The 71545-nt window shown below is 43.2% G+C and overlaps 2 protein-coding genes across 4 annotated transcripts; both read right to left on the reverse strand.

Moving 5' to 3' along the window:
* Positions 1 to 5397: 5397 nt before the first annotated feature.
* Positions 5398 to 21531, reverse strand: Vezf1 (vascular endothelial zinc finger 1). Of its 2 annotated transcripts, none has more exons than XM_085695637.2 (6): positions 21371 to 21531; positions 16377 to 17071; positions 15568 to 15631; positions 13848 to 14049; positions 11673 to 11834; positions 5398 to 8737 (listed from the first exon to the last, which is right to left on the reverse strand). In XM_085695637.2, the coding sequence occupies exons 1-6, from the start codon at positions 21401 to 21403 to the stop codon at positions 8310 to 8312; spliced, it is 1584 nt and encodes a 527-aa protein (XP_085551763.1). In that variant the 5' UTR covers positions 21404 to 21531; the 3' UTR covers positions 5398 to 8309. The 2 variants fall into 2 exon arrangements, with proteins under 2 accessions (XP_085551763.1, XP_085551764.1); XM_085695638.2 differs by having other exon boundaries at positions 13848 to 14031; positions 21371 to 21528.
* Positions 21532 to 35421: 13890 nt separating this feature from the next.
* On the reverse strand, positions 35422 to 41628 carry Srsf1 (serine and arginine rich splicing factor 1). 2 transcript variants are annotated; one of them, XR_015738771.1, is made up of 5 exons: positions 41296 to 41628; positions 40669 to 40853; positions 40103 to 40275; positions 39220 to 39902; positions 35422 to 38359 (listed from the first exon to the last, which is right to left on the reverse strand). XR_015738771.1 is itself a non-coding variant. In XM_048446851.3 (4 exons), the coding sequence occupies exons 1-4, from the start codon at positions 41487 to 41489 to the stop codon at positions 39708 to 39710; spliced, it is 747 nt and encodes a 248-aa protein (XP_048302808.1). In that variant the 5' UTR covers positions 41490 to 41628; the 3' UTR covers positions 35422 to 39707. The 2 variants fall into 2 exon arrangements, 1 of the variants encoding a protein (XP_048302808.1); XM_048446851.3 differs by having other exon boundaries at positions 35422 to 39902.
* Between the last annotated feature and the right edge of the window lie 29917 nt (positions 41629 to 71545).

Below are 71545 nucleotides of genomic sequence, written 5' to 3' on the forward strand. Positions count from 1 at the left end.
GTGTGAATCCAGAGGGGAAATCCTGAGGAAGGGTAGAAGCTTGAACAGTCCTAACCTGTAGGGGTCCACAGAGGTGTGTCCGCTCCACCTTGATGAAAGGTCACAGAATTTAAGCCTTCTCTTACTCTTTCAGACAAGAGGGCTGACTTAAGTTGTGGCTGCAGACAAGATACTTTGATATAGAGTGTGGTTACTTGGTGTTTTGGGTATTGAGATGGCCCACAGAAGTGGATTCATTCCACCTTGACCAAAGATCAGAGAATTCAAGCCTATTCCTGCTCCTTCAAGGATATGATAGGAGGTTTGACCCAGGAAGTGACTGCCTACAGGATGCTTGGTCTAAGGTGTGGTTGTTGCACGTCCTGTCTTAACAACAGAATGTTTAACTCAGAATAAATATAGTAGCTTGATGTTTCAGGTATTGAAGCAGGTAATCACTCTGTTTGTTCTTTGTATCATGGGAAAGCAGTTTTTTGCTCTCCTTTCCCTGCTTTTGGATTGGGGTATATAAGCATATGGAAAAGAAATGTGGGACAAATTCAGTATTCACTGGATTGCCCTGTGGGTTCTACTCTGTGTCTCTGTCCCTTTTTTTCATATCTCTGTTCCTCCTATCTAATATTTCTAATCTACATGTTCCACCCTGAAACATAAGAACCCCTTCGAGGAAGGACCCCGACAGATATCGCCCCAACATGGGGCCTCAACTCACAATGCTTATTAATTGTGGGAAGAGAGGAAGAGAGACAGAAACAGAAAGACAGAGAGAGAGAACTAGGAAGTATTCTATTAGAATTAATGTCAGTTCTGTGGGTCAGAGGGACATCTTGTGCTTTCAGATGTGATACCCTGGGGACATTGTCCATGAAGCATTCCAGGTAACAGTGAAGAATGTCATGAGGAAATGTCAAGCAAACACAAAATGAGGAACTTTCAAATAAAAGAAAAAGGATAAGGCAGGAGTATCTTTTTTTAAAAAATATTTATATGTATTGGTATTGAGTCTGCATATATGCCTGTGTATGACATGCATACCTGATTTCCATTAACGTCAGAGGAGGGCATTAAATTTCCTGAAACTAAAGTTTCAGGTAGTTGCAAGCTGTCAAGTGGGTGCTGGGAATTGAATCAAGGTCCTCTGGAAGAGCAGCCAGCATTCTTAACCACTGAATCATCAAAACAGCCCCATGGGGGTCTGGAGTTTGTACCTTTTAAAATGTCAGCTATATAATATATAACATGTGAAGTAAAGGAGGTATATTAATTATTCATATCTTTGCTGTAATCAAACACCTGCAAAAAGCAACTTCCGGGGAGGGCTTCTTTTGGCTCACAGTTCAGAGGAGCCCAGTCCATCATGGCCGCTTATCTACAAACCAACAAGCAGAGGAGAAGCAATAGGACTCGTCTGGCTTTCTCCTTCTTCCCTTTATTCAGTTGAGGACTCCCCCCCAGCTCACGGGATGGTGCCACCCATGTTCCCAGAGAGTCATCCTCTGAAAACTTCCTCATATTAGCCAAAGGTGCACCTCAATAATACCCCAGGTGTTTATTAACCCAATCAAGTTGACAATAAATTAACTATCACAGAGAAAGGTTGGACTGCGAGTGGCTGATTAAATGAATTAGGCCAGCCTGTTCTACAAGAGCGAGTTCCAGGACAGGCTCCAAAGCTATAGAGAAACCCTGCCTCAGAAAGAAAAAGAAAGAAAGAAAGAAAGAAAGAAAGAAAGAAAGAAAGAAAGAAAGGAAGGAAGGAAGGAAGGAAGGAAGGAAGGAAGAATCACATAGTATATAAGATTAATGGCTGGGCTGTAATGTAAGAGTGGAAACATATAGAGAAGTCTTCACAGGTCATAGATGTGGTGTATGAAGTTCGAGATAGTCCAGAAAAACAACAAACCGATAAACAAAAATTAGAAAAAGAGCCCACTGTGGAGGGCACACTGTGAACGCCTTTAATCCCAGGACCCATGAGGCAGAGGCAGATGGATCTCTGCGATTCACAATACCAGAACCGTCTACATATGGACTGTTAGGAGTTCTAGACCAGGTCAGAGCAGATCTACATAAAATGTAGCAACAACAAAAAAAGCCCACAGTGATTTAGCATGAGACAGGTGTGAATTCTGCAAAACTGGGTAAAAGGCATATATGCATATATATAGGAGTTTTAATGTAAATTTGAAAACATCTCACCTAGTCTACTTTTTTTTTTTTTTTTTTTTTACAATATTTGAGTTTTCTCTGCATAACTTTGCAATCATTACCTGTGGGACCTGGGGTAAGGAGTGAATGTCAAGGGAGTAAGAGTATTTTGCCTTTTTTTTTTTTTGTACAGGTGTCTCTGTAGCTTTGGAGCCTGTCCTGGAACTAGCTCTTGTAGGCCAGGCTGGTCTCAAATTCACAGAGGTCTTCCTGTCTCTGCCTCCCTAACACTGAGATTAAAGGCATACGCCACCACTGTCCGGCAACACATTTTAAAAACAGATAAATAGGAAGGAAAAGCATTCATGCCATATGGTATGGTATGATCCTAGGCAAGGAGGTATGACATTAGTATAGATGACACAAATGGCTGGTGCTGGCAAATGGGGTGAAAGGTTAACCCAGCAGATAACCTTCCAGGACAGATTTTGGTCTTCTCTGGGTTGCAAAATTTATTCCTCCACCCCTTTCCACAGGCCGGTTCCCTGGCTTGCTCTCAAAGGATATGTTTGGAAGATACACAGACTGACTCAGCCAGCCATCCTTAGAGAAGCTAGCTGGAGTCGAATTTTGCCTATTTGCGCGGAATGCGTACAAACGGCCGCGCCAGGAGTAGAAATCAGGCAGCCTTCTACACACAAGCTTCTGCAGACACAATAGTGAGCAATCTGTGAATGAGCAAGAGGATAAACCCAACCAATCAGGGCCCAGTAGACCTCAGCCAATCCTAGCTCAGCGATGTTTTAGGCTGGGCGGGGTTGACCCCCGACAGAGTTGTTTGTTGGCCTGGTGCCCCTCCCCCACAGCCCTGGCCTCCAGTTCTAGAGAGAGCTAGAGGTCTGGAAGCGGCTGAGAGACCCGCAAAGTAGATTAAGCCAAACGTGCAGGCAGAGAACGCTAAACCTGGCCTGCTGCAGCCATGGCAACGCCGCATTTGCCTTGTATAATGTGTCCAGGACATCCTAGGAGGGGTAGCCTCAGGAGTAAGAGGGTCTAGAACCGTGGTTGTTCAACCTTCCTAAGGCTGCGACCCTTTAATACAGTTCCTTCTGTTGTGGTGACCCTCCAACCATAAAATTATTTTCGTTTCTACTTCATAACTGTAATTTCGCGACTGCTATGAATTATAATGTAAGTCTTTTTGGAGATTGAAGTTTGCCAAAGGGGTCGCGACCCACAGGTTGAGAACCACTGGTTTAGAAGGTTATGTGGCTTCTCTCCCTAAAAAAAAAAAAAAAAAAAAAAAAGAAGAAGAAGAAGACTGATGTTCGGGAGGGTGGGATTGATCAGGAGAGCTGTACTCCAGTTCTTGCAGAGGATGCAGTAAAGGTGGAGATACAGTAAGGGGAGATGGAATACCTCCCCGAGGAAGATGTCTATACTGAGACTATACACAGTCTGTTTCCTGGCCTCTTGGTTCTCTCGGATTCTAGTCTGAAGCCCGCCCACCACATCTCAAGTTATCTCCAACTGGTAGCTTTTCCAACGTGTCTTCCACCAGATTTTCTCACTCCTGAGATGAGGCTGGATAATAGTCCTGCCCAAATTGATATTGTCATAAAAGGGAGAGGGCTGGCAGTGTGGTTCAGTGCAGAGAGGACTTGCCCACTACGTGAACTACGTATCTGGTTCGATGCCTAGCATGGCCCAAACAAAGGCAAAACTAGCGAAGATGGGGATTGAGGTTCTAGGTGCTGGAGAGATGGCTCAGCAGTTAATAGCTCTGGCTGTTCCTCCAGAGAACGTGGGTCCGATACCCAGAACTCATGTGCCATTTAACAACTGTCTGTAACACCAGTCCCAGAAGGTCAGTGGTGAGGAACAGGGCAGTAGGCAAACAAACATTCGTGCAAACACCCATACACATAAAATCTTTGAGTTTGAGGTCCCATACTCTGTATCAGGCCTTGTGCTAAGCATTCTGTATTTGATTAGATAAAACTGGCCTAGGTCTGTAGCTAGTGTTTTACTTGTCACCTTGCCAGGTTGACAGGTAAACCTGTGGGGGACTATCCTGATTATGCCAGTTGTGTTGGAAAGACCCACCTACTTTGAGGGGCCCCATTCTCTTTTTAAAAGTTTTTAAGAATTCCACCACGCAGTGGTGGCGCATGCCTTTAATCCCAGTACTTGAGAGGCAGTGGCAGGCAGATCTCTGTAAGTTCGAGGCCAGCCTGCTCTACAAAGCAAGTGCCAGTATAGGCTACAAAGCTACACAGAGAAACCCTGTCTCAAACAAAAAAGGTTTTGAAAAATTGAAGTATTTTTAATTACGTGTATGTGCGTTTATGTGTTTGCACATGTGCACAGGTCAGAAGTCAGGTGTTGGATCCCCTAGAGCTGGAGTTCTAGGCAGCTGTGAGCTTCCAGATGTGGGTGCTGGCAATCAAACGTGGGTCCTGTGGACAGCTGTAGGTGTCCCACTTCCCAAGCTCAGGCAGCACTCAGACCTGAGCAGTCAGCGCCTGCCAGGGCCATTCCAGAGGTGCTGAGGTTTACATATCCACATGGGTGCAAAGGTGGTTCTTTCAGTCTATAAACGCCTTAAAAAAGAAAGGGACAGAATGCTGGGCCAGACCCGGAACTGATCAGACCAGTGGTCCTTGAGGATAGCAAAGTGAAAACCTCTACCTCTCTATATCTTGAACTCAAGTTTCCCCACAGGACCAAATTGCAAAGCCTCTGAAGAACAAAATCAGATACATGGGGCTGGATCAACTAACAACTTGGTGAAATAAAACTTCCCTTATTCCCAAGACAAAAGCATCACATGTAATATAATTCCTCTAGTTGTATTCAGAATCAATAAAGAGACTAAAGCAATTACCATGGAAATCTGGAGGCACCCAAAACTTTTCCATTAAACAAAGTGTCAGAATCTTGATTTGCTGCTTAGTGATGTTGTCACTTGGGTGCTTGTCACATCTGCCTTAACCACCTCCCTGGAGGCTTTACATGACAACTGATGTCGATCTACCCTTGCCTGGCTTTTTGTCAGTCCTTAGTGGGACTGTGTGGAGGGGTGAGTACCCTTCTGTAGTCCGGGGCCTTTCCTCTCGCCCTTCTCTATGGCAACCCTCCCTTTCCAGCCCAGTGACAGGCATGCACACCTGAGGAAGTAGTACTTCACTCATTTTTCTACCATCACAGTGAACTGATGAAGCTTCTGCAGTATTAAGCAATCCATCATAACAGTTGTGACTGGTTAACTTTAATTTGTCAAAATAAATCTGCAGTATTTTGCATGTTAGTAATACAGTGCTGGTATTGACAGGTAAAATCATCATCTGCGTACATAGAAACCTTCATTTAGGAGCACACCTTAGGAGGAAATGAATACACAGTAAAAGGTAAACGCAGGCCAAGCAGCGAGCGCTAGAGCAAGCATAACAGGCTGGATGTCAGATTTGAGGATTATCTAATACAACCGTTTAGCTGCCAATCTGATAAAGGGGAAGCTCTCCACCAGGTTACAACCAGGAGGGAAAACATACTCTGCCGTTTTGTAGAGTGGTGGCCATTGGTGCCTTCAACACATGGTTGAATCAGTTCATCAGCATCACAGCTCAGTTCCAGTTCCAGGACACAGGAGGATCTTACCACACCACCTGTTTGCGCCCCCTTTGCAATGGCCTACCCGCACCCCATCCTGCCATCAACTCTCTCCCTCCCCAAAGAAGACACAACGTGGCTTTATTATTGCAGACAAGCTTCTTAAGTGAATAGAGTATGCATACAAAATAGCATTTTATCTGAAGTCATACATGAAGTCTCACTCCTGTTTACAATGAATTGATAAAACAATCATTTCTAGTATATATCTTTTTCCCCCATAAGAACTAATACTCTCAGGGTCTTCTGACCACGCTGTAGCCTGGGGGAAGGGCCCATACCTGCCCACTTTGAGGACTGCTCCTTGGACCACTGTGGAGGAAGCCTGGGCTGTCTATGAAGAATCACAACTGCCACCAGAACAGAGATGGCAGGGCCCAGCAGACAGAGCACATGCCAGGAAATGAGGGCTTCCTCCACATGTGACCACTCCTCTTCCAGGTCTCAGCAGTGCCGTTCCCGGGCCTTCCCCACATGAGCCCTTCCAGTAGCTCACACATAATGATCTACATATTAAAAACAAACCAACTTCCAACTGTGGATAAGAACTGCTGTAACAAAGTCATAGCTACATATTTTTCTCTACATTTTGTTTATTGAGACAAACTAATTAAAAGGCACAAACATAGGGTATGTTTACATGGACATTATAACAAACATATACATTAAAAGTGTAGGAATGTGTTGCCTTCCTGCTAAACAGAAAGTTCCTAAGCTTTATATATACAAAAGTTGTACAATTTAATGTCCTAAAGTACAAAAGATCATTTATAAAATTATTTTACACTAGGTACTATTTATTTTAATTTTTTTTTACTATGTAGTTCATCCCCCTAGAACTGTTTTGTATAATGACACACAGATACCTGTCCCTGATGTAGGAAGTCTGTCTCAGATGCAGGGTATTTTGATGGTTGTACTGACACAGTGGGATATAAACGGAAGTCATCTGGTGTGAGTCCTGCAAGCATTCTGCAGGGTTAACAAAACTCATTTCCATTTCTCTTAACTGCAAAATTAAAAATGAGAAAGACCCAAAACATATTGCAATGTAAAAAAAAAAACAAACAACAATACAGCATCTTGGTTTGAAAGAACTCTTCTTTAACCAAATGCTTTAAAAACATGACGTGTGGCATGATGGCGTAAAGAGTATCTGTTTCCCTAGCTTTTGGTTTCTACCGTATGTACAGGGATAAAGCATCCGGCTAAGAAACAAAAGCACATGTTTCAACGTGCACAATCATTGCTGGGTTTCCATGGAGCATGTAGACAGCTGCCTCCCTGAAAACTCCAGAAAGCAGATACAAGTGTTTTCTTAAAAGAAAAAAAAAAAGTGATGTCCATATTTACAAAGTTGAACAAATCTGCACAATACTTGATTAGACAGAGGAGGGAGAAAAGATACACTCTGCTTGTTCTGAAGGGGCATCCTACCTAGTTAGTGGTTAGAATAAAAACTGTATACAATTTAATATAAGACATAAACTCTAGTGAGCGTCTAACACATCTGTGCCTGTTGTAACATCAACAGGCGCTGATTGGGAGAGAGAGGGGCCTATCACATCCCAGTGCCTCCAATGTCTTCCAATTTAAAGCAATAGATTTAAACTGTTCCAAAGTCCTCGTTGCTCCTGAACAGGAACCACTGGCCTGCGTTTGGAGCCTGCCTGTGTGCACACCTGACTTCTCCTAAGTCAGCTGCAGCCTTCTCATCAAAGCACAATTTGTTTTTGATTTTTTTTTTAAAGTTTTTGTTGTTTTTTTTAAAAAGTCAACTACAATGCTATATTCCATCAGGATTAATATGTTGAGCAATATTTACATCTCCAAATATCAGGTCACAATCCCTATTATATGTTGAAGTTAGAATGATAAATTATCATATGCTTTGCATATCAGAGCTGGTATCACCTTTCCCATAGGGAATGCTGCCTGAAATTAACATATTCCCAAAGGTAAAATGCATATTCTCTGAAATGCATTTTATTATGACAATGCATCTATTTACTCAAACAAACAAAAAAACACAGACAATTCTACACTAGCTCTCATTCTGTGGGTTTAGAACTTCAGGTTAAAACCACCCATCTTGTACAGAGGGTAAAGCTCTGCTAGTGTTTACAATAAAGTGATTTTGTAGGATTAAAACAATAATAATTAAAAAAAATAATGCTTTTTTTTTCCTTTTGAAATGGGTTTTATGATTGGTTTTAATTCTGGCATTTCACCTTGCCAGCTACTATCCTGTTTAAGCAATGGGGTCAGCTAAAAGGGGTTCTGATTAAACTAATGTGGTCCAGTGATAAGTTACACATATACCCTACTTTGAACAACCCCAGCCAAATTAGAGCAAAATGCTACTACACTCTTATTAACTAACATAATAAAACCTCCCAATTTCATAGTCTGCCTTTTGCTTTAATCAACTAAAATTAAGTTGCTGGTAAATATTTACTTTAACCCATATTTTGACTTTATAATACTGTTTACCAAGGTGGTGATGTAGGCAAAGCTTGGGGCAAGAAAGGCATGCTTTCTACAGGCCTCATTGCTATATTGAGGGGAGCAGCTAATGTCATAGGTGTGGGCAGGTTCATCGGTGATGTGATGGTGACAGGGTGTGCTATATTCACCGGGGCAGTTACAGGGGTGGGGAGGTTGACTGGGGTTGTGAGTGTTAAAGGAGAGGTCATGGATAATGGACTGGTTATAGTTACAGGATGCCCAATGTTCATCGGGCTGGTTATATTAACTGCACTTGAAACATTTACTGGACTTCTCATGCTCATTGCAGCTGCCACTGTGACTGGGTTTGACATAGTCCCAGACGACACAGAGGAGGTTATATTGAATGGAGTAGTGAGAGTCACAGGTGTCGTAGCAGCCGTGGAGGTTTGGCACAGGTTGGCAGCTTCTAAAATGAGAAGACAAAAGGGACTTTAGACTCTCATAACTATAAGCAAAATTCAGCTTCTGAATTAACTTTTCTTAATTAAAAAGAACATTTAAGAAACCAAATTACAGTTTCTACCAAGTGATCAAATACGAAGAGAGGATCTTCTGAGCATAGTCCTGGGGCAGGGATCCCACTGTATGAATCTCTTCTCTGATGCCTCGGAAGACTTGGGCAACTTGTTCATTCCTGGACTTCTAATTTCAGTTCAGATTTACTACCCACCTCAGAGATGCTGAGAGGACCAGTGACTTCTGCATGGCGCTCTGGGGAGCAGAGGCACTGAGTAAGCTAAGTGTCCTCACTGCCTTCATGCCTTCTGAGTTCTACACCCTTTCCTGGGACAGTCAATCACAAGCAGGCTGGCAGGAAAGACTTGTCTACACTGTGCCACCAGTGAGTTCTCAAAAGGCACATTAACTAGCAAAGAGGTGTATGTACTCACACAAACAAATGTTAAATGACTTCTTCAATGTGAAGCCACATTCCGTTGAGGCTTTAAAAATGGGTGAAGAATGATAAACTTTATTTCAGTGTCTGTTTGAGTCAGAGGAGTTAACTAATGTTATAGTTCATAATGTTTCTTTTGTTTTCAAGATGGAGGTCTATGTACCCTTGGCTGTCCTGGAACTGGTTATGTAGCCCAGGCTGGTCTCAGAGATCTTCTGTCTGCCTCTGCCTCCACAGTGCTGGGATTAAAGGCATGCACCATAATGACTGGCTTAAAAAACTTCTTCTGCTAAGGAAAAGCTACTACTCGGTAGTTGTGTTCTCCTTTCCTTCTCACCCCTACTTCCTCTTCTTTCTAATACTGATATAATCACCTACTTCATGCCCAATAGCATCTAACAGCACACATTACACACATCACCAAGCATACCAAGTTGGACTAACTTGGGGAAGGAAATCCTGTGGCATGTTAGGGAAACCCAGTCCTTTTTATTCAGCAATGCCCGAACAGATCCCTGGGGCTGGAGAGCTGGCTCAGCAGTTAAGAGCACATGTTGCTCTTACAGACAACCTGGGTTCAATTACTAGCACCTCCACAGTGGCTCAAAAACAATCTGTAACTCCAGTTCCAGGAGGACCTGAAGCCCTATTCTGGCTTCTGAAAGCACCAGACACGCATGTGGCACACATGCGTATAATCAGGCAGAACATTCACACACATAAATAATAAAATATTAAAAAAAAAAAAAAGAAAAAAGATTCCTGGCAGATGACATCCTACTTCACCCACTCAAGAAAATTCAGCACCACCTATCAAGATGCCATAGATTGGCAGTAAGGAGACACACCCGGGACACCCACTCAAGTCTACACTAGAGGAGTCTGCACAGGGTCCACAGAGGGGTCGAACCACTTCAGGCAGTCAGCCATCCTTTGATTGGTCTGACCTTATCTGGCCTGCTCTGTACTACATACCAGGAGTTGCCAAACAAGAATGATGATGAAATCCATCTAGGGAGGCTCTTTTTATTTTTTTAAAAGCTTCCTCAATGATAATCTGATTTTCATCCAGGTTTGGGAATTTGAAATTTACCCAGGTCTAATATTTAAAGAACATTTCTGGCTGGGTGTGGAGCTCTGGGTTCAGGGCCAGCCTGGTTTACATAGGGACCTCTAGGGCAGTTAGGGCTAAATAGTGAGACCCTGTCTCAAAAAAATTAAAACACACAAACAGTGACACTCTAAAATCAAGTTTAGATTTTCATGAGGTTCTCAACATAGCAGTCTCCTCTTTCCCAAAATGTAATGTTTACTAACAGAGAGAGACCCCAGCTACAAATGGGAACACAATAGCATTTTGTTTAGTGAAGGTCAGAATGAGTTAAACAATCAAGTCTTATTGTGCAAAGCAAGCTGAAATACAACAGGGAACACAAATGCAGAAAGTGAGGATGGGAGAAGGCCCATCGCTTCCTGGGTGACAGTCTCTCTGCTGACGTCCTCTCCTTGTGCTCTGCTCTGAGGAAGGCGTTTCTGTCTCCTGTGCTACTTTCTTGCCTTCCCTACAGTCTTCATTTCACTCTAGAGGATTAAACCTTTGGTACTGGACATAGAAGGCAAATGCTGACCACTGGGCTGTGCCCTGATTCTCAAGCATCCTTCTACTATGACTTCAAATACTTTTATTCCTTCTTTAGTGAAAATATCCTTCACAATATTCCTTCAACTACTACACAATTATTGTCATCTAAACTTCTATAACAAAATCCTCAACAGCAGAGGTGCAGATAGGTTAAGGTAGATAAAGCAGATAAAAGGTGAGACCAAGAGCCAACAGATAGCAAGACAGTAAGGTCTGAATCATGCACCAAATAATCAACACAGGACCAGTCCTGAGAAACAGGAAATCAGCAATGAGAAAATGAACTCACACAAGGATAGCTCATCTACCTCAAAATGGTAATATTTTAGAAATTAAGAAAAGAGCCCATTGGGTGATGATGGCACACACCTTTAATCCCAGTACTTGGGAGGAAGAGGCAGGTAGATCTCTATGAGTTTGAGGTCATCCTGGTCTACTTAGAGAATTCCAGGACAGTCAAAGTGACACAGAGAGACCCTATCTTAAAACAAAACAAAAAAGAAACGCTTAACACAAGGACACTGACATAAAAAGGAACTATAAGCATACCAACCTTGACTGTATATGTAACAAAAAGTAAACCCAGAGAAAGAACAAGGCAGGAAGCGCTGAGGACTTTCATTTCCCAGTAACAAAACCCTAAATGGAAGCCCTGTTGCCAATAATTAGATTATACCAAACATTGGTCATAATATAGTCATAGCTTCAGCATTGTGAAGCTAGACTCCTCGTCCTCTCTGTCACCTGGAGTATTAATCAAACACTCCTTGAGCCACACGTGGAGCACTGGAAGCCCCTTCTTACCTTTCTTTCTTGCTTTGACAGCTTCTTCCCACAATCTCAGTGTCTCTACCTGCTTCCCTGGCCAGCTCGTCACATGTTGTTGCTGTTGCTGCTGCTGCTGCTGCTGTTGCTGTTGCTGTTGCTGCTGCTGCTTTTGATTGCTGGTCTCTTCACTCATGCATGCTATTCCAAAGACAAATCACAAATATTGTGTTTACCTTAAAAGAGTGTAACCATGTTTTCAAACCCAAACCTAGGAGCTAGAGATATAATAAGTCAGCTGCTACAGTGCCTGTCTAACATGCAGGAAGAAGACCTGATTTCATTCTCAGTATAAGACCCTATCAAAAACAAAAGCAAAGAAATCCAAGCCAGAAGTGTTGCTGCACACCTTTAATCTCAGTATTCAGGAGGCAGAGGCAGGTGGATCTCCACGTGGATCAACCAGTCTGGTGCTCTACACTGTGAGTTCTAAAAGCCAAGACTACATAGTGAGAATTTATTTCAGAAACAAGTAAGCAAGCAAGCAAACAATCCCACCCAAACACAGATGTTTTGACTCCTTGTGCCTTTATGGCTATTGTCATTTAACTAATTGCTCCTAATGTAGTGAATCTTTTTTCTTGCTTGTGTCTATACTGAATAAAACAAATAAATTCACTAAAAGTCAGGAAATGAGCAGCAAGATGGCTCAGCAAGTAAAGGCACCTGGCACCAAGCCTGATGTTCTGAGCTGAATCCCTAGAACCTATGTGGTGGGAGGAGAGAACCAACTCTCCAAAGTTTTCCTCTGACCTCCACACTTGCACTGTGGTATATGTGTGCACACACACTAAACAAATAAAACATCATTTTAAATAATCTGTAGAACTAGAGAAAACTAATATAAAAAAGAAAAGAAAATTTTGCTATATTAAAAAGGAATTATCTTTGAAAAAGGAAGTTGGATAATGTTAGTTAGCATGGGCTCAATATTTAATAAACTATCAAATAGATTTGTTTAACCACAGATATATATATTAAAACAAACTTTTATAAAGTATAGCAAGCTAGATAATGAACCCGATATACTCACAAAAATGCAAAAGTAGATGGGATTAAAACACATTAAGCTAGTCAGGTATGAGGCACATACCTTTAATACCAATATTTGGGAGGCAGAGAAAGGCAGATCGCTGAGTTCCAAGTCAGTCAAGGCTACAAGAGTAAAACAAAACAAAACAAAACAAAAAATATTAAGCTGGGTGGTGGTAGCACTCGGGAGGCTGAGACAGGTGGATCTTTGTAAGTTCGAGACCAGCCTAGTCTAGGACAGGCTTCAAAGCTACAGAGAAACCCTGTCTCGAAAAAAAACAAAACAAACAAACAAAAAACCCACATACTAAACTTTCCCATTCACTGAAGCCATTCATGATCATTTATTTAGAGAATTCAATATTTCTGTTGCATGAAATATATTTGTAATAAGATACAGAATTATGAAAATAGTCTTCCAGTGGTTAAGGAAATTTTTAAAACAAAAAGTTATGTATATTAAGTATTAAATTTTATCTTCAAGTCTGAATTTAATCCTTCTCTCTGTGTGTGTGTCTGTGTGAGTGAAAAGGTCTCACATAGGCAAACTGTCTCTGTTGGTGATGTGAGCCTTGAACTCCTGACTCTCCTGGTCCCATCTTCCAAGTGCTAGGATTACAACTATATGCCACAGTTTATTATTATCATATTATATTACTTTGTCACAGGCTAGCCTCAAATGTACTTTATAGCCAACTCTGATCTTGAACTTCTGATACTTCTGCTTCTAGCTCCCATGCTCCAGGAATATAGGTGTGAACCATGACACCTAGCTGCTGCAATTCCAAGCACCAGAGCTCTGATTCAAACCTCAAACAAAACAATGAAAATAGCTGGGATGAAATTCTGCCCTGTGGGTATAATTAGTAGTAGACAAGTATAGGACTAGAAGTGAATGAATGGAGAATGTAACAATGCTGTTTGCATACATGGTTTAAAGCACAGTTCCAACACCAACCCGCTCTCTCCATTGATGCCTGCTTGCCTATTCTGGTGATGGGAGGAAACAAGATGAACATTAATACATTCCCATGAGCATAGTCAAAATATCTTTGATATATTGAAAAAAGAAGCCTACATTTCATCAATATGAAATGCAAAACAGTCTGAAACATCACCTACTTTTACTGATGCCTTGTTTACACGTATTACAGTTGATACTTTGGCTCTGCCCATGTGTCTTTAAGTGGCTGGTGATGTATGCTGCACTCAAGAGCTTCCCACAGATGTTACATGATACTTTGCCTTCGTGGCGCACCATGTGTGTCCGTAGTCTGTCTTTGGTGGCAAAGGCAGCAGTGCACGTCTGCATGAGGGAAGAAAACTTTTTTTAAATATAGACTATCCTGTTCAACTCATTTTAAAGTATGTATATTCTGCACATTACCCCTACCCACATCAGCAAACTTGGCTGAACTAGTCTAATTTTCATTGCATGAGTTACTGAGAATCACCAATCATTCTAAAACAGCTGGTGATTTTAGATGCTTCTATTTTGGAGGAAGAAAATGCATCAACACAGAGTAGTGAAAAGATGAGGCTCACACTGAGTTAAACCTAGATTTAGGGCTGGGCAGAGGGCTCAGTGATAGAGTAACTGCCTCGTGGGTTCAATTCCCAGCACTGCAAGAGCAAAGCCAAACAAGACAAAAACAAAAGCCTGGATTTAAACTGAGTTTCACAAATCACTAAACAGTGTAATGCTGAATAAGACAGTTAATCTGTCTGATGTCTCTATGGAACAGGGACAACACCTATCACAGAATTCCTGGCAGACGAAGAGCTTGGTTCACAGAGTAGTATTCAGTGAATGACACTGCCGTCCTTCCTTCAATTAGATTGTTCTTAGAATTCAAGTCATTTGCTTAATAAAATCAGTCATTAATAAACAACCGAAAGGAGCACTAAAGAACTTCCAACAACAAATTAGGATCAGGAATGCCTAAAACGGTCATTTGAGCGTGCAAAATTCTTAACTTTTTCATTATCACAATTTATGCCTAATAAAAATCACTGATCTGAATACATCCTCCAATTTGGTAAAAGCAAACAACAATCTAGTAATAATAACACTTATTCCAGTGATAATAGAAAATGCACTGTAAAATTTTCCCTTCTCCGGGCTGGAGAACAGTGGCTGCTCTTGCAGAGGAACCAGGTTTAGTTCCCAGTACTCACATGGTGGCTCATAAGCACCTGTAACTCCAGTTCCAGGGGATCCAACAACCTCGTTTGCCTTCCTTGGGCACCAAGCATGTACATGGTGCACATACATACATGCAGGCAAACATTCATATACACAGCATAAAAAAATAACAAAAGGAGTTGGAGAGATGACCTGGAAGTAAAGAGCACTGGCTGCTCTTGTAGAGGGCCCAAGTTCAGTTCCTAGCACCCACGTCGTGGTTCACAACCTTCTATGACTCCAGTTCCAGGAAATTTGATGCCTTCTTCTGACCTACTTAGGCTCCTGAGTGCATATTGTACACATATATACATTCAAGTATACACACATACATATAAAGTACTTTTTTAATTACAAAAAAATTTCCCCTCTTAAACCAAAAAATGTCATTGTCCAAGGAAAGGGAAACACAGCCACACAAAAATAATAAACTTATATTTAAAATCGATCTTAATATACAATATATATACATATATATGTGTATATATATATGTATATATACTATCTTAATATTATAAAACTAGAATTCCAATGAACCACATTTACTCCAATCTGTGACTTGAAGACTGTTCAAGAACCATAAGATTTGAGCGGCTCCGACTTTCTGGACAATGTGTACCAGGTGCGACGCTAAGGATAAGTCATTTTAACTCTTACTTGGCATTTGAAGGGTCTTTCTGTTGAATGCACATGTTTTACATGACAGCTTAGGTGGTCAGGCCTGTAAAAGAGTTTCAAACGGAAGATGTAATGGAATACTCGGAGAAAACGCCGCTCATGTGATGCTGCGCCTTGGCAAACTACAGGGGAGCATCCTGCAGAAAGCAAGGATTACCAACTCCCACACCCTCAGCGCAAATCTCCTCACCTCTCACATCACAAACCAAAGTCTTAGTCCTTCACCTGTTATTCTTCTTCTAGTCAACATCAGATCATACTAAAGTTCTGATTCTTTACAACACAAACACTCAAAAGTCGAAGTTTCAATACCAGGAATAACTACCACTGTGTTAACTCTAAGAGCTTTTTTCATTTTTTTTTTAAAGTGAAAAAGTACACATATAAAATGGGGCTAGAGAGTGGGAGAAAAAGCCTCTTAAAAGTTACATTAAGGAAAAAAAAAGTTGCATTAAGAGTATGCAAAGTCTCTCTGATTTGCAGTAATCCTCATATCGGGTTCTCCAAACTGAACTAAAAACTGGCAAGACTTTTGAAATGTTAAGAATCCTTATGCCAAATGAAGGCCTGGTTCTACCGAAGTCCCTCCTTAAGTGATCTGACAGGTTAACTGCTATGTTCCACTAGTCAGTCATACCAAATCAGAGTTAGACCTAAAAACAGACTTTTTCACCAACTTCCCCTTATAATGAAGACCTGCTCATGTAGCTTTTCACATTAACCTAGATCACAGATACAAACTGGCACTGACTGATGCCATAATGAAAAAGCAAGGCAAAATGCAGTACCTTGAGAAGCCTTTCCCACAAACACTGCAAGTATAGGGTTTGGTGATGCCTCCTTCATGAGACCTCACATGGTAAGTCATCCGGTCCTTCCTCTTGAAGCGCTGATTACAAATAGGACACTCAAAGGGCTTTTCGTCCGAATGGGAAAGCTTGTGCCGATTGAGATGGTACACATCCCGGAAGGCCTTCCCACACATCTCACAGGCGTGGTTCTTCTTGACGGGCTTACTGGGTTTCTTGACAGACTGGGGCACAGGCATTGCTGTGGTGCTGGCACTGCTACTGGGGTTGGTGCCCGAGGAAGATGTAGTGACTGTTGATAAGATGCCTGCAATAGTTGAAACCAACGAAGTTCGGCTGCTGTCTCCAGCGATGGTGGAAATAAGGGGAACCACTGTGGTGGGAGTTTTCTTTGCCCGAGACACCAGCTTGATTCCTGTGTGGCAGGACTGATGGCGCCTCAGGTGATAGCTGTCCCTGAATGCTTTACTGCAGTAAGTGCACACAAATGAAGTTTTGGGTTTTTCTTTTTTAATCCCAATGGCATCCTTTAATGTTTCTGGTGCAGCCTGAGGTTTCTGAGTTATCGGTATTGGAAGCAACGGTTTCTGATCAGGGGGCTCCACAGCAGAACTCAGGAGGGGCAGCAAGCTGTTCTGTGCTGCCTGCTGTTGGTGATGGGAGGCTTCATGGGCCTAAAACCAAACATTTACACTTGAGAAACTGAGCCTCTCGGAGTGACCTTAACCATTCAACATGCTCCAGACAAGAGAGCGCAGAAGCCACAGTCCCGAGTCTGTGAGCTGCCCTCTGTCACAGAGCTGCAGCGACCACCTGCTCTCAAGAACTCTGGGTACAAAACACTGAAAATCGCTGTTGGTCAAAATGTTTGCATCTACACTGCTGACAGCAATCATACTTTCAAACAGCTGACTAAAGTACACACTATCCTGGCTCATGAGAGACATTAGTCGATGAAATCAGTGCGCATTTGACTGCCAATACTGAAACCAAGCTTAAATAACTTGTCAAAAAAAGAGTACATGCCAGATCTAAGTATTTAATAGTATCTTAGATTGTGGCAATATACAAACCCTGTATATGATTAACAAGATCATCTACTTGTCTGTTACGAAGGGCATAAAAAGCACCAAGTCTCTCGCTCTCTATCAGAAGAAAACTAGTGATTGAGAAAGGGCCTGCTAAGCAATGAATGAAATGTAGCTCTGTGAATTCATCCGCTAGCTGTTATAAAGCCCATCACTTAATTCTACTGAAAGATGCGGCTGACATGAAAGCTGCCATTTGTCACTGGAAAGGCATCTGTGAAGGTGGCAAACACCTGGCATCTGCTTCTCAGACCAGGAAGCCTCTACTAGAGTTTGCATCCTTTACCAACACTAGCAAACGAGAAAACAAACTGCAGCCACTCAAGCGCACCTCTTCCAGGAGCAGCTGTGACACAGCAGGAGATACATGCTTCTCTACTTTAGAACCTTAGCTGGACCACTGTTTGGAAATTTTAGAAAACGATGGAAAAAGCTCTTGAAATAGCTCTTCCTAATATGTTGCTCTTTACCAACTTTATTTTTTAAATATTTGACAGTGAGCCCAAGCCCCTATGCTTGAGTTTTGTAATCCTAAAAGGATCAAGCTAAGAGTTCCAAATATTTTAAGCATATAACATCCTAGGAAGAGCCCATCCCATCATCGTAGACATGTGACAGTTTTCTTACCCTTCATACACTGTATTCACTTGATTACCTAAGTTATTAAAGACACAGACAACGAAACAACAAGCACCCAAGGAAGCTAGGCAGAGCTTCTCTTCAGACGGTCAAGAACATCCATTTCTCACTTTTCACTTAATTGCAGGTCAGCAGCTGGGCCTGGAACCACTCTTCCCAAAGATTAGGAGGTGTGGTATCCAAAGGTAGCAGTCTGAATTTAACACTCTTGATTTAAAATGTCCTTCAGGCTTTGCAATAACACTTAGAAATTGCAATTACTAATGGGTCTTCTTCCAGATTCAATGTTCACACCAAATTACAGTCCACTTTTCATCTAACGTGTGCAGCTCTTTTAACTTGGAGCCTACCTACCCAAGTGTACTTACAGAATTTGGTTTCTAATCTTACTCTTTTTCGAGCTAAGTAGGATACCCAAGTTTCCATACTGAATACAAACAGTTAAGAGCTGAAGCTAGCTCAAGATATACAATTTCAAAGGCTAACATACCACACACCATGGAATGCAAATCTTCTGGACAAAGTTCAAACTTATAACATTTTGAGCCATTTTTCAATTCTAAACAACCATCAGAAGGACGGAGCACTAAAAGAAATGACTGTCATTTTACCAATCCAGGTGTTTGTGCTACACAAATTCTCTCTACAGCACTGCTGACGCTCACACTCGAGGGTCACACCAGGTCCAGGTCCCTGAATAAAATGCTGTAGAACCTACTGGAAGAATCAGCCTCTAAAGATTCCTAGGAGCCCAGCACTTCTCCATAAAGCTGGCTAAGAAGGTAATTTTCCTCAACTTGTTTTCTGAGGAAAAGAGTTAAATAAAAACCATGGCCTGCCTTCAACGAAGTGATTTACTTCTCAAATGCAAGCTCTCAGTTGGCTTTTATTTGACTAGCATCATCACATCAAAGTTTAAATTTTATCTTCTAACTCAAGTGCACAGCTCCAGCCCTGCCCAAGCTTTCCTTTTTCTGGGGCTGGCAAAAACCAAAACAGAAATGTTATTTCATCACCCAGGGTGGTAGAATGTAGAACCATGAAATCTCCATTGCCAGAGGGTAAGAGATTTTGTACTGAAACAAATTAGCATCGGTGAGTCATATCTTGAATGTCCTGTTAGAAGAATCATCCATCAAATATTTTAAGAGCTTCACTTTCACTTTCCACCATGTTATCTGGAAAGCAAGCAGGTTATTAAATTTTGTTTAAAGAAACAAATTCAACAGGATGCTCCGAGAAACAGAGTTGAATTCTCTATTTCCCCAGTGAGAAACTGAAAACTGGCACTGAATGTCTGTTTCCATCTTTCCATAGGAGAGACTGAAGGTCTCTTTCCTCATCGTCCTCAACTCTAAATTACAGCTTTTCCAACAATTTTCACAGCACACACTGCACGCCCAGGATCAAATATGAGCTTTCACATTTCCTCCTCAGGTGGAAAACAATTAGTAGGTTGGCATTAGCTTTATCCAGGAAAAAAAATAGTTAAGATGGCTTTTTAAAGTATGGAATCTTTCAACTAGCTTCCCAAAGATGAACTGTGGGCTTCTCCTTTACATAAAGAACTCGATTTGCTCGCTCTCCATTAAGTTCACGGATACTCGGTGTAATAGTGTTTAAACCACTTCTATGGCTCATCAGTCCTTTATTGTAAAATGACCATCTGTAAGCTTCTTCTAAAGACGGCGTATGCCGGCTTTGCACCAACCCCATGAGCTAGTTTTGTATTTCCTTGCCAATACATTCTTAAGTTATCACTTTACTAACAAGCTCATCAAAGCAACCAACACTAGATCAGAATGATAGTGTGGGAAGTTCCAAAATCTTAAGAATTTCCGATTTTAGTAAATCCATTTATTTCACTAATTACTTAGAATCAAAATGCCCATACTTGAAAATATGTCTTAAGACAAGCCAGGTTACACAATAGGTGATTTTGCGTTCTCCAGTTTCCTATATAACTCCACCGGGATGGGACCAGACGCTGAGAAGATAATCTGAGGATTCTGCATTTCCAAAGGGCTCAAAGCGCCCAAGCTACGCGTTTGGAATTTCATGAAGTATTCATAGGAAAATAACTCAAAAGAGGCAGGCGCGAAGGACACACTTTAAAAACGACGAGTTTCCTAACCTTCGGGTCTGAAGTTTCTACGTGAGCTCATCTCTACCGTTCATCAATGTATTTGCAAACAGAAACGAAGCAGGGAAAGAAAGTTCCAAACAGGGGTCCTGCATTAAAGTGGCAGGGGAAGGGTATGGCTAAAGTATCCGCTATAGTAGCTTTGAAGTTTCTAGCCAAAAAAAAAAAAGAAAAAAAAAAAAAGCGAAGATCCACACGCCATGAGTGACTCATCTGGGGGCTTTGTAAGCGGACTTTGCGCTCGCACTCCGCTTCCCGTCGCCCACTGGGCCCGAGCGAACGTTCGAGCGAGCGGGCCGCGAGCGTGCGAGCGAGCGAGCGAGCGAGCGAGCAGCGCTCCGAGAAGGTCGAGCCTGCAGGAGTCCCGGCCCCCGCCGCTCCCCGCCCCCGCCCGGCCCCGCCAGCCCGGGGATTCCCCAAGCTCAGTGGGACGGCAGAAGAGCTGGACAGAGGCAAGGGGACCAGCTGCCAGCACTCAGCTAGGACTCGGACTAGGAATGGAAAAAAGTTTGCGGAGGGGAACCACGCTCGCAACACCCCCGGTCGGGCATACCCGAGGGGGCGGCGAGAAGGGGGAGTGGCGGTGAAGCCAGAGATACCCGCTATTCGCGGGATGTAGGAGGAGGGTCAGAAAGTCAACACACAAGCACACACACAAAAAGAGAGGTGACGCGAAAGCGTGAGCGAAAGATGGATGGGGACTCAGAGCAGGACCGGGGGACCCCCTCGTTGAGCCGCGCGGCCGGGTCGGGCGCGCAGTGGCCGAGCGGCCCGCGCTACCCAGCGGCCCGGCGCCCTCCTTTCTCTGGGCCGCGGGGTGGTGACAGCGACCGGCCTCCTCCCTTCCCCTTCGGGGCGGGAGGGAAGGGTGTGTGTGTGCGTGTGCTTGGGGGGGCCCGGGTTCACCCCGAGGCCTGCTTCTCCCCCGCACCCCGTCAGGCGGCCTCCTTTCACCTCAGCGGCCGGGCTCCGCGGGAGCGGGCGGGCGGAAAAACAAAGGGGGATTAAGGCCGGGCCGGAGAGCGGAGCCGGGAGGGGAGGAGCGCCCGCCCGAGCCCGGCCCGGCCCCCCTGGCCCCCCGGCCCCCCCGGGGCCCCCAGTACCTGGAACAGGAACGCGGTCCAGTTGGCCTCCATGGCTGCGGCGGCCGACCCCCCTCCTCCCCACTCCCCCCGCTCGGGGAGCCTCCTCAGCCGGAGGAGGCGACAACAAAGCGGCGGCGGCGGCGGCGGCAGCGGCAGCGGCGGCTCCTCAACATGGCAGCGCCGAGCGCGGCCACTTCCGGTAACCTCCGGGACGCACCACCGCGGCGGCGAGCGCGGGCGGGGGGGGAGCCCCGGCCCGGCCGCCGCCGCCCCCAGCCGCTCCGACCCCCTCCGGGCGTCCCCGCTGCCGGCGCGCCGCCTCGGAGCTCAGCCAGTGCCCGCGGGCGGTGGGGTCAGGGCGCCCGCGCGGGGGCTGGGGTGGGGCCGGGGGCGGGGATGGGGCGCGGCGTCCCCCCCCGCGGGGGTGTGTGATGCTGCGGTCCGTGGCTCAGGCAGCTGGAGCAGGGGGAGCTCAGGAGAGAAGATGGAGGACGCCAGGGTCTGGCACTGGCCCGCTGGGCACAGCTGGGCTGTCTTGCGTGACTCTTATTCGGTGCCCAACGGCGTGGCGTCCTCATCATACCCTCATCAGCAGTCAGAGCTCCGGTCGGTCACCTGGCTCTTCAGTCGGCCAAACCCATCACAGCTTCCACCTACGAACTAGGAGGACGTAGGCTTTCAGTGTCCCTACCCTCCGGGATTTTCATCCCTGGCCAACTAAGCTCTCTCAACACTCTTGTATAACGCCATCGCCCTTTGCGTGGCCTTCCAATTTGAGCAGGGAATTCCACTAGGATCCAGTCTTAGATCCTCCTAGTGTGGAGGGAAACACTTCCCACGCGTTCAGATGTCATTACTGGGTTATTCTTGGGTGAAGGACTGTGCTTCCCCGTCCTTCCCTTTCATTCCGGATACAGGAAATTATATATAAACCCTCTCCCGCCAGGGTTAAAAAACAAACAATAACTACAAATGAGAACAAGTATATAGAGAAAATTATTTTAGTCTTTTAGTACATTTTCACCCCTTCCTCCCCCTGAACGAAGTCAGACTTCTGGTTGGACAGCGTCAGATGTCACTAAGGTGACCCCAGCCTGTTTGCAGTTCCAGTCTTCTGTGTAGGAGTCAGCCACTGCTAATGGTTGGAATCTGTAGATCATAAGCTCGTATGAAGTCTTGAATGTTTTCTATCCTTTCCTTACATAGAGTAGCTACTGTGAATATCAGAGACAAGCTATTATTAAACACGAGTCTCCAGTCCAAGAAATCCATGGTGGGGAAATGAGGGGGCAGGCTCCATCTATGGTATTTTTATAAACTGGCTTTTAAAAATTCCTCAGATGGGTACATTATTTCAGGACATCACCATATTTCAAACTGACTCTTATCCTCTCCAGACACTTCTAATGAAAGACACATCTTCAGCTTTCCCCAATATATACGATCCAAGTAGCATAGTTGCAGAACTCTTGAGATCAGAAACTGAAGAGGTACAGTAACTTGATTTATTTTTCCACCCATTAAACAAGCCAATATATTGCTCTCCCACTCTTCCATCAGTCACCAGAATAAAAGGGCTGGGAAATGATGGTCTGGTTCCTTTTAGTGTTGGTTCCCCATTAGATACTGCCTGGAGGCCTTGGGTATGAACGAGAAGTCCAGCAGTTTGGATGGATCAGTAGCAGTAACCACCAGAGAACTGGTCAGCCTAAGACAGGAGGGGACAGAGAATGAGTTTCTGAAACAACTCTTAGCTAAACTACTATATGTTCCCTGCATCTATCAGTCTCTCTTGATGTTTCAGAAAGATAAGTTAACATCTACATGTAAACTAAGGAAAAAGATAACTAAAATATGTTCTAGGTCTGACCCTGGACATAGTATGTCCTTGCATTTTCATTCAGTATATACTAGTCTCTGCTTCTTCCCCACCTTAGAAGATTCATTTCAAGGTCTCTATAAATTTGCTTCCCCTCCTCCTGTGTATAGCTGCTTCTCTTTAGCTGCTCTTTCAAACTGTGAGTAAATGAAGTTTCAGGATTACAAAACCATTCTAATGCCAATACTATGTGATCTAGAAACCCCTTCCCCAGAAGTTTCTTAGTGCCTTTCAGTCGGGGTTTCCCCATGAACAGGAAGTAGTGGTCAAGTGAAAACAGTTAAATTCTCAAACAGAAGAACTAGATTTTAGGGGGAAATGGCTAATTTCATCTCTATCCATAAGATAGAACCAGAATTCCTGATTATTCTTCAAAATCTTGCCTAAAAAGGAAATTAACCATCTTTTTAAAATGTTCGTTTTATTTGTAATCATAAGGTGTGTGTGCACGTGGAAAGCAGATTCCCAAGGTCAGGAGAGAGGTTGAATTCCCTGGAGCAGAGTTACAAGCAGTTGTGAGCTGCCATGTGATGCTGGGAACTGAACCCAGGTCCTCTGCAAGAGCAGTATACACTCTTAATCATTGAACCATCTCTCCAATTTAATGAAAATATTAAGATATTTTACCTAAGGAAAACCACCTTGAAGTTTGGAACATGTACTCAAAAACAACCAGATTCAACTGTTTTATAGGAATATAATCAAACCAACTAAGATCAAGGACTCCATCCTTAAAAAGGGCATTTCTTTCTACCTTTAGGAGAATTATCTTTAACCATAAACAAAATGAGTGTCTCTTCAGAGGCCCGTTTCTATAGACTTTACATTGACATTCAGTCAAGATTACAAATGTCTGCATTCAGCATATTTACCTCAATTATTAAAATCAACTTTCAGTGATTTTAATCACTGAATCGATAAATGGTTTCTAAGCAAAAGATTTTATATGCATGCACACACACACACTCATCCACTCCAAACAAGTCAGGTTCCAAATTCACTCTGTTCAGATTCTCCATTCACCTTGGGCTATATAACCCGTCACCCACCCAGATGTAAACATTGAGGACAGAATACCTATCTCTCACAAGGGCAAACTAAATGAAAATGTATAAAATTCCTTTTTTGTTTGTTTTTCAAGATGATTACTTCTTGAAAGTCCTGGCTGTCCTGGAACTCTGTACACCAGGCTGGCCTCAAACTCAAACTCACTGAGATTCACCTGCCTCTGCCTCCCAAGTGCTGGGACTAAAGGCGTGTGACACCACCGCCTGGCTATGTAAAATTCTTAGAATACTGCTAAAATATAACAGGTATTAGGTAAATATTTTTGCTGGTTCAGTGGTTAAATTTGGGTCTGAAAACTCAGCATGCAGACCCTGAGCCAATTAATCAGTCTTCTCACTCTAATAAAAGAGGCAGGTTTTCTCTCATCATCTCATCCCAAGAACCCTAAAGTAGATTGCCGAAAGACTAATAACAAATAACAAAGATGCCTATTAAGCTCTGTTTTTCCAGACTCAGAACCTGAGAAGTAGAAAGCAATTCTTCTGCTGTAATCTGTCTGTCCCCAAGTAAGATTGCTTAAAAGCAAAAAGAAACAGTTAAAAGAAATCTCAGGCTTGGAGTGGTGGTGCATGCCTTTGATCCCAGAACAGGAGGTAGAGGCAGGCAGATCTCTGTAAGTTGAAGTCCAGCCTGGTCTATATAGCAAGTTCCAGAACAGTCCAGAGCTAGAGACCTTGCCTCAAAAAAACAATAAATAAAAAACTAAAAAAAATAGCTGAGCGATGGTGGCACACACCTTTAATCCCAGCACTCATGCAGCAGAGGTAAGTGGATCTCTGTGAGTTCGAGGTCAGCCTGGTCTACAGAGTAAGTTCCAGGACAGTCAAGGTTGTTACACAGAAAAACTGTCTCGAAAAATGAATAAATAAAAACACCTAAAAATACTTAAAATTGACAAGCTAACATCCTAAATGTATGTGCATGTGTGTGTGTGTGTGTGCGCGCACACACACACACAAACCCACACTAATAACCAGAATTGACTAGAATGGTGGCACAGGACAATTTCTGTACTTGGGAGGCTGAGGAAAGAGGACTGTAGAGTGTTGAGACTAATCTGGGCTACAGAGTGAGTATAGGCCAGTCAAAGCTACTTAGCAAGCAAAAATTCTGAGGGGCAGAATAAAGGGTTACAGTAATAGGAAAAAGTACTGGCCATAAAGAATTGTCACCCCTCAACATCACCATCAATACAACCAGGGGAGAAGGCACACCTCTATCAGAAAAAAGCGAAGAATTGCCTGGAAGGGCAGAAGTACTCTCCTCCCCTTCTACTGGATAACCACTAACATGTCATTGCTAGTTGTGTTTTAACTGGCAAGAAGAAGAGGAAAATAAAAGATTCCTTTATTCCTGAATACCTCTTTAAGTTTCTTGACAGCTGGAATAGTCACAGGGAACAAATCTACTCATATTTCTAGTAGAGTCCAGCTGGCATTTGAGAGAACTTGATTAAAACACTGTTATTTTTACAAAAGGTCATGACCCAAGACTTCAAAAAGAGTCTAAGGTCATAAAAACAATTTATCACCTTAACTCTTTCTTGACTCTGTCAAAAATCAACAATATATCTATCAGTTTCATCTATAAGGCATTTATGTCAAAATGCTAACTTCCACTTGTGACAGAATATCTAACTAATAATAAGGGCTGGAGATATAATACCATGGTAAAGCACTTTGCCTAGCATATGTTAAGTCCTACATTTAAGTCTCAGTAAGCAAAAAGGAATACCGAATAAATAGTAAGCAAATAGCATAGGCCACAAAAGGAAAGAAACTAGCACAGGTCAAAAATATACTAAGAAATTCGATACATCTGGAAACCACACAGGCACCACCAACATTTCTCTTCGAACACCTGTTCCTCACTACCCTTAGATGCCCCAGGTCCCTAGAGCAGTGGATAACGTAACAGATCTACAAAGTGGGCCTGACTAACCCATCTAAGCCTTTTAAGTTGCTGATTTAGAGACAAATCCCTTCTCAGTGACTATTGTCTCTACACCAAAGATTAAAAATTAAGCAGAATTCATCAGCATGGTGCCATCATTCTAAGTGGTGGCACACGCCTTTAATCCCAGCAATTGAGAGGCAGAGGCAGGTGAATCTCTGTAAGTTTGAGGCCAGCCTGGTCTACAAGAGTGAGTTCCGGGACAGGCTCCAAAGCTACAGATAAACCCTGCCTTGAAAAAAACCAAAAGAAAAAAAGTGAATAAAATCAAAACCCATTTTATGAACACCCTTTACTTAAACAGAAACAATTCTCTTCAGCTTCTCTTCTATTGGACCAGTTTGATTTTCAGTCTGCAGAGATGGGTTGCCCCTCAATTTCTGGTAGTGAAAGGAACAGGGAAATCAGAAAACCAGTGTTGAGGACTTAAGCAGCAAGTTCACTGGGTTAAGAAGTGAACAGCAAACATCAAAAGAGAAGCCAGATCAGGGTCTAGAAAAGCTGTTTTGGTTTAGAAAACAAGCCAACTGAGGGAAACAGAAGACCAAGTAACTAAGATTTGGCTCAGCTCCAAAAGTGGGAATTGACTCTTAAGGATGTTTCTTGACCTTGAGGCTCTGAAGATAACCATAAGCTACTCCACATTTGGTTATCCAGTCCAGGCATCAATGACATGGTAGGTGAATCAGTTCTCTCTACACAGGAACACAAGCTGTACTTAACATTTACTCTTTAAAATTGTAAATAATATACCTGCATTGTCCAAATACTCAGTTCTTAGTTTTCATGTACACTGGCAGCAAGCTCTGCTCAGTCTGAGGAAATTTTAGGACAGGATAGCATTCAACTCAGTGAACTAGTACAGTGGTACACAGGGAAGGCCATTTCTTTGATGTACCTACCTGTAGTCTCAGCTATACAAGGCTGACTAACTGACAGAAGTTAACTAGCTGTCTCCTTTCCAGACCCGATCCTGCTCTCTGCTTGTTTTACTAATCTATGTAACATTCAACCCTTACCTTCCAGCTGTTTCCTACTTCTTTAACTTTCCCTTTCTTCCCACCTCTCTGTTCACTTTCTCTCAGCATTCATTCACAACTGAAAGCTCAGGGAACAGATGGTAGTAAACCAAGGCGGTACAAATGCTTCCTGCGCATTAAGTATAAAGTTTGCTAGGTTTGTAATACACATTATTTCTGGTTTTGGTACTTAGATAGGAATGTCACAATGTTTCACATATGAAAAATATTTTAGACCAATTTATTAAGCTACATATAATCTGAGATGAAAAACACCCTTTACTGATACTTATGTTAGAACTGGTAACTTACTCTTAGAGCAATTTGTCTAAGGCCATCTACATAGGTACACTTAAAAAAAAACCTAATGCTAACACCTGAAGAAGCCCCCATATATGCTTAATACATTATTCTATTTTGATGAAACAGTTACTCTGATCACTTAAGAAAACTATATGAAAGCTGGGAGGCAGAGGCAGAAGAAGGCAGATCTCTGAGTTTGAGTCCAGTCTGGTCTACATAGTGAGCTCCAGGACAGCCAGGACTATATAATGGATCTGCTCTCAAAAAACAAACAACAAAAAAGTTATATGGCAGAAGTTTGAGTTAGTACAATCGAGTAATCTTCTCATCGGAGAACTATGAAAATTCAAGCTAACTTGACCAATGGTAAGATGGGAGTTTCATTGCTGGAAGAGATAGACTTGTTTAGCATAGGTAAGGAACTTTGCTTGAACCCCAGAACAATACAAAATAAAAAATAGGAGTGAGGTGGCTTCGGGGTGGGGCAAAGGTGCTAGCTACTGCTGCCAACTGTGACAACCTGAGTTCGATTTCCAAGGCTCACACCAGGATAGAGAACAGACTCCCACCAAGTTGGCCTCTGACTTTCCACTTATGCTACAGTACACACACATGTAAAAAAAAAATTTTTACATATTTTTATGTAAAATAAAGTATTTTTATTTTATCACACCGAGCTGGAGAGATGGCTCGGTGGTTAAAAACACTGGTTGCTTTCAGAGGGCTCACAAACATCTATAAATCCAGTTTCTGATAGTATGATGCTCTCTCCAGGCACCAGGCAACTCACATAGTGCAGACATACAGGCAGGCAAAACATCCATTCACATAAAATAAAAATTAAAAACAAAGCCAACCTAGCAATGTACTGAAGTAGTTTTGAGAATGGAAACACATTTAAGGAAACTCAAAAAGAAAGGGAAAATGACATCACAAATCCAGTACTTCAAATCAGCAATGTATTCATATAATCTCTCTTAGCAGCTTCACTTAAAGAGAAATAGCATAAACACAGTCCACATTCAGGCCATGATGACAATTCAAAATAAAAAAATGCATTGAACATTTTGAAAGGCTAGTCAGGGCATCTCAAGGACAACCTTCCCAGTTTAATGAATTTAAATCAGTTGTAGACTGTACTCAAGCTAAATGTAATGCAAACATTTGACTGCAAACTGGAAATAGGCAAGCTCACCACTCAAACTTTAAAAACTCAACTATCGGGGGTTAGAGAGATGGTTCAGAGGTTAAGAGCATTGGCTACTCTTCCAGAGGTCCTGAGTTCAATTTCCAGCAACCACATGATGGCTCACAACCATCTATAATGAGATTTGGGGCCCTCTTCTGGCATTTAGGCATACACGCCAGAGCACTATATACATAATAAATCTTAAAAAACCTCACCTACCCAGAATGATTAATAATTCAGGTCAGCCAGGTGGTGGCACACATCTTTAATCCCAGCACTTGGAGACAGAGGCAGACAGACCTCTTGAGTTCAAGGCCAGCCTACAGAGTTCTAAGACAGTCAGGGCTATATTGAAAAAACACTTGTCTCAAAAAAACAAAACCCTCTCCCCATTTACTTCGGGTTTGCTTTTGTGTATCTATTTTACTAATACTTTAGTATATACTCAGGCAATGCAGAATGTAGCTCAGCTGGTAGAATGTTTGCTTGCTTAACATGCAGAGGCCTAGATTCCACTCCCAGTACCTCATAAACCAGGTATGGTCGTCTCTAGACCCTGTAGTCCTAGGAATTGAAGGGTAGAGGCAGGAAGATCAAAGGTCATCTTTAGCTACATAGCAAATTTGAGGTCAGGCTGGATGTATCTCAAAACAAAAACACAAAGTAGGAATCTTTTGACATTTACCATTGGACCATCCTACTGTCTTTACAGGGCTGCTGCCTAGTTAGTTTGAGTGGCTGGCTAAGCCTGACCTCTGTGTGACCTGTTGTCCTTCCATGGGGCCAAAAAAGGGCAAAGGCTTTTTTGAGCTGTCTGTGCACTGCACACACTGAAAAGCCATGAAGTCAAGCAACTGTCTTGAAATTGGGCTCTGGGCCAAGGCCAGGGTTGGAAACACAGATCAGATAGTACCCCCTGGTGGCACTAGGTAGATACTACAGATGGTATTTAGGCTCTTCTAAAGAAACAAACTCCCAACTGGAAGGGAGACAGAGAGAAGGGAGGGTGGGAGGAGAGAGAAGAGAGGGAGATAGGAGTAAGCAGAAGACCTGGATTCATGCTTTGGCCCTACCATTTTTAACATCTCTGAGGGTGTTTCTTCAAACTCCGGAATGAAGTTAGCACTGAATGAAAAAAAGTGTGTCAGCACCATTTAATAGTTAGCCATTACTTTAAGTTACCAAATCCAGGTTTGATGACACATGTCTTAATACTCCTAGGATTTGGAAAATGGAGGTAGGAAGATCCCAAGTTTAAGGCCAGGCTGCACTATGTGATACCACATCTAAAAACAAAACGAAAACCAATCACAATAAACCACAATAAACATCGTATATCCATCCATTTTTCCAAGGGAAAAAGAGAGAGAGAGAGAACAAAAGCAAGAACCTGAGGCTACAACTCTGGGAATAAGCCAATTCAAACCAGAGGACACATGCACCATGGATCTAAACTAAGCAACTCATTTGCCTCAGACTGTGCAAATATATTCACATTTACTCTGTTGTGCATGCTGGTATAACTGGGCATCTTGCAGGAAATTAAAAAAAATAGGTCTTGCTCAAAACTATCTGTAACTCCAGTTCCAGGGGATCCAACAAGCATGGCACACATACATACGTAGAGGCGAAACATTTGTATAAAATATAAAGAAACCCCCAAAACGATCCTCAAAGAGCTATATAGTAGGCAGCAGGCAAATACACATTAGAACTTTAACAATCTAAAGAATATGCTAAATTTAGTGGATACATGTGACATTTAAACATGCACAAAGCAGAAACAGAATCCCATTAGTCTGAACAAAAACTCTTCAGCTATTAGCCAATCGAGTTATTTTTGAGGTTTACTAAGTAGCTCCAACGGACCTGGTATGTAGACTAATCTTCCTAGAGCTCAGAGATCCATTCACCTCTGCCACCATGCCTGATGCTTACTTGGTTGTGGTTTTATTTGAATTGTTTAAAGACTTACTTTTATGTGTATGCCACAAGAGGGCCTCAGATCTCCTGGAAGTGGAGTTACAGGTAGATGTAGGTCCTCTGGAAGGGCATCAAGTGGTCTTAAACCATTGAACCATCTCTCCAGTCAATGAAAAGAATTTTTATGTTAAAGGAATGGGCTTGCTGTGGAGATTTGGATGAGTTCAGTATCTGTATTCTGAGTTGTCTAACTTTGAGAAAACTGCTTAAGTTTGTTCTTGTTCTTTCAGCCTGAAGACTAGGGTCAGGATCCTGAAGAGTTTTCCAACCCCAAAACAATGCTTACATGCTTAATTATGAATTTATGTAATGTTACCTATTCACTGTCCACCAAAAATACTGAGGAATTTGCAATGATTCTGAGGAAGGGTCACTAAATTCAAGCCTTATTCAGACTTTCTCTGTAAGACTCAAACTCGGAAAGAAGAAAAAGTGAGTCTTAATAAGAACTGCTTAGGGATAATGCTATCGTTATCTTAAAACAAGTGTTACTGAGCAATGGTGGCACATGCTTTTGATCCCAGGACTGGGGAGATAGAGGCAGGCAGATCTGAGTTGAACATATAGTCAGGTCTACACAAAGAGACAAGCTCAAGTGTCTTACCTTAGATTTCCAGTGTTCTAGGTATCACCTAGAGATTATACGTATCAGCAAACCGATGCCACCTACTGGTGGGTTTTGTGATAGTCTTATTATTGCTAGCTTATGATGTCCTTGAATCAAGATGCTTCTGTCTCAGGTTTGAATATTTTGGAAAGCTAGGATTATAGTGTGCACCACCAATCCTGGCTCATCATTAAGGCGTTTGAGATGTGACCCAATGTGACAAAGTGTCTCTCCTGTGTAGTTCTGGCTGCCCTGGAACTCACTCTGTAGACCAGGCTTGGTCTCAAACTCAAGAGATCCACCTGCATCTACCTCCCTAAGTGCTGGAACGAAAGGTGTGTGCCACCACCACCACCCAGCAAGAACAACATACTTTTTATAATCCCCTCAGTTAACCAACAGCTTGAGGAATAATACCACTTTTCTCTGTATCATTTCTCGTCCATTTAAACCTGCAGCAGAATTGCAATTGGTTCTCGGGAAATATAATTACTAAAATCCCATTGGATAGGAAAGTTAATATATAAAACACTGAAACAGGGCTGGAGAGATGGCTCAGAGGTTAAGAGCATTGCCTGCTCTTCCAAAGGTCCTGAGTTCAATTCCCAGCAACCACATGGTGGCTCACAACCATCTGTAACGGGGTCTGGTGCCCTCTTCTGGACTGCAGGCAAATACACAGACAGAATATTGTATACATAATAAATATTTTTAAAAAACACTGAAATAAATTAAGGGATTAAATGCATCTTGGAGAAAAGTACAATTAAGTGTTTAGCACATGCTAGATATGGATCAGTTTAGAGTACTGATCTCATCCAGAGGATCTGGGTTTGATTTCTAGTATGAAGGTTCACAACTATGTGACTTCTGGCCTCCAGACACTGTACACACGTGGTTCAGAGACAAACATGCAAGCAAAACATCCACACGTCTTAAAAATTTCTAGAAAGTTTTTAGGCATGTTGATTTTGTTTTGAAACAGGGTTTCACTGTGTAGTTTTGGAGTCTGTCCTGGCACTCTGTAGACGAGGCTGGCCTTGAACTCAGAGATCTGCCTCTGCCTCCCTGGAATTAAAGGCATGTGCCACCACCGCCCTGCAGGCATGTTGATTTTTAAATAAAAGTTGATTTTAAAGACTAAATATAACTTGCGCTGAACCTTGAGGACCATTAAGATTTAAAGCAGCAAGACTGCTGACTGGGGAAATGCAACCACAAGGTGGCTCACAGCCATCTCTAGTGGGATCTGATGCCACCTTCTGGCTTTAAGGTGTACATGCAATTATAACTCATGCATGAAATAAATCTTTAAAAAAAAAGGAAATAAAACCCCAGAACGAGTCTGGTTAAGTCAATAGACATGGTAGCACTGAGGTAAAGAGAACTTGACTAGTACCTTGCTGAAATTTACTACTCTTCTGACTTCAGGGGGAAGCAATATTTTGCTTTTAGTTGTTACAGTTTATTTACTGTACAACTTACCAACATTGTTTACAGTCTTAAAACATGATTACCACACTACATATCACTATATGTCACTAAAATGTCTAGGACATGCTACTATCACTGTTAAATAAATATATTTAAGAACAGAACTACAGTCACTTTTAGGTTTCCTTTTGACAGTTGAAGTAACTGACCCCTACTTGCTGCAACCTGAAAGTGACCCCAAACTTAAGTTCCTCTAAAACTTCAAGAAAAAATCTTGCCATGCCCTGACATTTCAGCAACCTAAATTTAGCCCTTCTTTTACTAAGAGAATCATCTGTGTAATGCAAAGCTAGAGTTCATCAAGAAATAGTTCTATTTTATATAGAAATTTTTATAGATTAGAGGTGAATAGGAAAAGGGCAGTACACACCTAAGACAGGCATAGGCTTCCTAAAAAGAATCATAACAAAGGGAATTCTGGAGTCCCAGTGGGGATTCAGAGTCCCTCTTTCACATATTAAACTGATTCAAGGAAACCAAGCTCTGAACTAGGTCTCACTATAGACCAAACTGGCCTTCAAATGGCAATCTTGCCAGTTTATCCAAATACTCTAGAGTTCAAACTTGTAGCCCCATGTAGTTTCCAGCACAACTTTTATTACGTACATTTGACCAGTGTCTTCTCAACTGCAAATATAATTTGTCCACTTACAATGTCTTATTTACTGAGATTGAAGACATGGCTCCCTTACAGACATACATGAAGGCAAAGCACCAATGTACATAGAAAGTAAATCACAATGTCTCTCTTCCCAAGTGGTAGGTTTTTTTTAAGTTCTCACAGACAAGTTTTATTTCAAAAAGGAAACAAATTTGTGTCCTTTCCTCTGTGGGCTATGGAGTATGGGCGGGGGAAGAAGTGGTAAAATTGAGACAGAAAAGCTTATGGTAACAGACTTTCATTCTCAGTAACCTCCAGCTCCTAAAATGTCAGTAAATAACTATGTCAAGAGACCTGTATTGACTTTTTGATTACAGCATTCTCTGCCTACAATATAACTAACCTGACAGGGTTGGGTACAAATTATCATTAAAATTTTATTAGAAATACTGAAACACTGCTAAACTTGCCAGAGAGAAAAAACTCTGGAAGTTTTTCTCTTGGAAATGGAAATGCCCATTTCCTCCTGTTGATCCTCTTAAAGATAACCACTATTTGAAACCTGCACAAACTCCAGCAGCTGGGAAAGAACATGGCTCATTACAGTTAGAAAATTTATCCAAACCATCTAACTTTGTAGGAGATTGATACTGTAATGGCATTGCAGTAAAGCTTATTTCCTGTTTTGTGGCAGAGCTCCCTCTTGTGGCCAACTGATTTTCCCTATTACTAATAAAAGCACTGTAACAAGCCATGGGGACACTAAAGGCATGTATCTGGTGAGAACAAACACCGGATCCTATGTCTCTTGCAGGTCCCTTCACGGTGATGTTACCAATGAGCTTACTGTCACTACATTTTATGGTACAGAAATCAAGAGATGTTTAACTACTGCTTCCATCTTTTTTTTTTTGAGACAGGGTTTTCTTTATGTAGCTTTGGCTGTCCTGGAATTCACTCTGTGGGCTTCAAACTCAAGGTATTCACCTGCCTCTGGCTCCCAAGGTGCACCACCACTGGGTCTTTTTCTTTTTTTTTTTTTAAAGATAAAGTAGTTGGCTTAACTCTGCTTTGCTTACCTAAATGGGAACCTCCATAAACAGCCACGCATAACTTGTATTTCCTCTAAGCTACTGACACTACCAAAATGTTGCAGGTAAGTCTGAAGTTGCAGCTCATAGTACAGAGAACCTGGGTTCAAATCCTCAGCACACTAAAAAGTGATACTATCCTGCCTCTGGAGGTTTCTAGAATTAACTTGTACTATTTTGTCCTATTTTCTGTGTACTGTGAAGCAACAAGAATACCCTCCCTTTGATAAAGCACAAAATTCTGAATTACCAAGCAAAGCTTTCAAAATTAAAAAAAAAAATTCTGAAGTTTCCAATCATGGAACTGAGTGGTTTAAATATGCTGTTAACTTCCTTTCTCTAAAGCAAAAATTATTTTGCAAGATTTACTCAACAATCACAGTAAAACTTTTCATGTCAACTTCATTCCAATTTTATTCTTATAGAACTAGAACGGGCACAGTTCCTAAGACTGAAAACAGGAATTGGGGAGACGGCTTATCTGTTAAGAGCACTCACTGCTTTTCCAGAGGACCCAGTTTCAATTCCCAGCACCCAGCTGCTCCCAACTGTCCAGTCTCCAGCTCTAGGGAAGTCCCATGTTTTCTTCTGGTATCTAAAGGCACCACTCACACACAGAGTAGTTACATACAAGCAAAACACTCAAACAGAAATATAAAAAACCTACACCAACCAAAAAAAAAAAAAAAAGAAAAGAAAAACCAACCTCTGAAACCTAAATACCTACCCTCAGGAGCACTGTACTACATACATACTGGGTGGTTGAGTATTCCCTTCCATGGAGTAAAACAGTCTGCTAGTGTTAACTATATAGTTAAGATGTGGGTGACACCTTTTCCTCTATACCTGGTTGTCTAAAAGGATGGAGAACTTAAATCTCAATAAGGGTTTCAAAGTAACAGCCTTTTATTCACTCCCAAAATTACATACAGCAGCGTTAATCCTCTACAATACTAGTACAATTCTACATTCAACTCCTTGCCCACCCAGGAGAGATGTATTTGAGATTCACGGTTGTTCATACTTTACATGAGGCTTTTATCCATAAAACACCTTCAACATGTCTATGCAACTTTGTAATGAAGAATGCACTAGTATATCTGATGGCAAACTTATTAGTGACACTAATCATACAATGAAGGTATCATTCTGGCCAGATTTTACATTCAATTGGCTCGGCAAAAACAATCTCTGGTACTCATTGTTTTTAAGATTTCCGAATTGTGGATTGTCAATCTGTCTTCAAATCAGAGAAATAAGCCAAAACTGGTTGTTACAACATTTAACTCAGTCTAATACTTTCTCTCCTTTTAATACTAAATACATTTTATTTCATTTGTAATTTAACTACAAGTTTCATATACAAAGCAAAAAGGCAAACACCAAAAATTGACCTTGACCACAGGAAGCTGAAAATAGCACCAACCCTACAAAACCATGTTCAAAGACAAAACTAAAAGCTGTTCTTAGAATTTATCACATTCAACTCCAGAATTAAGATGGGTGAATTTATAAACACTCAAAATTACCAAAAAGCCGGGAGGGGGGACCATTCCAAGAGAAAAGTATTCATTCCAAACTTTAGTTCTTAAAATTTAGACCCCAAACTAGGTATCAAAATGTCTTACCTTTGTCTCCAGTAGGATGAGCTGAACAGCAAGCTGGGTTATTCAACCAGATGTTATGCAAAGTACTTGCTTAAAGAGATTTAAGTGCTTTCTTGGTTAGAAAAACTAATCATAGGGTCCCTACATATCCTAAGGGAACAGAGAAGGGAAGGGGGTGGAAATCAAGGTAGTATTTTTATTTCCAGAATGGCATAAATTGTCAGTATGGGTATAGGTCTATTTCTTAAGACTTAAAACTTATGGTACTTTTCACAAATACTGCTTTCTAGTGTTCAAACCAAAGACATACACAGTCTTATAAAGGCAAAGAATACTTTTTATTCATTTAAAACAGATAACCTTCATTTAATAGAGGCTATTTCTTGGTCCTGTTTCCAAAGCACTCAAAATAGCCAATTTGCTTGTAATGAGCTCATATTCGCCTTTCAAAATTATTTTAGTAAACTGGGCATAGTGGTTCACATTCATAATTCATGAGTTTGGGAGATTAGATTGCTTTGGAGAATGAGCCCAACCTGGTCTACATAATTCTAGTAAAGTCTGAACCAAAGCAAAGCCACACAGAGAAAAACCAGAATCCACCATTTGAGAACTTTCCTGATCATACAATGTACTTAAAAACATATTCACATTTAAAATTTCAATTACGCCATGTTTGTTTATGCTAATTCTTTAGGACTATTTTCAAAAGCAAATTTATGCTTTTAGTTATGTTTTGAATTCTCTTAACTACAGCTACTTAACATGAGCTGTAGTTACATGAGTCTACACTAAGTGAAATCCTGGTTTTGAACTTAGTTTATCTATCTTCTCTTCCAGGACAGTCTTTAAAAATGTATAAGTTGTGTAACCTTATGCAAATTTCTTGAAGCCTATGTCTTTCATTATTAAAATTCCGGTCTCCCCTAAATTTTATCTTAAACCTAACTAACCTTAAATTCAGCCAGCAACCCAAGGAAAAAATTAAAAATCTAGCTTTTTCCATTGGGAGACTGAAGAGTGATTTGTTCATTCTAACTATTAAGGAAATCACAAGCCTGGGAAAATAAAAGCACCATACTCCACTCCAAGCAAGATGAAGATTCAGCTTTACAGGGGCTAACAGAGATATAACATTAGACTAAGATGTAATTGCTGACTTTAATATAGTTTGGGGACAGAATACTCTTTATGTCTAAAAAGCTTTACAAGACACTGATTCACCCTATAAGCAGTTAATATGTCAGCATACTGTCCACAACTCAAAAAAACTGTGCTGCATTCTATTACCCCTGCTGATGTTAATACTGAATTTGAGTGTCACCAAAGATTTCAATAGCTACCTTCAACATCAAAACCTACTAGCCATCAACCAATTTTGTACAAAAACCTATTTTGTCTAAAAGTATTACCAAAATAAACAGTACCTATAAGTTCTTAATCATACTTTAGCAAAATATGAAAGCTTAAATTTCCAGACTATTAACCCCTACACAAATGTACTACATACATGACTGCCTCACACTCAGTTTATTATCCCCTTAAGACTTCCACAACAGTAAGAGACAGTTATCGTTTATTAATATCTTTAATTACTAACAACACATAAACAAGTCAGAATCTTATCAATTTAAAGAAATAGCTGATACACTAGTTACCCAGCAAAATTTTACATGAAGAGGAAAAAGGACAACCATGCATCGTTTTTTAAAAAATGTTTATTTTTCAAAGAAAAACGGCAATAGCCAATTGGAAACCTACTTATTCTTTCAACTCCAATTTTGTTTTCTTTAAATTTAGAAGTGACTTACTGATTTACTATTTTAAACAAACCCCCCCTTTCCCCTTTAAATGTTTACCATCTACTCGTGCTGAATCCTTCCAAGGAGATTGCTCCAGCGTTTATCTCCAGGTCCTCGCTTTGCTCCTTTTACCAAAAAATGCAAAACACAATTCCATCGTGCATCTTAAGGGCTCCAATCGTCAAAAATAGGAAAAACTCTTTGGAATAGCCAATTAAGTTGAATGAAAAAAAAATCCACACGAATGCGGTTTGGTTGGGGCAGGAAGGAATCCACTCCTATGTTCCTGGTAATCTGATCCCGCTCCATGAATCCTGGTAATTCATCCTCCCTATCCTATCCACATTATGATTTGAATCCAATGATCCAGCTCCAAGGATTGGGATCCAGTGAGCCCTCTCCAATCCAAACCTTTATAACCAGCAAAACCAAAAAAGAGGAGGCAAAATGTTAGATACTGTTATCAAAAAAGGTTTCTGGGGAATGATGAGTTATGTCTGTCATCAGTTTAACAGATGTACATCAATAACTATCAAATTCCCCAAAACAAGTTTCTGTATGGTGTTTAGATAAATTTTAGAAACTTAATCATTACAGAGACTAACTGGAAGAAGCACTTTATATTTACACTTCAACTGATAATGCCAACACTTGTTACTGTACAGGTATCACAGGTTTTGTGGTTGCAAAGTTATATAATTGAAGTTTACTGGTATTGCTACCCACCTAAGTCTAAACTAAATCTATTGCTCCCATCTGCAATTTAGCTTGTAAAGTGTTTTAAACATGAGTCAATTATGAATAGTAAAAGGGAAGGTGAGACTTAAAGTACTCCCAACTAGATTATCTACACTAATACGTTGGAATTCTATATTCTGCTGTCATTGTCTTTAAAAAATGAAATAATAACGCTCTATCAGTCACACAGAGGACATGCAGATTTAGCAGTATTGATATTATACTCTGTTTGGAAATAGACACCCTGTACCCACATGTACACCAACAGCAGGTCACACATTAACAGTTGTAACTAAGCACTGACAAATTAGCCATTCTTCCCACATTAGTCCCTATTAAAACAAAAAGGGGGGAAGGGAGCAAATAATTGTTACAAAATGGGGCAATTTTGCCACAATTGCCAAGGTTTAAAAAGCAAAGCAATTGTAGCTAGAGATAACCGCATAAGATGTTGATAAAAATTTAACCCTTGTCTTTTAGTATAAGGTCAATACTGCCAATTTCATCTGTGACAATAGCACTTGGAGTCATACCATTGCCTCCATTATTGATCTGATCCTCCTCAATCCTCCTTTTGACAATCCTAAAATGATTGAAATGTGCTCCACAATCCTTAATCCAAAGCATTCTTAATCCATCTCTTCAGATATGTCTACAGAAAGACACATGAAAAGCAAGATAAACATAAGAACTTCCCCAAGTAAGATAACCACAAACACCCCCAACATCCCATTTCACACAAACCAGAGCAGAATAGACATTTACACAATATCACAGTCTGAAGAGCATGGAAATTAACTAAATTTAAACAATCCTGTCTATGACATCACTTAAAATACAATTTACTAAGACATGAGGGGAATGTAGATGTTAGGAGCAAGGGGATATTACATAAGAATGCAATTCAACACTTTAGCCCATTCTGAACAAAACAGTTTGAATTTAAAAAAAATGAAAAGATTGTACTGAGTAAAGGAAAACTGTATACAACATGGGTTCTACAAAAAGTGTCACCAATCATCTATGTACGAGAGCGAGATCTGCTATGACGGGGAGAATAGCGTGGTGATCCTCTGCTTCTCCTTGGGGAGTAACTGCGACTCCTGCTGTTGCTTCTGCTACGGCTTCTGCTACGACTACGGCTTCGAGATCGAGATCTTCCATAACTTGGACTTCTGGGCCCATCAACTTTAACCCGGATGTAGGCAGTTTCTCCCTATTGGATAGACAGAACTTTCCATTGAAAGATCTAAGCTTTCACCTGTCTTCAGACATGCTGAATGAATACAAAGACAGACAGACCAGGTCTCTGGTAATTTATTTGGAAGCCCTTGCCTGTATCCTTACCTTCAAATTCCACTGTTAAGAACACTGTATCCAATTCTGGTCAAAGAAAAGAATAAGTGTATAACCTACCTCATGAGATCTAAACTTAGTGTTATCCAGTTTTCGAACTGCATACGTCATATCTTCTTTCCGTACAAACTCCACGACACCAGTGCCATCTCGGTAAACATCAGCATAACATACATCACCTGCTTCACGCATGTGATCCTTTAAATCCTGCCAGCTTCCACTCGGAGGCAGTCCTGCAAAAGTGATTTCCCCCCACTTAATGCGAATTACCCTGCTCCACGCTAACTGTATTAATGTCCATCACAACAAAGATTATTTCAAAATACTTAATGAGTGTACTTAAGTGTTTCCACGTAAAGAGCTGGTAAGAGTCTGAGATCCAGAGTCCAAACTTATTTGTAAAGGATCTTCATAGGCTAGTACTGCAACCTAATTTGGGTAAATCACCACCACAGTAATCTTTATTTACTAAATTCACCCCCCAAGACCGAAAAGCCGTTTAAGATCCCGGGTAAAAGGAAAAGAAGGAAGAAAAACAAAACAAAACAAAATCCCAAACACCAAAACTTGTAGTTGTCAAACCAGTCTCGCGGGGAGGATTTTTAATCCCCATGGAGTCCACTCACCAGAGACAACCACTCTGTTCTCCGAGCGCCTGGATGGCGGGCCGTAGCGGCCTCTCGGAGCTCCGCCGCCTCCACCCCCGCCGCCGCCTCGGCCGGTCCCGCGGCCGCTTCGAGGGAACTCTACCCGCAGACGGTAGCCGTCGTAATCGTAGCCGTCGCGCCCGTACACCGCATCTTCCGCGTCTCTGCGTGAGCACAGAAGGCGAAGGGGATGAGAAGGAGAGGGACCGGCACAGCCAAGCTCCAGGCGCTCGGGGAAGCCGCGGGGACCGGCGCACATGCGCACCCCGGACGGCGCCGAAGCCCACATGCGCTGCATAATAGGGCCGGCCCCTCCCCCACCCAGAACCACGCCGGGCAGACTCCCGACCACCACGCCAGCCCTCAGCGCCTCAGTTTCCCGCTCCGGGGCTGCGCATGGGCTCTGGGGACGTCCGAGGCGGCCGGCCACCGGAGACAGCACGCCGACTCGGCTCCTTGCTCGACTCCTGCAGGGGCGATAGCGCCTCGCTCCCGGCCTCGGAGCCCCTCCTCTCTTCCCCCCCCCATTATGTGAAGGCCTCAAAAGCCTTCCCCAACTACTCCAGCCTATGTGTCCTCAAGGCCGCAAGCCCCACGCTGCCTCACCGCGGGTCCTCGAACTCAACGAAGGCGAAGGGCGGTCCCCCGCGGCGGTTCTTCAGGTCGATGTCGCGGATAGCGCCGTATTTGTAAAACACGTCCTCAATGTCCTTGGTTCGGATGTCTGGAGGTAGGTTACCCACATAGATGCGGCAGTCGTTGTTCCCCGCCGGGCCACGAATCACACCACCTCCTGACATGGCGGCGACGAAAAAGCGCGGACTTGAGAAGAGGCCTTCCCACCAAGCCTAGCGTACGGCAGAGCGAGCCCTGAGCGGCACCACGTCTCCCGCGGCCCGTCCAAAATGGCGCCTTTATCAGCTCGGCGCACTGATATGGGGGGGGAGGGGGAGGAAGAGAAGCCGGAGGAAGCTGCTCGTCAGTCGCAGTACGCACGCGCACGGGCGTAACGGGTGCTGAGAAGTACGCTCGCGCACGCGCGACGTCACCCTCCGCACGGAGGGGAAAAAGTCCCTCGCGTCCCCAGGCTTGCGGAACGATTGGTTCGCTAGGCGGCCAGACGTTTGGTAAAATTTACATACTGCGGAGGAAGGGGCTAGTAATCCCTGCTGAGTCAAGGCTAATGGGGCTCCTCAGGGGTAAACCGTCTTTGAAAGCAGCTCGGCGCTTTGAAAGGATTTGGTGAAACCTAGCCTGCAGCCGTGTCCCGCCATGCTCCGCGGTGCTAACGGCCTTTGGCGGGAAAGGCGCCGGGGGCGGAGCCAGATGATGCTGTGCTGTTGCTCCGGAAACCTGGGCATCCTCGGAGCTTCGGCTTGGTTGGCGGAGTGGCAGGTGATTGGTTTCAGAGCTCGGGCGGAGCTGTTGTCTGGTGTTTCTGCCAACCTGGGGTGGGCTGCATTTTAGACAGTTAGAAAAGTATCTAAGCGAATCCTTACCAGCTTTCCGATTGAACCCTGCCTTCGGTGTTTCTCTTCCTCATTTCAAAGGATGAGAAAGGAAAGGTAGTGAAATAGATGCAAGGACCATAACTACTAGAGACAACGGTTACATCTCAGGTCCGAGATCCGGCTTCTGTGCAAGACTAGGGAGTTAAGAACTTTTTTGTATTTTGTCTGAAATCAGGATATTTAGATTGGATACCACGATTTTGTTTCTTTGTTTTGTAAGCACGGAAGTGGAATTTAGGGCCTTTTGTGTGAAATCATACAGGTTTTCAATGTTGTTAATGAATTCGAATTGGAATAAAAGCAAAACCAAGCAGAACTTGGTAACTTGTGACTTCAATTTCATCACTCCGGAAACTGAGACAGGAGGATCCATGTTAGCCTATGATACACAGTTCTAGGTCAGCTGGGGCCATGCAGGGAATCCCTTTAAATTAAAAAATTGGAAAAAATAAAGCCAAAGCCTTTTTGTTGTTGTTGTTGCTCTGTGTGTGTGTGTGTGTGTGTGTGTGTGTGTGTGTGTGTGTGGTTTTGTTTTACGACGCAGGATTTCTCTCTGTAGCCCTGGCTGTCTTAGAACTTGCTCTCAGACTGGCCTGGAACTCAAGAGATCCACCTGCCTCTGTCTCCTGAGTGCTGGAGGATTAAATGTTTGCACCACAATCTCCATTCTAAAATCAGAGCCTTTCATAGTTAAAGTATACATAAAACAACCAGAGGTGATGGTGTGCCTTTAAATTCCAGCATGTGGGAAACAAAATCTCCTAAGTTCAAGGCAGCAAGAGCTACGTAGACCTTGACTCAAAAATAGATATAGATTCCCACTGGTTTTAAGGATGATTTTCTGCACTGTTATTTTTAGTTTTTACTAAATTTTTGTCTTGTGAATATTCTGTATCAGACTCCGTGGCACACCTATGAAAGTCAGAAAATGAGTCAGTTCACCCTCCACCCCTACCATGTGAGCCCCAGAGATCAAACTGTAGGGCTTTTGAAGAGCACCTTTACTGGATGAGCCATCCTGCCGCCCTTTACATTATTAATTATTTACAACAGTCCAAGGACGTAAGGCTACCTAAAATGAAACTATTAAATATTAAGACTGGCTGACGAAATCAAGGCCAATGAGAGTGGGGAGGGGCAGAGGCGATGAAGTGATGCCTGAGGTTTCTAGGCAAAATGCCTGAAGTGAAAACCTGTGGAATTCCTGGGAGAGACTACAGATTTGACTAGATGTCACAGTAAAGAAGGGAACACAGTATATGCAAAATTTTAAATGACTTTAAAATGCAAATAAACAGTTCAAGAAAGGACAGGTTTTTGTTGTTGATAGTCATAAAAGCTAGTGGAAGTTTTTGTTTGTTTGTTTTTTGGGGTTTTTTGTTTTGTTTTGTTTTGGTTTTTTTTTTTTTGGTTTTTAGAGACAGGATCTCTCAAAAAAGCCAGCCCTGAACTCGCTCTGTAGACCAGGTTAGCCTCAAACTCACAGAATCTCTGCCTCCCGAGTGATTAAAGGATTAAAGGCGTGTCCGGTGAAATGAATTTTATAACAAGACGTGGGAGCCCACATCTGTAATCCCAAGCCTCAGGTGGTTAATGAGGAGGATAATGAGCTCATGGGGAGTCTGGGTTACATATGAGACCCTGCTTCAAAAAACAACGGAGAAAAACATGTTTAGTGAAGTACCAACTGAATTTGAAATGATCATAGATACTTGTTGAAATGTTGGAGAAAGTGGGAATTGTTTGGTTTTGAGTCAGGGTCTCCTGTAGCTTAGGCTGCCCTTTAACTTTCCGTGTTAGCCCTCCTACCTGCATGACCAGCTTGAAAAGTGAAATTTTTGTGAAGTCCTTAAACTATGTGTGGCTGGCCCATATTTATAATCTCAGCACTGGAGAGGCTGCAGCAGGAAGATAAGGAGTTCAAAGTCATCCTCTACTGTATTTCCAGTTAAAGACTGGGCTGATCTATGGGAGACACTGATTCAAAAGTGTGCTAAAGCATGCCTTTAATCCCAGCACTCATGAAGCTGAGGCTGACTGGGAGTTTGAGGCCAGACTGGTTTATGTTGTGAGTTCCAGGACAACCAGGGCTGTCTTACAAGGGGGAGGGGGGGAAGGATGGAACTGAGATTCTCTGTTTTTGGTTTGGTTTGGTTTTTCTAGACAGGGTTTCTTTCTGTAACAACCCTGTCTGTCCTGGAACTCTCTCTGTAGACCAGGCTGGCCTTGAACTTGGAGATCTACCTGCCTCTGCTTTCTTAGTGCTGGGATTAAAGATGTGCGCCACCATGACCTGGCTTTTTTTTCTTCCATTGTTGTTGTTGTTTGTTGTTTTTAAGTTTTTTTTTTAATCTGTGTATGTATTTGTGCAAGCACCAGTACAACTGCCTATGGAGACCAGAAGAGGACATTGGGTCCCCTGGATCTGGATTTATAGGAGCTTGTGAGCTACCCAAGGCAACTGGGAACTGAACTTGGGTCTTCTACTCATCCATTGAACCATCTCTCCAATCCCTACTTTTGTTTTTTTCTATAGGGTCTCACTCTGTACACCAGGCTGGCCTCTGCCTCCCAGGTGTTGGGATTAAAGGTGTGCACCACACACTTAGCTACATTTAGTTATTCTTTTATGTGTACAGGAGGAGTTTTGGCTGCCTGTATCTATATACCATGTGTGTACAGTGCCCTTGGATGCCAGAAGAGGGCATTGGATCCCCTGGAACTTGAATTAACAACTGAGTGTGAGCTGCTGCGTTCATGTGGGTGCTGGGATTGAACCAGGATCCTTTGGAAGAGCAACCAGTGCTCTTAACCATCTCTCCAGCCCTCTCATTTTAAATATTAAGTTTTGCAGTGCTGATGGTTGAGCTCACAGCCTTGGTCATGATAGGAAAGTATCACTAAGTCGTGTCCCTTGCACTCTTTTTAAAACAGGTTTTAGTTAGCATGTATTAATAATTAGTTAGGGTCTTTGTTAGACGTCGTCGTGCTTGTGAGTCGTGTGTTTTGACCACATTCACTCCTCCATTAACCTCCTGTCCATTCCCATTCTTATGTATCCCTTCCCTCTTCCCAGCCAGTCTTCCTTCTACTTACATGTTTATTTTAGAGATTTAATTTTTATTATTTCTTAGTTATATGTATATGTGTTTGTGAACATGAGCACAAGGGGCGCTGTAATTATAGGTGGTTATGAGCCACCCAGTGTGGATGCTAGAAACAACTTTGGCCCTCTGGAAAAGCAATATATGCTCTTTAACCACTGAGTCATCTCTTTAGCCCTCTTTTTATTTTAAAATTTTATTTACTTATTTTTGGTGACTCATTGAGTTTCTTTAGGATTGCTTACAGAGCATGGGGACCTTATCAGTCTCTCCCCAGCATTTATTAACTTTCTAGACATCATCTGGGAGTAGGCTATGTGAGCTCCCTCCATGAAAGGATGTTGATAATAGTAATCTTGTACAGCTCTTCGCAGTGGCTGTGAAGTTCTAGAATGCAAGATCTGGGACTGGAGAGATGGTCTAGTTTTTAAGAACACTTGCTGCTCTTGCAGGGGACTCAGATTTGGTTCCCAGTCCCCACACTAGGCAGTTCACAACTGCCTATAACTCCAGTTCCAGGGAATTGGACAACTCCCTATGGTATCTCAGGGCACTGTACAAATGTGGACCACTGTATACATGTGGTGTAATATAAAACCTTGGGCACTGGAAGACAGTGGTCCGCAACATTCCACACTTCCTCCAGCTCTTCCATTCTAATTATCCATCTCCTATTCTTTGATGTTCTCTGAGCCTTGGTGGGGGTGATATAGATGTCTCATTTATGACTGAGCATTTGACATTCTTTTTTTTTTAAGATTTATTTATTTTATGTTTATGAATGCTTTATCTGCATGTACACCTTTATGCCAGCAGAGGGAATCAGATTCCACTATAGATGGTTGTAGACTACCATGTGGTTGCTGGGAATTGAACTCAAGACCTCTGGAAGAGCAGCCAGTGCTCTTCACTGCTGAGCTATCTCCGGATCTTCGACACTTATTCTTAGCACTGTGACCAGTTCAGAGCCTCTGTGGTTCCTACTGACCACTGCCAAAAGCAGCTTCTCTGACTGAAGCTGGCAGTATTAATCTGTAGGCATAAACCTAGAAGGCGATTTAACAGGGGCATCATGTACATTTAGCAAAGCACCTGTGCCTCCCCACAGGCTTATCATCACCCAGTGACAGGCATTAGACCAGGTTTGTAGTACCAGGTGTAAGTTACCCCCCCCATTTCCCCCATTGGAGGCCTCAAATCTAGAGCTGCTGTGGAGGGCACCTCTTCCCTGTATTGTCGCATTCATGACCCATGATCTTGGTGACAGTTCTGATATGGGATTCCCTTCTATATGCTGCAATTACCGTTAATAAATAAAGAAACTGCTTTGGACCTATAGCAGGGCAGAACTTAGCTAGGCGGGAAAAACTAAGCTGAATGCTGGGAGGAAAATGGGCAGAGTCAGAGAGAAGCCCTGGAGCCGCTGCCAGAGACAGATGTGCTGAAACTTTTCTGGTAGGCCACGACCTCATAGTGATGCACAGATTAATGGAGATGGGTTAAAATTAAGGTGTCTAAACTAACTGGGAGGCTAGGAACCAACAAGTGACCTTACTACACAGTTCTTCCCTAGCAACCTGAATAGCACCTTCCTGCACTATGAGGACTAGCCTGTAGTGAGGGGCTGCGGGCAGGCCTGCTTTTCGCCTCACCCGGCTCCCGCACGGCTAGCTTAGTCCCAGAAATAACAACACACAAATTGTATTCATTTAAGCACTGCCTGGCCCATTATCTCTAGAGAGTTAGTTACTGACTAACTCTCATATCTTGATATTAACCCATTTCTAATAATCTCGTGGTAGCACCACGAGGTGTGGCTTACCAGGAAAGATTCAGCATGTCTGACCTGGTGGCAGACTCCATGGCTTCTGGCTCATAGCCCTCTTCCCAGCATTCTGTTCTGTTTACTCCGCCTACCTAATTTTCTGTCCTATCAAGGGGCCAAGGCAGTCTCTTTATTGACCAATGAAAATAACACAATAGACAGATAACCCTCCTCCATCATTTCCCCTTTTTCTGTTTAAACAAAAAAGAAAGGCTTTCATTTTAACATAGTAAAATTACACATAACAAAACAGTTACCAAGCAAGAATTACAGTCACAATATTTATAACTATATCTTTATCATAATAATGGAAAACTATAACTACGACTATCCATTCTTTAACTCCATCAAAGCCTCCAGAAGGATATATTACCTAAGTAAACAAGAAGTAAGCAACTTCCAAAACTCTAGAAATGACAGAGACATCTCGCTGCCTGGACAGTCACCCAAAGTTCCTCTGTATCGTTGGGGCACCCATCTTCAGCCTTCAGGCCCATAATATCCAGAGACATTTTCATGAAGCAGGAAATTTCAAAGGCAATTCAGTCACTATCTGCTGTGTCCTGCAGAATGTCTCGCAGACTCTTTCATGAATCAGGAACTCCGAAATATCATCTCACCTTTAGGCAAGTTCAGCAGTCCTCTCTCTGCAGGTTCTCTGTGTCCAGTTTATACAACAGTCCAGGCAAGAGCAGTTTCTTGCCCAAATGGCTAACCAACTCCATAAGGAGCCTCTTCGATGCCCATCTTCCTCTTGAAGTAGATTGGTGCTGCCAGGAGCAGACGTGTCTCATTGTCATGAAAAGTCCTAAGTTATTAAAACATTAAATGCCATGTCCTGTAGTCTTTGAAAGATATGAATGTCTATCTGAAATATATCTATGCACTTCTAGAAAACCAGACTAACATTACTACAAGCTTGACTATTATCGATGATTATCCATTAACAACCTATATTTTTAATTATACATTGCATTTTTAAAATGAACTACACAATCACAATACATCAGTCAAGATCAGAAATATATATACATATAACAAAATTGACCTTAAAATCCATACCAATGAAATTATTCATATCTATATCATATCCCCCTTTAAATGTAAAAGAACATTTATAAACAATATTTGGGAATACGGACGTAGTTATTTCTCTCCAAACTTCTTCCTGCTGTATAGGGGCGCTGTTAATCAGGTCTTTCATGGTAAAACCTGTCTGCCAGGTTTATCTCAGTTGGCAGTTGAGTGAAGTAATTTCTTGAGGGTGTTCACAGCAACCTTTCAGGAGGACGTGGTCTATCATACCATATTGGGATAGAAGCAATCCACAGGGTCTCAGCCTCTGTGAAAACAAAAGAAGAACCTCCTTTCCAAAGTATCATATCCTTAGATCCAAATTCAGAAGTCAAGGTATTTTCAACATATCTATCTTGGATTAGTTCAGCAGCATTTATAAACAAATATCTTTTAGCAGTTGTTGCTCCTTCCTCAGCATTCAAACAATTCAAAGAGAGCATAATAGCATACAGTATCAAGATTCTCTGTGTATTTTCCATCTCTATGCAGCTTTATTTTTAACCTCTATTTCTTTTATTTTTACTTTTACCTTTTGACACAGGTTCTCTGTATATCTTTGTCCTGGAATAACTCTGTAGACCAGGCTGTCCTTGAACTCACAGAGATCCCTCTGTCTCTACCTCCCCAGTGCTGGGATTAAAGGTGTGTGCTACAACAAACACCTTGAACTCACAGAGATCTGTCTGTCTCTGCCTCCCAGGCATTGGGATTAAAGGTGTGTACTACCACACCTTGAGGTCACAGAGGTCAATCTACCTCTGCCTCCCTTGTGTTGGGATTAAAGGTGTATACCACCACACCCAACTACTTTCTTTCTTCCTTTTTTACCCTAAGAACTTTAACCTTTAGCCTACATATACTTTTAACAAACTGTAAACTCTTTAGAGGTTTTGTTCATCTTTGAACCTCTCTTTACTGTATCTCTCTCCTTTTTTCTGACCATATGAGCCTTTAATTTACTAAGCAATATGGAGAGCCGTGGCTTTGACAGCTAGATCCATCTCATTTTTTAACTTTTCAGCCTCATGGCTGAGATACCAGCCAGAGCTGTGTTCACTGTCACAACTCTATGGTGTTTCAAGGTCCTTGCTAGCAAGCAAGCTGCAGCATTCTGCTCACAGACCACACTCAGTCGGACTGCCTGCCTGAAAGAGTCAGAGTTTGCCTTGGCAGGACAGCCCAGAAAGCCGACATTTTAAAACAGCACAGCTTTTTTCCTGCTACAGCTTAAAACCGAAAAGCATGCGTTCAGCTTTTCATCAACACTGTTTAAGTGATTCGTGGCAGGACCTCTTAAAAGAGCTGCAAGTTTTTGCAGCTAAAGCTGAGTCAGGAAGCCTCTCTTAGATGAGAGCATTTGCTTGTCTCTAGCAAGCAGAGCAGACCCGAGAAATTGCTGCCACCAAGAAAACATGCTTTACTCTATTCTTTTCCAAACTTTCTCAGGCTTTCAGTGGATGCAGTTATCCACGTGGGCGCCATCTGTAGTGATGGGGCTGCGGGCAGGCCTGCTTTTCGCCTCACCCGGCTCCCGCACGGCTAGCTTAGTCCCAGAAATAACAACACACAAATTGTATTCATTTAAGCACTGCCTGGCCCATTATCTCTAGAGAGTTAGTTACTGACTAACTCTCATATCTTGATATTAACCCATTTCTAATAATCTCGTGGTAGCACCACGAGGTGTGGCTTACCGGGAAAGATTCAGCATGTCTGACCTGGTGGCAGACTCCATGGCTTCTGGCTCATAGCCCTCTTCCCAGCATTCTGTTCTGTTTACTCCGCCTACCTAATTTTCTGTCCTATCAAGGGGCCAAGGCAGTCTCTTTATTGACCAATGAAAATAACACAATAGACAGATAACCCTCCTCCATCACTAGCCAGTAGGGAGGAAGCTCCCATTTCAGTTCCAGCTTGATTTCTCTGCTATGAGCAGAGTCTGCTGTGTCCTCAGCAATAGGGACTTGCCATCTCATCTAGTGCTGGTAGGCAGCCAACAGCAGTGGCAATAGCCTGTGTTGTTTTGGGGGCCTCAGGGACTAACATGACCCATAGCCATACCAGGAGTAGCCAACCCCTGGTACTTAAAAAATTATTATTCAGTTAGCTTACCAAGCATTAGGTTTCTTCATGGCTTGTAAAGATATATCCTTAGCTTTAATCGATTTTTTTTAATATTTATTTATTTATTATGTATACAGTATTCTGTCTATGTGTATGTCTGCAGGCCAGAAGAGGGCACCAGACCGCATTGCAGATGGTTGTGAGCCACCATGTTGTTGCCGGGAATTGAACTCAGGACCTTTGGAAGAGCAGGCAATGGCTCTTAACCAGAGCCATCTCTCCAGCCCCGATTTTTTTTTTTTTTTTGAGGCAGGGTTTCTCTGTGTAGCTATGGCTGTCCTGGAACTCACTCTGTAGAGTAGGCTGGCCTTGAACTCAAAAGTTCTGCCCACCTCTACTGGTGTGCACCACCACCACTACTCGGCCCTTCTTTCTTTCTTTCTTTCTTTTTTAATCTGCCTGCCATTTTATTTGGTTCTTATTCCTTAAAGATATTGTAGAAAGCTGGGCAGTGGTGGTACGCATCTTTAATCCCAGCACTCGGGAAGCAGAGGCAGGCAGATCTCTGTGAGTTCAAGGCCAGCCTGGTCTACAAGAGTTAGTTCCAGGGCTGGAGAGATGGCTCAGCGGTTAAGAGCATTGTCTGCTCTTCCAAAGGTCCTGAGTTCAATTCCCAGCAACCACATGGTGACTCACAACCATCTATAATGAGATCTGGTGCCCTCTTCTGGCCTGCATGCAGACAGAATACTGAGAATACTGTATGCATAATAAATAAATAAATCCAAAAAAAAAACACAACAAAAAAAAAAGAGCTAGTTCCAGGATAGGCTCCAAAGCTACAAAGAACCCCTGTCTCGGAAAAAAAAAATATATAGATAGATAGATAGATAGATAGATAGATAGATAGATAGATAGATAGATATGGGGGGATATTATGGATTAAGTGAACTAAAAGTTCTCACAATTACTTTACTAAATTTACTTGCAGAGATTACTCCAAGGCTTTTATTTAATGAATGACCATCTCGATGTTAGCAAACTGGGGACTTATGACCTGTTGTGTAATCCCTGTGAATTAAAAATGTTTGTTATAGTTTCAGTGGTTGGAAAAAGATCAAAGGAATATTTTGTGGCATGAAAATCAAAGTTCATTGTACATGTGTAGTTAGGATGAAACCACATCCTCTTCTTTACATATCACTTAGATCTGACTTCAGGCAACAAAAGGGAAGTTGAGTAGAGACCTAGATTGCATGGCTACAAGGCTGAAATAAAATACTTACTCTCTGGCCCTTTTATAGAATAAAAGGAAAAGAACTCCTTTTGTAATTTCTACTTAATTCAAACATTCAGCTGTGTTTTGTCATGCCCTGCCTCCCTTGTTGATGTTCTTGTCTGGGGAGATAAACTCTGTTGTAAACATTAGTTGTGAACAGCACACTGTTTTCTCCCCCCCCCCCAACAGGGTTTCTCTGTGTAACAGCCCTGGTTGTCCTGGAACTAGCTCTTGTAGACCAGACTGGCCTTGAACTCACAGAGATCCGCCTGTCTCTGCCTCCCAAGTGATGTGGGATTTCCCTCTGTATGCTGTGATTACCATTAATGAATAAAGAACTACTTTGAGCCTATAGCAGAGCAGGCGGGGCGGAGGAGAGGTAGGTGGGGAGGACTGGACCAAGCAGTGTTTTAATTAATACAGTTTCTGTGTGATTATTTCGGGGCCTGGCCTACAAAACGAGTTTCAGAACAGCTTGGGCTGTTACACAGAGAAACCCTGTCTTGAAAAAAAATGTTTTCAAAGTATATACATGAAATGTTTACATTTCAAGCATGAGCACCTTGAGAGCATAAGTAGTGTGAAATACCTAGGACCGGGGCTGGAACTCAGTGGTAGAGAGCTGCAAGGTTCCCATGTGAGGGAAGCAAGGAAAGAGGCTGGAGGATATAATCATGTCTATGGATTAAAGTTTCACATGAAAACAATACAGATCTTGCAAAGTGCTGGTGGTACATGCCTTTAGTTCCAGTATTCGGGAGGCAGAGGCAGGCAGATCTCTGTGAATTCGAAGCCAATCTGCTCAGAAAGACTAGAGAAACCCTATCTCAACAAAACCAAACCAAATTAAAAAAAGAAAGAAAAGAAAAACAAAAACAAACAAACAAAAAAACCTCTGTAGGTTTATAAAGTTGGGTTCTCCAGTATTTTGGGTTTCCAGAGACATTTCAGAAAGCTGGTTCAGCATCCAGGTGTAGCCAGCCTTTTGACATTGATGTGCCGCCTACAACATTCATCCTTGAGAACCATACAATGAGTTACCAAAAAAATTATTAGGGCTAGGGAGATGGCTCAGCAGTTAAGAGCACTGACTGCTCTTCCAGAGGACCTGGGTTCAATTCCCAGCACCGACATGACAGCTAACAACTGTAACTCCAAGATCTGACAGCCTCACACAGACATACACATAGGCAAAGCACCGATGGAAATAAAATAAGAATAAATTATTTTTAAAAATTATAAAAACAACCACCCCCAAAAAGAAAGTTACAATGTTTTAAGTTGGCAGTTCTCTGTCCTTAGTCATGAGTTGGACCTGTCTCTATGCCTTTATGGTACAACGAAGTATCTTCTAGAAGAGAAATCAATGAATTGGACTTAGGAATTTAAGACTTATGTCCACAGTATAGTTCAGGTTTTGATTTTGTTTCAACAATTTTATTTTCATAAAAATGTGTTAGAGCCCAGTGCCGTGGCACACGCCTTTAATCCCCACACTAGAGAGATCTCTGAGTTTGAAACAAGACTAATCCATATACCAAGTTTGAGATCAGCCAGACCTATATAATGAGACCCTGCCTCAAATTATTAATAAGTTAATAGATACTTTAATTTTTTTTCAGACAGGGTCTCATTATTAAACACAACTTGGGCACTCCTGGCCAGGGCCTTTCAATCTCAGGATAAGCTTTTCTCTCTCCACATAATATCATACCCTCTAGGCCTCCTTTCTCCCCTAGGATACCATACCCTTGCCCAATGCTTTTGAATGCCATGGGGACAGCCACATAGGCTAACTTGAAGTGGCCTTAAACTGTTGGTCGGGCTCCACAGGGGGCATTTCCATGGGACCTGCTTTTTGCAGGTCACTTATAGCTTAAGCTGGAGCCTTTGGTGGCTCCTTCAGGTCTCACTCTTTCAGACTCTTGTCTTTACTCTGGCCAAGCCTATCATTTCTCCCCTAACTCCCTAAACCAGTGAAGCTCTTTCTGTCCAGAGTGTCAGGAAAGGCTCCACGACACCATTGATGAGGAACATAAATGGTCGAGCCCTTGACTAGCCTGAACGTGATTCTAGGTCCAACCTCTAGAATCAGCCAAACAGTCAAGTATGTGAACATTTAATTTCTCACAACTTTCTATAACATTGAGTACTGTTTCCTTAGTTCTATAATTGATTTTTTCTCAAGTTAGTCCTATTGCTGGTTTGATCTTATTATTTGGGCTCTCCTTTGTTTATCTGCAAAGAGGATCCGAGAGCAAACCAAGCCTAGGTTCCCCCAAAGCCTCTCAGTCTTTCCATTTCCCCTTTGATTGCCCATAGGTCGTTCTCCCATAATAACCGGTCACACCTGTGTGAGGGCCCACAGCTGTGAGCCTGTTCCACCTTGACTGGAGGTCAGAGAGTTTGTGCTTATTTTTGCACTCTCAAAGTTGTTGACAACAGGTGTGGCTACAAACAAGCTATTCTGACCTAGGATATAGTTAATTATTTTGGGTATAGAGGTGGATCCGCTCCACCTCGACCCAAGGTCAGAGAATTCAAGTCTATTCCTTATATCATGTTAATGACGTCTGTTGCCTCCCACTCCGCTTTTGGGGTGAAGTATATAAGCATGTGGAAGATAAACACGAATGATTCAATATTCACTGAATTTCCCTCCCAGGGCTATTCTGTGTTTCTGCCTCTTATTTCTCTCAAATCTCTGTTCCTTTTGTTTAATCTAATCCTCACGCTCCTGCCCTGGAATGTATCAATTCTGTCGACGCTGTTCTTTGACACACTTGCCTGTACCTTCCTTCCTATTTTTATACTATTGGTGCTGAGGGTGGATGCTGCTTTAAGTTATGTGTATGTATGCGTGTCTGTGTGAATGTATGCTATGTGTGTAGGAATCCCAGGAAGGCTAAAAGGGTATCAGATCTCCTGGCAGTTACAGGCAGTTGTAAGCGCCTGAGATGGATACTGGGAACTAAACTTGGGACCTTTGGAAAATCAGCGAGCACTCTTACCTACTGAGCCATCTCTCTCCTTTCTTTATTTCTCTTTTTCTCCATTCTTTTCTCTATTTTTAAGATTAAAAAAGCAAAAAACAAAACAATCAATCAAGTCCAAATGGATCAAAGACCTCAACATGAAGCTAGCCACACTGAACCTTATAGAAGAGAAAGTGGGAAGGACACTTGAACGCATTGGCACAGGGAACCACTTCCTAAATAGAACCCCAGCAGCACAGACACTGAAAGAAACAATTAATAAATGGGACCTCCTGAAACTGAAAAGCTTCTGTAAAGCAAAGGACATGGTCAACAAGACAAAACGACAGTCTACAATGGGAAAAGATCTTCACTAACCCCACATCAGACAGAGGTCTGATCTCCAAAATATACAAAGAACTCAAGAAATTGGACACCAGAAGATCACATTATCCAATAAAAAAAAAAATGGAGTACAGACCTAAACAGAGAACTCTCAACAGAGGAATCTAAAATGGCTGAAAGACACTTAAGGAAACGCTCGACATCCTTAGTCATCAGAGAAATGCAAATCAAAACATCTCTGAGATTCCGTCTTACACCTGAAAGAATGGCCAAGATCAAAAACACTGATAACAACTTATGCTGGAGAGGTTGTGGGGGAAAAGGGAACACTTCTGCATTGCTGGTGGGAATGCAAGCTGGTACAACCCCTTTGGATGTCAGTGTGGTGATTTCTCAGAAAATTAGGAAACAACCTTCCTCAAGACCCAGTAAAACCACTTTGGGTATATATTCAAAGGATGCTCAATCATGCCATAAGGACATGTGCTTAACTATGTTCATAGCAGCTTTGTTTGTCATAGCCAGAACCTGGAAACAACCTAAATGCCCCTCTACCAAAGAATGGATAAGAAAAATGTGGTACCTTTACACAATGAAGTACTACACAGCAGAAAAAAAAAATCTTGAATTTTGCAGGAAAATGAATGGAACTAGAAAACATTATTTTGAGTGAGGTAACCCAGACACAGAAAGACAATTATCACATGTACTCACTCATAGGTGGTTTTTAAACATAAAGCAAAGAAAGCCAGCCTACAAACCACAATCCCAGAGAACCTAGACAACAATGCAGACACTAAGAGAGACTTACATAGATAGACTCTACATGGGAGGTAGAAAGTAGAAAAAGACAAGATCTCCTGAGTAAATTGGGAGCATGGGGACCTTGAGGGAGGATTGAAGTGGGGAGGGGAGAGGCAGGGAGGGGAGCAGAGAAAAATGTAGAGCTCAATAAATATTAATAAAATAAAATTTTTTAAAAATTGGGTGTTGGTGGCGGTGGCGCACACCTTCAATTCCAGCACTCAGGAGGCAGGTGGATCTCTAAGTTCAAGACCAGCCTGGTCTACAGAGTAAGTTCCAGGACACCCAGGGATACACAGAGAAACCCTATCTCAGAAAAGCAAAAAACGAAAACAATAACAACAAAAAGACCTGGACAGTTGCAATAGTACAGAGGGTAAAGGTACTTGCTATGCAAGCCTGCCTACCTAAGTTAGAGCCCCAGAACATGCTGGAAATAGAACCAGCTTCAGGAAGTTGTCCCCTGACTTTCTCCTGTGTACTGTGCATCCCTATCACCACCCATGAAAGTTTGCATTTCTAGGGATTGATTCCCTTCCTGTCGATCCTAAGCCATTCTGAATGGGATTCTCAAATAGGCCTAAAGGAGAGAGTAGGCCCCATGATCCTTGCCACCCCAAGTGGGACTAATAACAGTCACTAATGCAGGTATACAATCTTTATTTTATTAAAACAGGGTCTTATACAGCCCAAGCTGGCCTCAAACTCGCTTTGTAGCTGAGATAACCCTAAACTCCTGGTACTTCTAACCTACCTCCCAAATTCTGGGATTACAGGTATACACCACCATGCCCTGCTTAAACAAGCAATATTTTTGTTTTCTTTGGTTTTTCAAGACAGGGTTTCTCTGTGTGGCCCTGGCTGTCCTGAAGCTTGCTCTCTAGACAAGGCTGACCTCGAGCTCACAGAACTCTGCCTGCGCCTACCTCTGCTTCCCGAGTACTGTGATTAAAGGCACCAGCACTACTGGCCAGCTACACAGGCAATCTTAACATCATTTGTCAAGGTTCTTGGAATGTAAGAGTCCCCATCCAACTTATCCAAGAGGTGAAATTTCAGTCTGGCTTGGATTTTGAAAATTTGCAGCTAACCCTCTGCCCCTCCTCTTCTTGAGGATACTGTCTGTTCTTGTGGCCCCAGGTGAACCCAGAGCTTCTGTGCCCATTCAAAGCTCAGAGAGCGGAATCTTTAAAGTCTTTCATCTATTTGAAGCAAGACCTCAAGCCAAGTCGTTAATACAAAAGAACCCAACCCAGGAGATGAATTTTTGGTTTTTGTTTTTAAAAAAGGATCAAGTTAGGCAGACATGATAGTGCCCTTTAGTCCCAGCAGAGGCAGGTGAACCCTGAGTTCAAGGCCAGCCTAGTCTGCAGAGTAATTAGTAAGTTCCAGGACAGTCAGGGCTACACAGAGAGACCCTGTCTAATTAAAGAGAGAGAGAGAGAGAGAGAGAGAGAGAGAGAGAGAGAGAGAGAGAGGTGGGCATTTTTCCTTCTCTGGTAGACATGTTCATAAAATGTTCATGCAGGGTGGCAGAAGAGTTAAGTAATATGCCACAATGCTTAGCTGATTCAGGCCTGGGAAATTCCTGAGCCAAACGTTTGCTCTAAAAGCAACATCTAAGGTTGGGGTGGTGGTGCCTCAAAACTCATCCAGCCTAATTTTAATTTTATTTTTAAAATTTTTTTAAATTTATTTTTATTCCACTCACCCATGTGTGAATGTGAGTGTGCATGTGCATGCATGTGTTTAGGGAAGCTGGGAAAGGGGTCAGACCCTGAAGAGTCCAGGCATAAGAAAATAAAAATGTAAAAATAAAGAAATATAAAGTTATAAGTCTAGGAGAATAAGAACAGACTATCAGCAGCTTTCTCAGCAGATCAAGGATCATTCATTCACAGTGAGCTATTTTCTCAGATGCTTGGGAAGCGTAGGTCATTTTACAACTGGCTGTTTTATTTACAAGGCCAGAGTGTCTCTCTACAAATTAAGAGCAGTGTCCTGACCATCCTTAATAAACAGTAGATGTGAACTGAGTTTAACCTTTAGGAGACAGAGATATGTGACCTCTGGGTCAGACACCGTCTCTGTTATGGGAAACTGGCACCACCAGAGGAGAGGCATAAGACCCCAGTTTACACCCGGAGGTACCAGGAGACAGTGGATAAATACAAAGGTTTAATTAATGAGCTCTGATGATGAAGGTTATAAAATATGACAGTCAGTATCTAAAGATTTACCTGGAAACAATGTAAAAGGTTTTTCCTACTAAATTCTCAGCCCAGAAACCAGTTAATTCCAAATTCCTCCTAGACATTAGCACTCACTCCCCTCCCTAGGGTCTCCGCTGATCAACCCAAGGGTCAGGGCAAGGTTGTAAAATTCTTTTATTCAGGGATAATACCTGGTGCCCCTGCTATAAAAAGTAGGTTTAAAAACCAGCCGTTGGCCACAGCCTAACAAACACCATCTCTGGCTGTGGTCTCAGCTAGCTGATAAGCTTCTGTGCCCCGCGGTGTTTTATTTTTATTTTTTATTTTTAAGTTTGCTTCTGGTTTTCCTAGGATCTGGTTTCTGGAATAAAGTTTGCTTCTGGTTTATTAGACTTGGTGGTATTCTCATCTTTGTGCGACCCTCCCTGGACCCAACAACCCCTTGGAACTGGAGTTAACAGACAGGATCCGAACTCTCATCCTTCGAGACAGCAGGGAGCACTCATAACTGCTGGGCTCCTCCCGTAATTTTCTTTAATTCATTCATTCATTTTTGTATTTTTGAGATAGTTTCTCTGTGTATTCTTGGCTGTCCTGGAACTCACTCTGCAGACCAAGCTGGCCTCGAACCCACAGAGATCCGCCTGCCTCTGCCTCCTGAGTGTTGGAATTAAAGGCGTGTACCACCATTGCCCTCTCTAATAATTTTATAATGGACAAAAGCTGCCTCCCCCTGAAGGTTCAGGTCTGAGCCAAGTGGCTCCAGGTCTCGGTTTCAGTCCTCTGCTGGTTATTTGGTCCCACGTGGCTGGCTGACACTCCAAGAATTCACTCTGCACTGTGGGTGTGGCTGTGTGAGGTGTTTGAGAGGTCATGAATGTCACAGTATGACTATAGAAGAAGGGTCATTTGCGAGGGAAGCCTCAGGAAGAAGGAAGGTGATCCTGGCCCCTTCTGGCCTGGGGCTAGAGGCTGTGTTAAAAAAGGTTTACTGTTTGGGCTGGAGAGATAGTTTAGTGATTAAAAAACACTGGCTGCTCTTCTAGAGGTCCTGGGTTCAATTCCCAGCACCCAAATGGCAGCTCACAGCTGTCTGTAGCTCCAGTTCTAGGATATCCAACACCCTCATATAGACATTCATACAGGCAAAACACCATTGCATATGAAAAAAAAATTAAAGAAAAAGAACTGGGCAATAGTGGTGCATGCCTTTAATCCCAGCACTCAGGAGGCAGAGGCAGGTGGAACTTTGAGAGTTCGAGGCCAGCCTGGTCTACAGAGCTAGTCCCAGGATAGCTAGGGCTATTACACAGAGAAACCCCGTCTTGGAAAAAAAAAAAAAAAAGAGGAAGGAAGGAAGGAAGGAAGGAAGGAAGGAAGGAAGGAAGGAAGGGAAAGAAACAGGTTTACTCTTGAGGCAGAGACTGAGGGCTAGCAGTCTGGCAGGCGTATGCAGGCTGCATAGAGGAGGGATGCTCTGAGAGAGGAGGCAGTGGTGACGCAGTACTGAGTTCCCCTCTTAACTTTTTAGTATTTTGTTTCCCAGTGCTGCAGTTATGTGTGTTTGTGAATAAGAGCAGAAAGGAAGGAGTGGGATGGTAGGGTCTCAGCCTGATGCTCAGCCTGAATTCAGATTTGCTGGGACACGTCCGATGAACACACTGGGCAGCCTTTCCAAAACCTGACCTCTAAACTACCTAGAGTGATCTCCATTCTCCCTTGCCCACCTGCAAGCTTCAGTTGAAGAGAATCCACTTACCCAGGCCGTCTTACATACAGAGAGGCTTGTTGACAGTACATTGTGAACCAAGAAACCAGTGGCCCCCGACTGCTCCGTACCCTGTCCCACCCAGCCCCGAGGTTGAATTCTCCCATCTGGACACACGGAACAGGAACTGTGCCCTGGCTACTTTTATAAAAAGGCTCAGCTGCACAATTCTCCAACTCTCCAGTGCAAGGCAAGCTGGCAGTCTCCAGCCTCAGCACACCCTCAAACAGCCTGGTGGCATTTCCGCCAGCTGCAAGCTGTGACAAAGAGTCAGGCCTGAGGGAAGAGTACCCAAGGTCAGGCCTTTGTCACTGTGGCTGGCGCATTTGCACCGGAATAAAAATTCAGGCAGCTCCCATTACTTACTTTTTAAAAAATACTTTTTTTTTAAATAATTGATGCTAGAATTGTTCTTATCTACAGGCTTGCTAATCTTTATCTTCTTGGAGTAACTAACACATGTATAACACAGGGTTACCACACCAGGAACATGCAATTTTTTTTGTGTTAGAAACATTCAAACTCCTAACATTTTTTTAGATTTCTTTTTTTTATTATTATGAGTGTTTTACCTATATGTAGGTGTGTGTATCACATGTGGCCTGATGCCCTTAGAAGTCAGAGGAGAGCATCCCTTGGATCCTCTGGAACTGGAGTTATAGATGGTTGTTAGCTGCCATGTGGGTCCTGAGAATCAAACTTTTGTCCTCTAGAAAATCAGCCAAGTGTTCTTAGCCACTGAGGCTTCTCTCCAGTCCCATAACCTTTTTTTTTTTTTTGACAGAATTTTATGTAGCCCAGGCTAGCCTCTAAAGTAATGTCTAACTGAGGATGACCTTGAACTTCTGATCCTCTGGGCTCCGCCTCCTGAGAGCTGGGGTTAGAGGCATTCATCGCCAGGTTTATGTTTATTCATTGCTGGGCTCAATCCTAGGGCTTTATGCACGCCAGGCAAGCACTCTACCAGCTGAGTCACCAGCCATTTGGAAATAGTCACTAATTGTTGTCAGATATTGTCATTTTCCTCATTTCCAAAGGCACCTCTGCAGTTCTGGTCTGAGCACAATCTCCACTCAGTGGTTAAAGTGTGATCATGAGGATTCCAAAGAAGACATAAAACTGAGGCTTTTCCCCGTCTCCAGCTCTGGCTGCGTACCTAGAAGAGGTGCCGCTAAACAAATGATTTACTTTTGTTATTTTAATTATGTGTACGCTGCATGTAGGCATGTGCAGAAGATTGCAAGTGCACTTAACATGGTTGCTGGGAATCGACCCTGGTCCTCTAAAAGAGCAGTCACTGCTCTTAACCAGTGAGCCAGCATTTCAGCCCCTGAGACTGAATTCTTCTTCTTCTTCTTCTTCTTCTTCTTCTTCTTCTTCTTCTTCTTCTTCTTCTTCTTCTTCTTCTTCTTCTTCTTCTTCTTCTTCTCTCTCTCTTTTTCTTTTTTATTTTTTTTTTATTTCGGGACAGGGTTTCTCTGTGTAGCCCTGGCCAGTAGCAGTAGACTGGGCTGGCCTCAAACTCACTGTCTGCCTCTACCTCCTGAGTGCTGGGATGAAAAAGCATACACCACCACTGCCTGGTGAGACTGACTCTTAAAAAAATTATGAGACTGGGCTCAGTGGTTAAGATCACTGGCTGCCAGAACCTGGAAACAACCTAGGTGCTCCTCAATAGAAGAATGGTTAATGAAGGTGTGGAATATATACACATTGGAGTTTTACTCAGCAGTAAAAAACAATGACATCTTGAATTTTGCATGCAAATGGATGGAAATAGAAAACGCTTTACTGAGTGAGGTAACTCAGACCCAAAAGGAGGAATATGGTATGTACTCACTCATAAGTGGATTCTAGCCATAATTAAAGGACATTGAGCCTATATTTCATGATCCTAGAGAAACTAAATAAGAAGGTGAACCCAAAGAAAATCATATAGTTATCCTCCTGGATATTGGAAGTAGACAAGATTGCCAGGCAAAACTTGGGTGCACGGGGATGTGGAGAGGTGGATGTAAGGGGAGATGGGTAGAGAGAAGGGAGAAGGGGAGGATTCAGGAGAGCTTGGGGGAATGGGATGGGTGGGATGGAGGAAGGGTGGATATAGCAGCAGGGAAGTAAATATCTTAATTAAGGGAGCCATTTTAGGGTTTGCAAGAGAATTGACTCTAGAGGGGTTCCCAGGTCCAAGGAGAGGTCCCCAGATTGTTCCTTGGGCAGCCAAGGAGAGGGTGCCTGAACTGGCCTTGTCCCATAGCCACACTGATGAATATCTTGCATATCACCACAGAACCTTCATCTGGCGATGGATGGAGATAGAGACAGAGACCCACAGTGGAGCACTGGACTGAGCTCCCAAGGTCCAAATGAGGAGCAGAAGGAGGGAGAACATGAGCAAGGAAGTCAGGACCACAAGGGGTGCATCCACCCACTGAGACGGTGGGACTGATCTAATGGGAGCTCACCAAGGCCAGCTGGAGTGGGAGTGATGGAGCATATGATCAAACTGGACACTCTGAATGTGGCTGGCAATGAAGGCTGACTGAGAAGCCAAGGACAATGGCACTGGGCTTTGATTCTATTGCATGGACTGACTTTGTGGGAGCCTGGTTTGTTTGGATGCTCACCTTTATAGACCTGGATGGAGGGGGGAGGACCTTGGACTTCCCATGGGGCAGGGAACCCTGACTGCTATTAGGACTAGAAAGGGAAGGGGAAGTGGGGAGGGGGAGGGAAATGGGAGGCGGGGAGGAGGTGGAAATTTTTAATAAATAAATAAATTTAAAAAAAAAGATCACTGGATGCCTCAGGCGGTGGTAGTGCACGCCTTTAATTCAGCACTCGGGAGGCAGAGACAGGCGGATCTCTGTGAGTTCGAGGCCAGCCTGGTCTACAAGAGGTAGTTCAGGACAGGCCCCAAAGCTACAGAGAAACCTTGTTTCAAAAAACAAAAAAAGACTGACTGCTCCAGAGCAGTGGTGGCAAGCCCAGCACCCAGCAGGCTAAGGCAGGTGGATCTCTGTGAATTCAAGGTCAGCCTGGTCTACAGAGTGAGTTCCAGGACAGCCAGGGCTGTTACACAGAGAAATCCTGTCACAGCAAACAAACAAAAAATCCCACTAAAAATAAAAACCCACAAAAAAACAACTAAGCAAGCAAAAATCACTGGCTGCTCTTCTAAAGGACCTGGGTTCATTTCCCAGCATTCCCATGGCTGCTCACATCAGTAATTCCAGTTTCAGTGTGTCTGGTGCCTTCTTCTAACTCCTTTTGGCACCAGGCTTACATTTGGTGAGGAGAAATCATTCATATGCATACAAATAAATCTTTTTGTTTTATTTTGTTTTCTAGACAGGGTTTCTCTGTAGCTTTGGAGTCTGTCCTGGAACTAGCCCTTGTAGACCAGGCTGACTTCGAACTCAGAGACCCACTTGCCTCTGCCTCTCGAGTGCTGGGATTAAAGACGTTTGCCGCCACCACCTGGCTCATACAAATAAATCTCAAATATATATTTACTTATTTTATAGGAATGTGTACCTGGTGAGTTTCTATGTGTCACATGTGTGCAAGAGGCCGAAAGAGGGCACCGAATCCCCTGAAAATTAGCATTAAAGGTGGTTGTGAATCACCATATAGGTCCTGGGAACTGAACTCAGATCCTCTGCAAGATCAGTAAATGCTTTGAACCACTCTGTGTTATCTGGGGTCAACTGGTTGGCAGTACTTTTTTTTTTTTTTTTTTTTTTTTTTTTTTTTTTTTTTTTTTTTTTTGAGACAGGGTTTTTCTGTAGCTTTTGGAGCCTGTCCTGGAATTAGCTCTTGTAGACCAGGCTGGCTTCGAACTCACAGAGATTCACCTGCCCCTGCCTCCCAAGTGCTGGGATTAAAGGCGTGTGCCACCACCGCCTGGCCCAAGCAGTAAGTGCTTTTACCCACAGGTCTATCTCGATGTCTCCTCTCATACTTTTTGAGCTGTGGTTCTCGATCTCTGCAGTGGTGCAGTGGGAAGAAGCAGGTAAATTTCCACTTGCTTGTTCCTGGCATGGGGATCTGGCATTGCTGTTTCCTTCCCTTGGCAGGTATTCATTGCTGACACTTCTGTGGGTGCTTTATGTTCTGTCATTGCCGGGACCTCTCGGTTTAGGCGAACACTGTCGTTGGGTTCGTTTCTTACTCCTTCGGCCCTAGGAATCCGGCCATCTCTTTAGCTTCTGTTGACTGAGGTCTTGTTGTCCCTCCAGGCTTCTCTGTTGGGTAAGACCTGCAGTCACGGCAGGTGTAAGGGTTTGAATATGATTTTCTTTTTTGAGACAGTCTCATGTAGTCCAGGCTGGCCATAAGCTCAGTATGTAGCTGAGGATGATCTTGAACTCTTGGTTCTCCTGCTTCCACCGCCCCAGTGCTGGGGTCGTAGGGGTGCACCATCATGCCTGGATTATGTGGCGTGAGGATCAAAGCCAAGGGTTTGTGCACAGCGGGCAAGCACTTTACCCCTAACCTGTATGGTCTGAGTGGGAAATGTCCTCCATAGGCTTCGGTACCAAGGGCTTGGTCACCTGCTGATGGGCTTCGGGGAACTGGTTGGATCATGAGGGCTATGACCTGCTCAGGGTATTGTATCTTCGGTGTGTTCAAAATGTGATGTCATTACTAGGAGGTGGTGCCTTGGAAGAAGTAGGTCACTGGGTGCATGCTGGGAAAATGCATCTTGTTCCCGTCCTTTCCTCTTTGTCTTTTGCCATAAGGTGAGCAGAGCACTCCACCATGTGTTCCCCACCATGATATTCAGCCTCATCTCAGGCCCAGGGCATGAAACTGGCCAGGCATGGACTCAACCCTGTGACCGTTTAAATAGATACATCTTTCCTTTCTTTAAGCTGGTTTGCTCAAGTTCATTGTCAGAGCAGTGAAAACCTGGCTACCACACCAGGTCAACCTCCTCTTGTCATCCAGAGTGCCCACCTTTGCCCCAAAGTCTGGTCTACCCCTCACTGGTTCAGTTCTTCAGGGCTGACACTTACCGAGAGTGGGGTAAGTAAGACACAAAGTGAAATTCTCTCCAAAGAAAGTCTCGAGAGCCTAGAGATGTGACTGAATTGGCAGAGCATTTGCCTAGTGTGTCCAAGGCCCTGAGTTCCCTAGCACTACAAATCCAGGTGTACATGCTTGTAATCCTAGGACGCAGGCGGATCAAAAATTCAGGGCAGACAGGAATGGTAGAACTCCACTCAGAAGCAGAAGTAGACAAATCTCTGTAAGTTTGAGACCGACCTGGTCTACATATAGAGTTCTAGGCCAGCCAGGGCTACATAGTCAGATCCTATCTCAGAAAAAAACAAAACAGAAAGTTCCAGGTCATTCTCCAATGGAAGCCAGGGTGAAACACATGTGACTCTGTCAATCAGTACTTTTTTTTAAATTCACATCTGGAAACTGCCCTCCAATTTTTTGTACCTTAATTATATCCAGTTTGTAAATCCTGCTACTCTAACACCGTACTTTGGAGTTTAGTATCTATTTGTTACTCAGCTAAAATGTCAATTTTAACATCTCATTACCTGTGGCTGATGGCACATCTTGAACTGAAGCTCCCGACCGTCTACCATTTGGATCTGTTCCCCTGGCCAGGCTGTATACGGAAAAGAAGCTAACTAGAAAGAGCGGAAAGCCTTCGTTTCGTCAGGATCTGAAAGCATCTGGGTCCTCAGGATAGCCCAGGGATGGTGGGAGAAGGTGGAGGGCAGCAAGGGCTGTCTTCCCTAAGCGCAGATTGAGACACGGCTGGGGACTTCCCGAAGGAAGAGCTGAGAGACGAACGGTTTGGAAACGGGCCATGCAGAACCTGGGAATAACATCTAGTCCCCCTGAGCCTTAGTTTCCCCATGTGTGGGATGCAAATGATCTTTTGCTTCTAGATGAGCTCTTGTAGAGGCTTTCTGAGAGACAGGTGACGTGTGTCAGGCATAGTCACTGACTGCTGGACTCTGTTTAGTCTGCCTTTCCAGACTGGTTACCCTGAAGTCAAGAACTCCTACTCTCGCAGGGCAGTGGTGGCGCATGCCTTTAATCCCAGCATTTGGGAGGCAGAGGCAGGCGGATCATTAAATTCAAGGCCCACCTGGTCTACAAAACAAGTTCCAGGACATCCAGGGCTACAAAGAGAAACCTGTCTCAAAAAGCCAAAAAAAAAAAAAAAAAAAAAAAAAAAGACTTCCTGCTCTCGGTGGAGCACAGGTTCCAGGATGGGATTGTGGTGGTGCTAGAGTGTGTCTGTTTGGAACACCAGTGGGTGTGGGTTTGCTCTGCAGAGAGGCGTGTTTAACTCTCACAGGCCCTCCTCCACCAGGCCGAGGCTGGACAATGTGACGGGGGCGGGGCCACCTCACCATATTACTCCAGAATGGAGCCAGAATTCCTGTAGTTCTTTGTGATGATTTAAGTTCTTTTTCATATATATTATTTGAAACACTGAACCCGATTCCTTTTGCTTCCGGTTTTGCTGTGACTCAAATTCCCATCCCTGAGATTTTTTGCTTTCTCCCGTGCTCTCTCAACCACTCTCTTCGTCTGACTGCCCCATGCACTGTATTCAGTTGCTCAGATGGGCGGGGGGGGGGGGGGGGCGGGGGGGAAGCGTGGGCTAGGAAACCCCAGCAACCTCGAGTTAATGCACCGGGGCCTTTAGCTTGGTGATTACTACAATTGTTGCTTAGTGGAAAAGAGCGCCATTAACTGGGCTCTCACCCTCGTATTAGTATTACCCTGTAATTTAGTGACAATTAGATTCCCAGAAACCTAGACATAGGAAGCGAGTGTGCAAAGGAGGCAGATGGCAGAAAGCAACAGTAGTCAGGGGATTTTAATTAAAGGCATTGCTTCCAGAAGGTACAAGGCCAAGGATGAGTGGGGCTGGAGCTTGGAGCAAGGTAATCATGCAGTTGATTAAAGGAACTTTATTTATTGGCTTTGAGGCTAGGGGTGGCCATGGAGATCCCACGAACTGGGCTAGGCCTCGTAGAGAGCAATGGGGTTGAAAGAGGCCTTGTGAGATCCCTCCATCTGCCCTGCTTCATCATCTTGGGATCTATGGGAAAGAAGCTGGGTTCCCAGAGTGCTTCATCTAGATTTCTCCCTGAGGGAGTCTATGTTGGAACCTACATCCTTCCTACTCTTTGACACCGCAGAAGGCTCAGGTCTGGCAATGCCCATTCTCATTGGCCAGGTATACAGCTAGGGAATGGAGATGAGGGACGTGTATGTAGCTAGGGCTATGGCTTGGATGTGGTTTCTCCCTCCTGAGAGTCGTATGTTCAGAGCTTGGTCCTAGTGCATGAACATTAAGAGGCAGAACCTAGCAAAAGTCCTTCTTCTGGGCCCCCAGGCCTGGTTTGGCTTCTTATCTGCTGTGCAACCCCTCTTTCCTGCATGCACTCCTGCTACTATGCCATTTGTCATCCACCATGAGGCCTTCACTAGAGCCAGGCTGAGGCTAGCGCCATGACCTTGCATTTCCAGAACCCCTTTTCCTCATAAAGTATAGTCCTTGGTATTCTTTATCGTAATAGAAAACAAATCCATCCTGAAAGGAGGAGAACCCGTGAAGACTTGTGTGGATAGAGAAGGCTGGAGGAGAATGTTCAAAGATCCTTACAGAGAACTATTTTTCTGTTCAAGCTGCAGAATTTGATGTGTGTCAAGCCCTAGAGTTTGGGGTCCCAGAGGTGATTATTACGTCACTCTCTTTCATGGAACTGATCCAGGAAGAAAAGAGTCAGTTGTGAAATTTCAGCCTAGCTCAGTCTGTCTTCATTCTTCTACAACAGTAGCCAGCTTTGGCTACAGCCAAACTGCTGATGGTAGCATTGGCTAAGTGTACTGGGTAGATGTAGTGGTGTGTGTGTGTGTGTGTGTGTGTGTGTGTGTGTGTGTATTGGAGACTGAGGTAAGAGTGGAGTCAGGCCAGGGAAGAATGATCTGCCGGCCCAAGCAGATGTGAGAAACATTGGGAATACTTTAGGGGGAGGGTCCCCACTTCTCTTTGCTCTCCACTTCTTCCTCAGAGGGTCCAGTCTATCTAAAAGACTTAAACGCACAAAAGCATTAAGTAATGAAACACCTTCTAGAGTAGTAGAAGATTCTAATATTTCAGGGAGTTGGAGAAACTCAAGACTTTCTACCCAAATTAGTGGGCAGAATCTGGATGCCTGGGGGAGAGGGTTCCCCTTCCTTCTGACTTTCTTGGCATAGAATTCTCCGCTTCTCAAGGTAACCATGTGATCGCAAATTGGGGACTTTCCAAGACAGTTTCAGTTTTAAACCATTTTAGCCTATTGTCCTCTAAAGTACTTATGAGGCCACATGCCCTGATTTTGTTATGGAAAAAACCATAAGTACAATCATAGCTTAGAGCATTTCCTGGCTGGCGGAGACTACATAATCTGGACCTTCCCTAGCACCTCATCCTTGTGGCATTTGGAAGAACTATCGGAACTCCACCTAAGAAGTTTTAGCTTGCTGGTGGGAGAGAAAGGATGGGTGATTTCCTGGGAATAACTTGATTCTGAAGATCCCAAAATGTACAGAGGCTCACCCTTGTCATAGACTGGCTCAGACCTCTGCCTCCAGGCCTTCACACTTCGATCCCCAGTGACTTTAGAGAGCTTCCGGCTCTTCAGAATTCTGTCTCACAACAACAGTAAAAGTGCCTGCGCTAGAGAGCAGTCTTTTTTGTTGTGTTTTTTGAGGCAGGGTTTCTCTGTGTAGCCCTGACTGTCCTGGAACTGGGTGTTAGGTTTCAAACCTGGTACAAATAGTCAAGGTGCCTATTTAACATAGTCGAGCAGACACTGGCCTCCTGGTTCTCCCAGCCACCCTCAGTCCTTACCTGTTACTTGTCCTCCTGATTGGCATACCCTGCCACCCACCCTTGAATTCTCCAGCCCAGGGGTGGGGCTGCCCTTACCCTAGATCCCCTTCCCTATATAACCCAATCATTTTGGTTACCTGGCCTTTCTGTCTACTCTCTTTTGGGCCTCCTGGCTGCTGCACCTGGTTCTCCCCTCTTTCTCCCCCCCCCCCACTCCACGTCTCAGGGACATGCCCACTCTGGACTCTCCCAGACATCCCTGCCTCTCCCACATACTTATAATAAACCTTCTCCACCACACCTAGGACCAGTCATGTTCCTTCATTTTTATTTCCTTTTTTTTAAATTCATCTGGTTCTTATACCTGGAATCAATCATGTTCCTTGCCTTTTTATTTATTTTTCTCATTCATCTGGTGGCAAAACCTGGGATCAGTCATGTTCTTTTCTTTCATTTATGGTTTCCATTCCCTGGGGTTAAAGGTGTGGGCTACTGCTCAGCTTTGACATCTACAATATGAGAGATAACTGGCCTCCTTATCTGGGGTATTTGTTACGTTGGTCTCAATCTGCTGCTGTCATAAAATCAGATGTATGTCCTGAACTTTGGCAAAACTTCAAGGCTATTTTATATGCAGTAAAACTTGAGTAGAGCAATAAAAACATATCAATAATATATCACATATAAACTATTATATACTATATATACATGGATACATTTGATAGAAAACAGAACAGACCAGAATGCATTGCACTGGGTTTGCAAAAGTAATTATTTTTCTTTTTCTTTCTTTCTTTCTTTCTTTCTTTTTTTTTTTTTTTTGAGAGAAAGGGTCTTTCTACAGAGCAGTGGTTGTCCTGGAACTCACTATGTAGACCAGGCTGATCTCTAACTCAGAGATCTGCATGACTTCCTTCTGGAATTAAAGGTATATGTCACCACCACACCTGGCCTGGTTTGGATAAGTATTTCATGAAGCTTATTTTCTATCTGCTTGTGCGTGTGTGGGTTCTCTATCACTGTGTACCATAAGCTTCATTTCAAAGGTCACAATTTAAAATGTTTGAGACCATTCTGTTGGGACAGGACACACAGTCACATAGAAACTGAGAACAGAACTACGGCATGTAGCCAGCTGGATGGCTCAGTGGATAAAGTTGCTTGTCACCAAGACTGATGACCTGAGTTCAAATCCCTAGGACCCACATAGTGAAAGGAGAGAACCAACTCCCGTAAACTGTCCTCTGACCTCCATACATGTATGGTGGCATGTTTGTACCCCACCCATAAATAAATAAATGTTAAAAAAATTAAGTGTCTGTGGAAGAGCTAAGGCAAACCTCCTCCCCTGTGAGCTGATGCCACCGGTGAGGGAAAAAAAAAGGCACAGGCTACCAAGTACCCTTGGGAAAGGGGCCTGGCCTGGGCCAGTGAAACAGTACAGAAAGGAGAAGGGAAGGGGTCTGTGTGTGCAGAGTCAAGGCACCTCCTGTCCACTCTGCACAGCCGTCTGCACAGACAGCCACCTCCTGTCCACTTGACACAGCCGTCTGCACAGACAGCCACCTCCTGTCTACTCTACACAGCCGTCTGCACAGACAGCCACCTCCCGTCCCTCTGCACAGTCAGCCCTGCACCACTCTGCCTGTGTCTTTAATGTATTATCTCAGTCTCACCACACCCATTAGAAAAGCAATACTGTTTTTATTGTCCCTGTTTTACAGATGAGGAAGCTGAACTTCACTAGCCTGCAGGCACCTTGCTGCTATGTTGCAGACAAAACTTGGCCTAAAACCCCAGGGTGCCCATTTTCAGTCCATGCCCTTAAGTCAGCAGACAGCTCCCCTTTGCTATATGAAAGGGGTTTGGGGTTGTCCCAGAACCATGGTCAAGTTTGGTCAACTGGGATCCTGCCTGAGGATGCAGGGCAGGCAAGGCCAGAAGTGGAGAAACCCAGGTTTTGCAGCCTGCTTGCTGCAAGGGTGGCAGCCTTTCCCCAGCCCTGCTCCTGCTCACTGTCTGCTCTGCCATCGCAGAATATGCTGCTAATTATAACCAAACACAATGAGCAATCAGAGCCTGCTGGCGGTGGAGCGCTCCTTAAAGGTCTGGCAGGCTTTTCATTAGAACCTCCCAGTAGCCTAGAGGCTTAAGCAGGCTTTGCTCCCCCCTCCCCTCTTTTCCTCCTCCCTCTCCCCTTCTTCTCCTCCCTTTCTCCCTCTCCTACCCCTGGTGCACGCAATGCAGTCAGTGGGGGACTTACCTAGCTCCCATTGTGCCCAGTTCAATGGCACAGGCAGAATGGGAGCCAGGACTTTCTCGCCTTGTGTGAGGTAATCATCTCCCCAGCAGTCTCTTGGTGAGAGTAAAAAGGCCTGGCCCAAAGGAGCCGTGGATCAGGAGAGTTTTCAGCATCCTGTGTCCTTGGCTGCTCTTCTGAGGCCCTTCCTTGGGCATTTGTGAACATTTATTCCAGTACAGAAGTGCTCACTCCGGCGGTGCTGGTCTCTGCAGGATATGCCAGGGAGTGGAACCCTTTCCAAATCTTGGGGGACATAAACCTGAGTCAATAAATATATGCATGAAGTCATTATAGCCCTTGGAACACTTCTCAAGTGTTTATTTTGAGGACTCAGGGAACTGGAAAGGATGCAAAAGGAAAGACAGCCTGAGATCCCGGATCATCTTTCTTGGCCTGTTTCTGGGCCGAACCCATGGGCAGGCTGATTCTTGGTCCAACCTCAAAGTGATAAGGTTTCCTTCTTGGCCCCTTTTCTCTGTTGCCCTTCCCGACACCTAAAGTCTTGCCAGTATTAGCAGGGAAGCTCTCTTGTGTCCCTGCTGGAGCATCCTTACCCATAGTGTTAGCCATTTCTCTTGTTCCTCAGACAAAATGCTGACAGAAGCAACTCAAGGGAGGGAGACAGATCTGAGAGCCTCTCACTTCTTGGCTGATCAGGAAAGCTCAGGCAGGAACCAGGGTAGGACATCCCTTCAAGGCCTTACCCCTAATGACTCACTTCTA

Source organism: Myodes glareolus, chromosome 9 (genome assembly GCF_982192425.1).
Source record: "Myodes glareolus chromosome 9, mMyoGla1.1, whole genome shotgun sequence".
Lineage (NCBI taxonomy): Eukaryota > Metazoa > Chordata > Mammalia > Rodentia > Cricetidae > Myodes > Myodes glareolus.

What these genes read in the sequence shown, in the direction of transcription:
- Vezf1 (XM_085695637.2), bottom strand. Translation starts at nt 21,403, where the DNA reads ATGGAGGCCAACTGGACCGCGTTCCTGTTCCAG. An exon ending in AAAGACCCTTCAAATGCCAA is followed by an intron (nt 14,050 to 15,567) that starts GTAAGAGTTAAA and finishes ATTTAAAAAAAG; the next exon opens with TTTTCTTCCCTCATGCAGAC. An exon ending in TAAACAAGGCATCAGTAAAA is followed by an intron (nt 11,835 to 13,847) that starts GTAGGTGATGTT and finishes TCTTTGGAATAG; the next exon opens with CATGCATGAGTGAAGAGACC.
- Srsf1 (XM_048446851.3), bottom strand. Translation starts at nt 41,489, where the DNA reads ATGTCAGGAGGTGGTGTGATTCGTGGCCCGGCGGGGAACAACGACTGC. An exon ending in GTTGAGTTCGAGGACCCGCG is followed by an intron (nt 40,854 to 41,295) that starts GTGAGGCAGCGT and finishes GTGCTCACGCAG; the next exon opens with AGACGCGGAAGATGCGGTGT. An exon ending in CTAAGTTTAGATCTCATGAG is followed by an intron (nt 39,903 to 40,102) that starts GTAGGTTATACA and finishes TCTATCCAATAG; the next exon opens with GGAGAAACTGCCTACATCCG.